The sequence below is a fragment of the Galleria mellonella genome, unplaced genomic scaffold (genome assembly GCF_026898425.1).
Source record: "Galleria mellonella isolate WM207_F2 unplaced genomic scaffold, CSIRO_AGI_GalMel_v1 utg23, whole genome shotgun sequence".
Classification (NCBI taxonomy): Eukaryota; Metazoa; Arthropoda; class Insecta; order Lepidoptera; family Pyralidae; genus Galleria; species Galleria mellonella.
The window spans coordinates 1,257,392-1,329,480 of record NW_026442045.1 but is presented as its reverse complement, the minus strand read 5'-3'; the positions used below and the strand labels follow the sequence as shown (position 1 = coordinate 1,329,480).

The window sequence follows — 72,089 nt, the reverse complement described above, 5'->3', positions numbered from 1 at the left end:
CTAAATATCTCATTCTATTAGTTAGTACAATCAAAATCTATAAAGAGGTCAACACTCCTAAATGAATTAACCATCTTAGCTAATAATGGCTAGCGTTATTTAACATAAATAATTCTATTATAATTAGCTAATAAATAATAAATAAATAATATTATTAGCTAAGTAATATATATGCAATTTATCAATTAAGGAATTCGAAAATTGTATTTCGATTTTCGAGTTATGTTTCATTGAAAAATAATGTTTATTTTTAGCAGTAAAACACTCACAAAAAGTCTTGCTCGCTAATGACTTCTTTTTCATTTTGTGCAAACAAGAGAATATATTAATCAATCTTCAATAATTTATTGTCATATTTTTAGCTGATACCGATCACGATGTCAGTGAGTGGTCAATATAGACCATTTAACCAAGGTCGTGCAGTGATGGTACCACGTGACACATTGATGGACTATTGTAGCTGCTCGAGCTTGCGCCTCCCATCCTCGCGAGATGGGGTCAATTGATGACTAATTTGTGGAGTCGACGACTGCTTGCTTATAAGTCGATGGCCTGCCTTGTGTTCCACAAGGAAAACTCTAGTTATTGATCTGTCTTATTTTGTATAAACAACTGTAACTCGTGTATAGATGAGTGAATTAAATTAAAACTATCTTGTAAGTAGAGATATTATCTACATATTTTTGATTTTAATAAACTGAACTTTTAAAGTGATTGAGTAATTAATTAATTGATGTAATCATATAACAAGGTACCTCTGGTAACGCATGAGGGGCGTCGTGGGCGTCACGGTATATTACTGTTGCCGTAAGATGGGTCGTCAGCTTATTTGCCATTACAAGTTGAATAAAAAATATTCAAATTTATATTTTCGTCGAATCTTGTTCGAAAAGTATTTTAAGGAAATATTTAATCATTCTCATCTTATGAAATATGATTTACGTACGCACTTCATTCATATTTAAAGTTTTTAACCAATTTTTGTCATTGTTATAAATAACTATTTCGTAAAGTCGTAAATTATTAGATACATATTTCTTAAGTTTCGTACATAAAAAGTATGTCACTTATCACTAACTGAACTTTATTGACCTAAATATGACATAAAAAATATGAGTAGGCGGTACGGATTCTAATTAATATAATCACTTTACATTTAATGGCTTTGTTTACTACTATCTATTGTCTGGGACTTCATTCGCTTAATAATAAATTTATAATACACGATGATGGGTCAATTTAGGAAACGAACTTTTCTAAATTGACTCGGGTCTGGGTGTACTATCTTGTATTATTGCTTAGTTTTTTATAGTATAATATATCCAAACCTGAGAACTACGTAGCTGGTGTGATTGTGTATCACCTATTATTATCCTTTAAACTATTTAATTTTTAAAATACGGTTCGATTTTACTGAGATTTATTGAAAAATGTCAATCTCACATAATCTGAAAAAATATTATTACTATGTACAATATAAATCACAGATATATTATTATTATTTCATTTCCTGTAACAATGAACTGATAACAACATACAATACATAATTTCATGTCATTCGTCCCATTTACATATTCGCGTACATTGCGCAATTCGTAGAAACGTTCCAGATTGTACGCTAGCGGTTGCCGCATGCCATGCGGAGAATAATAAAGACCCTAGCACATCAACAGTCGAGTAGTTTAAAAATATCATGACCACCAGTAAACAGTAATAAGCAAACAAAGCATTCGTTCTATGTACGGAATAGTTGCTATCGGTGTGCGTATGGGGTCACCGGTCGCTGCTGGAGCGTCGAGCGGCGATAACGCGCGATATCGGCCGGCCTCGCCTGCATTCGAATCCCACCATTCATTTCAATTACAATATTATTACACTCCTCTAGTATTATTACAGAGTTGGCCCAATTAAAATTGTTTATATTTTTTGCGCAAACGTGTAGATTAAGACTTCCGGCGTGACGTTCTAACAGGAACGCAAACATGGTTGTTTAATTAATGAAAATATGGCTGCGAATAAATTAGTAGATGAATGAGAATTTCGCTCTTGATGACTTAATGTTTGTATTTTATTTATTGAAGACTAAAAAAGTAATAGACTTTAAACAAAAATAAACAATAAAAATATCGAAGATATACGTGATGTACACATGTACGAGACACGCAATAGAATAAAAAATATTCTCCGAATTTTAAATTAAAGTTTAATATGTATAATAATTTTTACATTTTCAAGATTATTTTTATTAGAATTTAGTAGATACAAATTAACAATAATGAACTAAATGCAATTAATTTGTTGTTGTGTAAGTAAGAATAATTATTCTAAAGTAATTACTTTATAAGTCTATTACATTATAATAAAATAAATATACACCGTGAGCCGCGCGCAGTATTTGTAACGGAAATACAAATACTTTTAGTAGGTATCGCGGCTACAACCCACTTTAGATTAATGATAAGAATTATATTAATTAATAGAAGACTTATTTCGACTACGATAAAGTACTCATAAATTTAAGAGAGAGAGTTATTGTACAAAAGTCGTTTGCTTGGCCACCTCTATCCCATTCGTGTTTTTACCGTGAAGCAGTTGTGTTTACATGGCTGTGTTTCGGTTTGAAGGGTGAGATATAGCAATGAATTTACAGGGTACATAGGAATAATATCAGAGTCCTCAGGAATGGCAACGCATGGGGGTGTCATGGGCGGAAAAGTATACTCTGTTATGTCCATGGTACTGCTCATGTCTATAGGCAACGGTTACCACTTTCCATCAGGTAGGCCGTCAGTTTGTTTGCCATTCTAAATTGTATAAAAAAATGAAGAAACCAATTTTTGGATCTATGCATGGAGTATCGACATTGATTTAAAGGTCATGTCAACTATAATAATTGTCATTTTAGTTGACAATTATTTGTATAAAGTACTCGTACCTAACTTCAAAAGTGTTTCTACTTGAACTAGTAAACGATTCGAGGATCTTACAAGAATAATTTCAAGGAATGCTGTTATTGGTCGAAATATTGAAATCAATGTTCTGATATTTTTAATGATACCATATTTATAAAATGAAATAAAAGTGTTTTTGTTAAATTATATTATTATTCGAAAAACGATACACAACAAATGATAAATGAGTATACGCTCGGCGTTCCCGTTTAACGGTTGCGCACTGATTTTGGTTAATGAAATTAAGTATAAAAATGCATAAATTTGCGGACGCTGCCAATAATCTTTGCTTACTCTTACAATGTATTATGTATCTTACAATGTATTACAATTACATGTGAAATTTGAGACAGTTTGGTACAAAAAAAATCTGCGTATAGAAACAGGTTTAAAAAAATATGAGACTTTTTTTTATATATATTATAATATATGAATCTAAATGTATTTCTGTCGACATATTAATTGATGTTATCACAAACGCTAATACATAAATGTTCATCCTTAGATTGAAAACTATTCTTTTGTCAATTGTGAAGTGTGTATAAGTGATTTATTTAGTCCCAGAATAAAGTTCTATTGACGAAAGCGAAAACAATTCGTGATTAGATAAAAAAGTTTTTCAATTATTATTGCTATTAATTCCTATGTTTCATTAAATTAAACTATAGTGGATAATACTTAAAAGACATATTTATCACAAGTTCTTAAGATTAAACTAGCAAAACTATAGGATGGTACAGGCCTAAGAACAAATTTCTTATTCTTATGGTACATAGATAGATAGATGATTCATCATCATCATCATCATCATATCAGCTTTTAACTGTCCACTGCTAAACATAAACCTTTCTCTTGGGAGGTTTTAGCAGTAGTTGTAACGCTTGGCATGCGGATTGGCAACTGCAGTTAGGCTTTGGAGATGTTTTAAGAGGGATGCTGCTGACGATCTCTCGCTCTCTCTTCGCGTCGCCTCTTACGACTCCCACGGCAAAGGAAGGGGTGTCTTATTCTATGCCGGGTCCACACGAAGAATAAATATGGATAGATGATTATAATGTACTAATGAGGTAATTTGAAGTCTATACAATAACATATTTTTCGAGATAAAAATATACATAGTAAATTGTTTAATGGCATATAAATATAAATAGTTTATTAGCTTAAAGGATAAAAAAAAAACTCGCTTAACTCGTTCAATTACGAGTTATTTAATAGAGTTTTGCGCTATTAGTCACTGAATAATGATTTGTTTCCCAATTCATACATTAATACATTTGTTATTTCAACTGAGTTCAACGTCGTCTTGTATAGTGAGTTACCTTCAAGGTCATGAAAAACATTATCTCAAGCAGTAGAAGAACAAAATCGAATATTTTTCGAACAGATTTCAATTATAATTACAAATGTACTTTAACATTGGCACACTTAAATTATATTTATTTGTTTATATGCTTTTGTACATTCACTTATAGTATAGACTAACCGTTTCCCACGACGTTGCCCGCTTCTCTGAAGATTGATATAATAATAGATTGATATAATTATTTTATTTATAAACCAATTGAAATAAAACAAACACTAAATGTTAAGTGGAGCAATCCGCAATGCATTAGTGAAAACTGCATTCAAATCGGTTAAGCCATTTCCACACACACACGTACAGACAAACAGACAAAGAAACAAAAATTCTAAAAATCATTGTTTTGGGTTCTATGCCGAGACCATACCGCAAACTGTGCTAATTTCAACAAAACTTGCATACATTTTCATTAAGTTCTGTTGAAACAGATTATGCAATCAAACTTTATAACTACAATATAATATATTGTTTAGTTCGATCAGAAATAGATATCGCAAATGCACAGGCAAAATATATACTTTATGAGTTAATTGTGGGCTTTAAATTAAGCTCAATAGAACCTAATTAACTACGGTTAAATTTCGATTCAAAACGCTTATATAAAATTTCAATTGAGAAGTTTTTTTTAACGTTAACTCTCCACTCCTGGACATAAGCCTTCTCCATAATGGGAGTTTTGCTAGTAGATGCCACGCTTGGTAACCGGGTTGGCCACCGCAGTTAGACTTTTAGAAACTTTTTAAGAGGGATGCTGCTGCCCATCCCTCTACCATTAATTTCCTTTAGTCGTCTCTTACTACACCCACAGGAAAGGAAGGAGTGGCGTTTTCTATGCTGGGACATTACGGATAGTGGGGGAGGGGATTATTAGTAATTAGCGGATTATCAGTTCCACTGCTAAGAATATAATCTAATAGGTCTACCTCCTCGTGGTCCACCCTGGAAACCATCATGCTGAATTCCAAGTGTATTCATCACGATCGGCTAACTGACCTACCTTTTCATTCTCACGTATTATCCCTCACTGGTGCCCCGCCAGCGTATACCATTAGCGCAGGCGGGGTTAACATTCCATTTAAGAAATAATGAAATGTTAACCCCTTAAAAAAGCAAAAAACAACTAACAATAAATGTGTTTTACAATCACAGCGATCGTAGTTAGTGACACGTTAAGTTTTTATATTAATATTATTTTTATATAATTTATTTTTATGTAATATACTTGTGCTATCTCTTTCTATATAAAATTACTGCTTGCCTACTTAAAATGTAATTAGATGATACTGAACAGCAAACAATACGGTTTTTGGCTTATTGTCGTTGATGCTGAGACTTATGTAACTTCCCGTTAGGCGTCGACTATTCCCCGAGATAAAAAATGACATAATAACTGCCCATTCTTATTGTTTCCATTCACGGAGTCAATTTATGTGGCAGCTCAAACGACCGGCCCTACTTTTAAGAGGTCTCTGAAATAAAACTTGGCGAACTCGCTTTGTTGCGACGGCGACGAGCGCGCTAACCGCGACCCAACTCTGCGGGCTGTCGAGTTTAGTTTTTTAGATCACCTTTTGTTTTAAATTATGTAAGCGCGTATAAAAACATCAAGCCGTGATGATGAATAGATGTCTAGTTTATTTTAACGAGATTTGTTTTTTATATCGATATTCGTAATAGTTTCTTTTATCTAGTTTGTAGATATTGTTTGGATATACTAACGCAAAAACTCAGGAAGAGAGATACGAGATTCACAGCAAATTGCAAAAAGCCTTTGATTAGGTACCTACCAGGTGTTTACTTATCTGAATTAAATAAAGTAAAATTAATCATTGTTTGATGTACAATATTAATGCAGAACGTCTAATTCAATGTTAGAATAGGTATCCTAATTCAGATATTGGGGAAGTATCTTAGGAAGGAGTCAAACATTCTTGTAAACGGTATATGTGCAGGAGAATATAAGATATGAGTAAATAAGATAGATATTGTACTTTTGTAACTAAAGATAGAGGTCCGGAGGATAGACCTGTAATGAACCTAGTGTCAAATTAAGTGGATAGGTGTGAAAATGTTTTGTTATGTTGTTCCATAATACCTAATTACTCTTATTATAAACTCACTTTAAATTCTTAACTTAGAAATTTAGAGAAAAAGAAGAATTTTATAGAAAAGAGTAACACCTAGTACTTATTGATATGCAAAACTAAACATACATAATCTGTATATCCAAATAAATTTTATGCTTAAAACTGTCTCGAGTTTCAAGTAAAATTATTAATACAAATAAGTGTGAAATTTTGTTAAGTATCCTCTATTCTCAATGCTGTTTTTAGTATCTGATTACACAGGTACACACCTGTAGTTTTATATATCAATAATAGAGTTGCACAAATAAGCAGATACCAAGAATAATAGCTAGGGCATAAGAGTTTCTTCTTTATCTTATAGCTGTAAGATAAAAAAGATCCTAATAAAACCACATTATAGTGTTGGTCATCCAACGGGCGAGCAATGCAAACTTGCTGGCCGGCGCAGTCGCGTGATCAAACCGGTTTTAGAATAACATTGTTCATTATTCAAATTAGTGCGTGTTGTTATAATTCGACACTCCTTTCCATTAAGTCCTTTATGCCAGACCTCTATAGGTTCCAAGCGCGAATATAACATTTGGAGGGTACAGAATATCACTTTATTGAGCAACTCCATTATAAAAGTACGTAATAAGTAGCTTGCATATACTTGTGACGTCACACTCGCTTGTAAGTTTCCACTGTTATTATCACGAAATGTATTATGATATTTATTAACATGCAGGAAACTATAGACAGATGATATGCGCACTTGTAGCATCTGCGTTATGTCGGACAATTTTAAAATTACATACCTACAAACTCTCCGATGGATAATAATAACAATCAACAGTTGCATTTCTACAGAAACCTATTATTGTGTGTCAAAGGATTTCTTATTATTTCACTAAATAAATGACTTGATTTTATAAATGAAAGATTTAAAATATTTTTCCATTATTCATAATAAAGATTAAATTCTCATATATAACTTTGATTATATCAATAATACATTTTCCTACCCAGTATTAGGTATTTAGGTACAAGAGACAACAGTCTTTAAAGAACTAATTTATTAACTAAATAACAATTCTACATGATTAAAATACTGAATGAGATGATTTAGTCCTTAAATCAATTATAATTTTATATTACACAATCACTACTATAAGCACAAGTGTTCATTTCACAGTTCAATCAAGAAATGCTCCAAAACTCCAAAACAAAGGAGCTACTATGAGTACTAGTTTCACACGGGACATAATTAATATGAACAAACGAATGGTAATAAATACGTAGATGGAACACTACGTGTCATTGTTTCTGTAGTTTCAACATCTCACCATTATCGGAGCCCAACTTAGGGATCCAACGATAGCGTTACCATCAAGATGGGCTAACTGATCGGCTTTTTCATTCTCACCTATCATTCCTTACTGGTATTCCGCCAGCGTATTCTGTTAGCATAGGCGTGGTTACTATTTAATTTTTTTTAATGGGTGATAATGGTATGGTAACCCCACCTGCGCTATCGCTATACACTGGTAGGGCACCAGTGAGAGATGACAGATGCGGATGAAAGCAGGTCATCCTGATGAATTGAACTAGAATTAAACACGATGGTTTCCAGGGGGAAGTACGTGGAGGTCGACCTGATAGTGTATATTGCTAGTAATGGGGGCTATTTGACCCCCTTACTAACAATTCATTTCCCTCCGTTACCATTCCATTATCATCCATTAAAAAAAATAAACATTTAATTATCGTCCATTAAAAAAAATGTATCTACATGACGTTATGAAAATATCTTATTACTGCTATAAGAAGCATTTTTTGTAGTACGTAAACAATATCGGGTTTAAGCTTCGTCATTAATTTGCTAATCAGTAACACACGTGGGTAAACAATATTAGTATGTTATTCTGACTTTTCGTTATCGTTGCTGAGACGCCAATAATAGCAACAATTGTTACTTGATACATCACAGCGAAGCATAATACCACGTATACTTTGATAATACTTCCTACATGTAAACTTGTTCGTGTAAAAAGATATTATTATATATGGCGTGTGTACGGTGCGTATGGTTGGCGACACGGCCTCAGGGCGTGGAGCACTCAGCAAACCGGTCCCAGGACTTCCTTGTGAGAGATCTACGTTATTGGAACTAATAGGCGACCGCCCGGTAACGCCTTTCAATATTACTGTACAATCTGTACACATAACTGAAGTATTATTCTGCTAGATGTATCCCACGGATTTGCTCGCGTATTTTAGGTTAAAAAGGAAGTACTTTTTTGGAAATTCAGAGTTTTACTACATATGTATGTTTATACCAAATTTCATTTAAGTACGTTCAGTCGTTTTCGTGTGAATAACAAATATATTGTTTTCTTATGTTTCTATTTTATTCCATGCTTGCTAATTATGAGTATAGTACCTAAAATTACGATAAAAATCTACTAAATACATGAACCATCTATGTAAGTACTAAATTATTTCCAATCCGTTCCGCAAAAGGCAGAGCTAAGTTTTGTACCCTGATTGAGGATAGTCTTACAATATGCCCAAACCAATACAGACTTACTTGACACAAATAACATTCTCGTGTGATTTTGGCACAGAATAGGCCACCCCTACCTTTCCTGTGGGTGTCGTAAGAGGCGACTAAGAAAAAATAGTGATCTAAAGATGGGTAGCAACGTCCCTTTTAAAACATCACGAAAGCCTAACTGCGATTGCCAATAAGCCTGTCAAGCGTGGCAACTATAGGCAAACTCCCCTTTTTAGGGGAGGCTAATGTTCAGCTGCGGACGGTAGACGGTTGTTATAATGAATATAATGTCATAAGATTATAGTCCTTATTGTTATGGTATTGTGCAAGTATTGAATTCACAATCGTCGGAAGAAGAGGCAGTTCGTCAAACCGCTAACAAGGTCGTCAAGTACAGAACTAATATCTATTTGACTGAGTAATAGATTATGAAATAACACATAATTTATCAAGAAGCCAAAACAGACATAGCATAAAAATAATACTGATTAGTAGCTGACTTGTGAACAATGCGGCATGTCATCCAGTTGCCATATTACGTAATATCTATGGTAACAAATAAGCCAGTGCTATTTCTCATGTAATAGATGCCTGACTATAAGCAATATATTTAATGAGCGAATCAATTACGGTGGAAAAATCCAGTCTATTGACGTTCATACGATAAATACAGCCACATACCTATCATCTGTTGAAGTCACAGTGTGAACCAGCCTACCATCCCATTTCAGGATAGGCGCCTAGGAAACAAGATGCGCTGTCTACTAGATAAACGGTCACCTTCACTCCGCGTATGACAACCTACAAAACCTCAATATTTCAGTCTTTGACATTACTGAAGAAGAAACATTCTCGAACAGCAATCTCGTACAGACAAATGCAGTATCGGACCATTACTCACTAGATATGTATATATAGAGATATTTTATATAATGATTCCTACGGCACTGAGTTCTAGCCCTTTAAAGTATATATAGAAATATACTAGATAGACTAGACTGTTGTAAGGAGTCAATGGACATAGGTGATTCAGGGGAAAGTTTGTAGTAAAAAAGTAAGGGTCCATTTTTTTTATGGGTGAAAATGGTATGGTAACCCCGCCTGCGCTAACGAGATACGCTGGCGGAGCACCAGTGAAGGGTGATAGATGAGAATGAAAACAGGCCAGTTAGCCCATCATGATGAATTCATCAGGAATTAATCATGATAGTTTCCTAGGAGAATTGCGAGGAGGTCGACCTGGTTGGGTATATTGCTAGCAATGGAATTCTCAGTCTCCATTACTAACAATCCCTTTCCCCCCAATAAGGGTCCATTAATAAAATGTTGCTCAAAACACTTGATAATAATCTCAGATGAATTATTCTATACAACGATAATATAGTTACGTTTAGCAATTGACAATATTCACATTAATAATAATAACACATATGAGATATCACAGACCTTACAGTGTATTTTGTGATATCCATTATACTGTTCATGATATGTTTATAGGCGGCGGTTACCACTTTCCATTAGATACTCGTAGCTTGTTATTCCAAGTTGCATAAAAAAATTAACACAATCTCATACTTATTATTATTACTTCTGAAAATCAGTATTTGAGGTTACTGAAAGTTTTGAATCATTTGTTTACTGTTTAAAAAACGGTAAGGCTAATGAATAATTTTTTAAATAAACTTTTCCCCAAAACGTCGTTAGTGAGTATCCAAGTATGTCTCTTTTGTCGTTTTTCACAAAAGAACCTTAAGTCTTCACCAAATATTTACTACAACATGATAATTTATTGAACAAGACTTAATAATACAACGGGAGTTTAATCTTATGATTATACCTAAGTTCTCTGTTCTTTATTTATATCCAGTTTACCTTAATTGTACATGACGAGAACAGGTAATTGGAAAAGGTTGTATTATTGTTTTATTGGAATTCTCATTAAACTGCCAGGTGTAGTCAGTGGTCTGCTTATGCTGGCTCAATCCAGTAACTCGTCATCACCGCCTTTGTACTTGGATACAACTTTTATAATTTTATTAAATGAAACAGTTTATGCAAATGTAGATATGTAATTATAAGCTTTAGTAAATTCTTACTAATATAAACAATATTATTAATAAGTTTATTAATTACTTTTTGTCCGTAACTTTGTATGCGTGGACTTTGGAAGTAGGGAACCACTTCTTGCCGTATGGTCTCTGTATAGTATGGGTCACTTCTTTCTTTCCCGTGGGTATCGTAAAAGATGATTAAGGGAAATTAATACTCGAAAGATGGGTAGCATCGTCCCTCTTAAAACATTATTAAAGCCTAATTGTGGCTGCCAACCCACTAAATGTGGCAAATACTGCTAAAATCTCTAAAAGGGAGGCTTAGTAGAAGTTCAGCAGTGGACAGTATGGCTGATATCATCATCGTACACCAGGGGGGTTACTCTTGAAATAAATTTCAACAGTTCGATATTGGAATTGTGACGTTTGGTTTCAATTCTTAACCAATATTTGGAATTGCAACATTAGCTAATCAAGGTATCATATTGCGTTAACATTAAATGAAGTAAAACGTCATTGGATTATTATTGCAATCGATTTATTCCGTAATATTGTTGCTATTTTGACAGATGCATATAAGTGTAATTTGCCACGATCTTAATTTTAAATTAATTCGTAAATTTGATACATAGATACTATTTGAAATGGAAAAGCAAAAAGGCTATACGTTTTATTTCGGTTCATCAATGTATTGTGTATGTAGTACCTATGAGATACAATATTCTTCTAATGATACTTACTCTTCATTAGTTATTTAATTAACTATAGTGGTATATAAGTAGTTTTGTGCTTCTGCTGTAGGTAATAAGTTTTTTAGAGATATTAAGGGATTTAGATTATAGGTATTAAGATATTATTATATACATAAATATTAATTTATGAAAAAGATAACTATTACAATCCTCAGGGATATATAACCCTATTGATATGTCTATATCCGTAGGCACTGTAATACCCATTTCGTAATAAACATTTATTGGCTTTAAATCGCCAAATTCTAATTTGTTGATCGAACAAACACGCATCGGGTTAGATGCAATCTATTTATATTGCACCTAACTAGTTGCGTGTTAGTTCCGGCAAGTTTGAAACAAACATATTGATACATGAATATACCTATTACAAAATACAGTTAAGTAACACTACACGTGAGTTACTGCTTAGTGTTTAGGTAAGTGATAGGTATATGTAAACTTTTGAAGTATTTATACATACATATTTAATATACGTTTTACGATAAATTTTATACGCCTTAATTTTTGTAAGCCTGTAAAAAACACAATCACTGTAAGAATTTATTGTACATTTAATACAAAAAGTTAGATTTAAAATTCATTCATAGGATTTTATCCCTTTATAATCTTATTATTTACAGTAGTTATAGTTTTACGGATTAATCTATTACAAAATGATTTTTGTGACTTACAGACTGGTCTACCAAAAGACTATATAATATAATATAAACCTTTGAAAATATAAACATGAATTGAAATAAGAAATTTAAATTTTAGAATAATTTCATGAAGTAGGAAAAGGCATTTAATAAAAGAATATCCTAAAATTCCCATGGGAATGGGATATAACGAGTTCCGTCCTAAAGCAGACACAAAAAGAATATAATGTCTAATGTCTAACTGTCATACTCAGAGTCATTTAATATTTACTTTTTGATTTAAAATTACTTATTTCTATTATCATTAATTAATATCTCATTATGTAGTATTTTTAGGGGATGCAGGCTCAGGACTATTCTTTATGCTAGTTTATGGGGGAGACCTATGCTCTAGTAGTAATAGTGGACGGATAATGGCTGAAATGATAACGATGAACATCTCATTAGTATTAATTTAATGAACTTCTCTAAGTGTGGCAGTAAGTGATTAAATATTTATCTAGTTGCTATAATGTTTGTATGTATTTTTTTTACAACACAGGGGGCAAACGAGCATGCGGCTCACCTGATGGTAAGTGACTACCGCCGCCCATGGTCACCCACAACACCTACGGCATTGCAGGTGTGTTGCCGGCCTTTTAAAAAGGAATATGCTCTTTTCTTGAAGGTTATGTTGTCGTATCGGTTCGGAAATATTGTTGCTGGAAGTTGATTCCAAAGAGTGGTTGTGTGTGGGAGAAAGTGCCTTGAAAAACGCACGGTGGAGGACCGCCACTCGTCCAGATGGTTGGGATGAAATTTTAGTTTATGGCGGGTTGTACGATGGTGAAAATCAGCAGCAGGTATCAATCCATACAATTCTTCAGAGCACTCCCCATGATAAATTCGGTAGAAGATGCACAGAGATGCAACATCTCTACGCAGTTTCAGTGGGTCGAGCCGGACAGTAAGACGATGATCGTCAACAATTCGAGCTGCCCGACTTTGAATGCGGTTTAACGGAAGGAGTTGGTACTGTGGCGCTCCTGCCCACAGGTGAGAACAGTATTCCATGTGTGGCCTCACTTGAGCTTTATACAGTTTCAGGCGGTGTTCCGGCGTGAAATACCGTCTCACCGTATTGAGCACCCCCAACTTTTTGGAACCTATCTTAGCTTTTTCCTCCAGATGACCGCAAAACTGGACGTCGCTAAATATATCAACGCCAAGAATTCCCAGACTCGACTTATTATCGAGGGAAGCGCCCTGAAAGTGAGGATATACGACAAACGGCATCTTTTTTGCGGTGAACGCGCAGACTTGTGTCTTCTTAGGGTTGAAGTCTACTAGATTGCGTTCGCCCCATATCGAAACTTGACCGAGTGAAGTTTTGATTTCAGACACAAGTCTGTTCCGGAGCTCATCAGTATGTGCCCGCGAAATCTTCGAATGTAATTTTACGTACCAAAGTTTTTATATTTTTATAATAATATTTATTACTTTAGACATCTTTTATTTTTAATAAGGTATCCGTTTATACATAAACAGATGTTATAGATCCTGTCTATTACAAGTTGAACTATTATGTGGTAAAACTGATAATAAATAATATGCTCACGACTGATTCCAGATAAAGAAGTCACACTATCCAATGTGTAATTTAATCAGCGCAATAACTAGCTAAACTAGTTTATAGTTTTTATTATGTAAACATTTATTTGTAACATCAATAAAAGTTATACCAACATAGAATGCATTGTAGATAATTATGAACTGCAATTCTAAGTAGGTAATATTTATTTATCTAATCTATGACGAAACGATTACAATTATAGTCACATGCACGGCATTGATTGCGGCTAGACATGTAAACTTAAGTTTTTTTTTTTATTTTTGCATGACTATTTCGTGCGTGCTCGTACTACCAGCACGATTTCGTACTTGAATGTAGTACATACGTTGCGTTGAGCGTGTGGTAACTCCAATTATTACTCAATAGTAGTAACTATGTGAGTATGTTACACCTTAATTAGACAATGACACTCTATAACTGAGCAGGGCTGTCAATGAGAGTTTTTAATGGATAAAATTAGTGGTTACAAGATTTAAATGAAATTGTAACTCTGCTTGTGCTATTTTGGTTTACACTGGTGAGGTACCAGTAATTGATGATAGATGAGGATGAAAACAAGTCAGTTGACTCACTGTGATGCATTCATCAGGAATTGACCACAATAGTTCCCAGCGTTCGCTCTAGAAGTCGTCGTAGTTAATTTCTGGAGGTTAACTTAATTGGATTTATTGCTAACTTTGAATTAGTAATAATCCCTTTCCACTCCTCGTACTGTATTACATCTCAGGTAAATATTCTGTATAATTCAGTTAGTGTTATGTGAGAATATACAGGTAAGGCCATAGGAAAAAACTAGTTTGACCATAAATAAAAACTGTACAAGGTAATACAGACATCAGCTTCCTGATTCTGCCCAATTGTACTTACAGATACCTACGTGTACTACACTCGGCTTCTGATACTTTCGATGTTGTTAATCCATTCACATAGATGTTTAATGTTGCATACCACAACCCGGCAGCGATCAGAGGTCGTCGTTCGAGGTGATCGTCGTAGTGCCCTTTAGAAACTATACTTACACCATAAAGGGAAGGCAATAAAGGTAATATATGCTGAGATTGCAATAAGAATTTTAATAGTTAATTTTATATGTTATTTTTGTTTGCTTGAAACCTTTTACTACACATCGTCATAACAACAACAGAGAAAAGGATTGTTAGTAATGGGTTCTCACAGTCCTATTGCTAGCAATACACTATCAGGTCGACTTCCACGCGGTTACCTTTGGAAACCATCGTGGTAAATTCTTGTTGCGTCCTTCACGATGGGCCAAGTGACCTGCTATCATATATACCTATCATCTATCATTGGTACCTCACCAACGTATACCGAAAAGCAGAGTTACCATTCCATTTTCACCCTGAAAAAAAAAACAGTCTAGTAATGTTTTTGATTACTACATAAAAAATTAATAATAATAGCGAGCATATTTATTATTATTATTTTTGTTATAGAAATAACTTAAAAAGAAACATTTTATTAAAAAAAAAAAACAGATACACTAACTCCAAATAAAGATGTTTATTGTGACAAAATCAACTTCAATATGTTGTTTTACATAAATATGGGTAGGTACCTAATAGGTTACAGGCTAGATAAGGTTAGTATGAAATCAATGAATTCAATTAATAATAATTGAAGATTATGTTTCAGACAAAAAAAACAGTATTGATAAATTAGTATATAACTAACTCCACAGTAAACCCTATTGATTGCATATACGTAAGATCAATAGCAAAGATGCGTAGCGTAACATAAATAAAAATATTAACATAACAAATTCCGTCGAATTCAGAAAAGTATTCTAAAATAATTTAAAACATTTACATGGTCGAATACATGTGCGTCCTCTGTTCTATAACTACCTTAAAAACAATGAACTAAATAAAAAAAAATCTGCATCGTGCCGGCCTAAATCGTGATTAACTTATGTGTGAAATATGTAACATATATATCTGGATTGACATTTGAATAATATAATGCTAATCAATTATTACAGGAAGTGTTTACAAACTGAAATGAAGCCATGAACTATGTTAATATAATTGTATGTAGCATGTACGTACCTACCTACACTTAATATTGCGACTGAATTAAGTAGTTACCGAAGAATAATGCTTACTAATATTATAAAAGTAAAATTGAGCTTGTTTGTTATCCTTTGGCACTATAATGACTCAATCAGTACTTATAAAGTTGAGCATACCTACATGTAACTTACTTTTTTATCCCGTTTGTTAATAAAAATAGAGAAATCAATTTAAATAAAATTATAAGAGATGTGAAAGTACCTAAATCATTGTAATTAAAAATAATCATTGCAGCATACATGCGTCTAGATATAACCATCACGCCTGTCTCACGATTAAAACATACCTTTTTCTCTTCCTCTACATTCATCAATCTATTCATACTTTACGATAGTTTTAATTTGGCTTTTTCTTAGCATGTCGCTTATTTGATTAAAATACGTTCGTCTAGGACGGCCCTTACCGACATCTCCATATATTTGTGCTCGATAAATTTCTTTCGTAATTCTTCTTTCATTCATCTTATCCAATATAGGAATTAATAACACAAAAAGCAGCGACTGCTATCGTGATAAAATTAATATGTAACTAATGTAGACGATAAATTCTGAAAAAAAAAATATCGAAATCGGTTCAGAAATAACGAAAATATTGCGTAACGTACACAAAAATACCTATAGCCAAATTATCAACAAAGTCAAATGTATTATGTAGGTATATTTTAAAAACACGTGTAAACATTGTTTATTATTTCACGTGTACTTTTTAAATATAGATAAGATAAATTATGTTTTAATAATTTAAACGAACATAAAGAAAAATACAAAAAATTTAAGTATAACAATCACTGTTTTAAACAACTGTTTCTGTTATGAGCAAAACATTTTAGCTATAAACGAGGTAATGAAACAATTCTGAGCGTAAAGAAATCATTTACTCTAGATATATTTACTAACTTACATTATTTACATGATATTAGGAACGCTTTTGGTTTTAAATCGTAAAATATATCGTTTTAGACTATTATTATAAGTCTAGTTGACCCGTCAAACGTTGTTCTGCCATATAAATATTTTTTTCTCGATAAGGAAACCCTAATCAGCTAGTGGTATGAAATATACTTTACGACCTATTCTCGCACCTACCAAATATAAATAAATAAATCATAAAAATCGATCGAGCCGTTTTGCAGGAGTTCGACCACAGACACCGTGACACGAGATTTTTATATATAAGATTACGTAAACTACAATGACATTGGCATTTTTCGTCTGTTCCTTAGATATCTTAAATTCAGTTTTTTTAAGTGTTTCGTTTCCAGAAACATATTTTTACTAGTTTTATTTTTATTTATTATTATTATTATTTTACGCCGAATGGCAAACGGCAAATAAATCTTTCATTTCTGTTACCTATATACAAGACATGGACTTCACAGTATATACTGTGTATCACTTACAGAACACTATTATTATATTAATATAAGAACTGCGAAATTACTATTATTATATTTTGTTACGCAACATTTGTTTTTTGTTTATATATAATAAATATAAGTAAAAGAACAAAAAATATTTATATTTAGTTACATATTTGTCTGCTGACTTTATGTGAAGATTGAAATAAATATTAGCCTGATATTAAAAAAATACATACACAATATTATATATTTCTTTTAAATGAAAACGAATCAGTTCGTTAATGGCCATAATCGTAAATTTAAGCTAATCTATCCGGTTATCCGGTAATAGCTATTAACCTAACACCTCACAAAAAAATTACATTTACGGTTTCCAGACGAATATAAACGTATTTTGATTACCTTATTATATAATAGTCACTATGTTCATATGAGTAGTGTAAGTAACATACATACTTTATATAATGTATATATAAAAATAAACCAAAAATGACTGCAATAAAACGTCATAAACATATTTTCGAACTACGAAACCTCCATTTATATTCGTCGAAAAAAGTATTTGAAATTCTTTTGTTAGTTATGCCAGTTATGCCATAAATAGTGTAGTTGCCTATTGTTTGTTGTTTCCATGAAATTACGTTACAAAAAATACCATAATGGTAAAGTTTTTTTTTTTTTGTTTTGATCATATTTAGTTTGTACTGTCGTTTTATAATTTTATTGGATACTATTTTCTTCATGGCTAAAGATTCAACCTGAGTCATATTATTATACCTCACCCGCTGTTAATTGTCCATTGCTGAATATACTCGCCAATTGTTAGCTTGGTAGGCAGGTTTGCAACCCCAGTTAGGTCTTGGAGATGTTTTAAGAGGGACGCTGTTGCCCATTTCTCGACCATTAAGACCCCTTTGTGATTTCTTACGACACCTACGGAAAAAGGAAAGGGTAGCCTATTCTATTCCGGGATCACACAGCAACAACTTGAGTCATCCAATAATTATTATATATACAACAAAACAAAAACTACCCAATCGACTTTAATAATTCTTTCACCTATAGGAAGCTAAATTATCAGAAAGGGAGGAGAAGGGATTGTTAGTAATGGGAATTAGCAGCTCCGTTACTAGTAATAAACTCTATCAAGTCGACCTCCTCATGGTTCCCCCTGGAAACTATCGTGATTGATTTGTTCTTGAAATCGTCACGATTGGCTAACTGACCTGCTTCATCCTCATTTATCATCCCCCACTGGTACCCCACCAGTGTATACCAATAGCGCAGGCGGGGTTACCATTCTATTATCATTTATTAAGAGACATTATTAGAGAATAACATCCTTAATAACATTATAAATGTGAAAGTGAGTTTGTTTGCTTATAGTAATTTGAAATTTGACATACAGTGTATACCAATATGTAATATACACTTATTATATGAGATAGAGAAGGATATAGGTTACTTTTTATCTCGGTTAGTAATAGCGAGATAAAAAGCCCGAGCGAGTGTAGTCGCAAGTAAAACAAGTAACCTATATATAATTTAAAATAAATTAGAAATCCCAATAAAAATTACAATAATGTAAGCCAAATTATCAATATATAATATTCCTAAAATACTAATTTATGTTTATTTCAATGCAAAACCGGAACAAATCGCTAATACCTAATAAAGACAGACTCTAAAAGTAACATAACACTCGACGTAATATGTTCCATGCCCCACATTTCGCGCGAGCATATTAGAAAAAAAAAATACATAAACAATTACCATACAAAGTAACGAATGCTGAGTTAGTGTAACATTTACTAGGTATTATGTATAGCTTCACATTATACTCACCGTTGTTTGCACACAATGTATTGTATTTCCAAGCCATAACTTTTGGAGTAAGCACTACGTGACCGTCACTTGACACTGACCCATTGTAATCATGGGTTACGTTATGAATATCATTAATTAATATACGGTTCTGTATATTAATACACTATTAGAAATATATCTGTTTTCGTAAGGTAGTTAAATGAATTAAGGTAAGTATGTGAATAAATTACCATCAGCACATGTATTAAGCCAGCGTTTACGTTACGTGCTTTTAAAACAGCGGGAAGAATTTGACGAAATCTCATAGAACTTTATTTACAGGGACAATGAAAATCTCGAGTGTTTTTTATGCTTTTCTAATTTTAGTGATATAAGCAAATAGTGTAAAAATAGTTACAAATAGAAAGTAAAAAGTAATGGAAAGGGAATTTTATAACATCTTGCTAAATTTAAAAAAAAATAAGAAGAGGGTGTCTAATTGTTTTAACAAAATTCCTTTGCCTTTCCCCCCAATGTAAGGGACATTGAGAAAGGCATTGTTAGTAATGGAGACTTAGAATCCCATTGCTAGCAATATATCCAACTAGGTCAACCTCCTCGCGGTTCCCCCTGGAAACTATCATGGTTAATTCCTGATGAATTCATCATGGTGGGCTAACTGGTCTGTTTTCATTCTCATCTATCATCCTTCACTAGTGCTCTGCCAGCGTATCTTGTTAGCATTACCATTCCATTTTCACCCATCAAAAAAATACCTTACAAAATTAGGTAATACACGCCCAATGAGTACAAGTGCTACTAAAAGATATTAATTGACGTATGGAGACAGGAAAGTAATGTTTTGTGAAAGTACATATATTTGAATCTTTATGGCAACGTCGGACCTAAACAGTTTGATAGATATTAATAAATGGAGTATTGTTACATTAATTTTGTTTATGGGAGTGCTATAGGCTAAATGACGACAAAATAAATAAAAAAAAATAGTGGACATATACGCAATGTTGAAAACAAATTTTTTGTGACATTATTTGTGACTTCTAATGAAAACATACTAGTGGACCTGCTAAGTCACAAAAAATTCAATTGTAAAAACTTTTAGACAGTTCCGTTCAGTACGGTTAAAAATACTTAATAATAAATAATACTTGCAAAAAGCAAATTAGTTTAGTACGATTTATAAATGACGGAGTTCTGAGGTATCAAACATAGAAAAAATTACAATACAATACAAACAGACAAAATAGTTTAAAAATACTCCTTTTTTGAAGTCGGTAAAAAAGCAATTCAATCGTAAATACCTACTCATCGACAAACACCCATATGTTCCAATTTCGTAAATACATTAAATTTTAAATATTTGAATTTAGAACTCATAGTCGTGTTTTTACGAGTAGTGTCGCAACAAGCAGTAAGAAAAATGGGACCACAAAATAATGTGCGGCGAATATGGGAGCAAATGTTATCGACTGGAAAAACAATTGTATAAATCTATTCATTGTTAAAATTAAATGTGTTATTTACATTAAAATATAAATTTATTCAGACAATAACATCATAATAATAGACATAGTATGGACTCAAAATATTCAGACGAATTGAGAACCTCTTCCTTTAGAAGTCCCTTATAATATGTTATCCTAACAAAAATGGTGTGAAAAATATGTTTTTGTATGATCAACAAGAAAATAAAAGAGAAATATATATCATATATAACGGAACCCTAAACGTCTCTTTTCCTCTGAAAGTTTTATATTTCTACTCATTTTACTAAAAAATTCCCATGAGAATAGAGAGATTGATTACGTTGGATTAATTAAAAAAAAAAAGACTTATTATAACATATTTCTTTTATTTATTTATTATCATATAGGTACATAATTTTAATGACGAATTCGTATCAAACTGCAGTAATAATAGTTATAATGAACATACATAATTAAAAGCAGGAAGCTAAGATCACAGAGGTCACAAAATTTTACAGGATATGTTTAATGACAAACTGTTTCGCTATTGATTGTGTTACTTGCATGTATTTAGTTATTAATATTTATACCTATATAGATAAAAATGAATTCACTACAAATTAACCAAGAGATAGTAGATAATAATTATTTACTCAGCTCTGCGCTGTGACTTTAAATAATGAGCATTCTATTCCAATTTCAAATATTAAAAAATATAGAATGACGTCATTATCTACTACGAGACAGGATGACGTGTTGTGTTACTTACAAGTCAGTAGTATTTTTTTTAAATTGATCTATATTAAAAGTACCCTTGATTTAAATAATTAACACCTTAGACACAATTAAAATCAGTCAAAACTGTTGCGATTGGCTTAATTGTGTAGCTATCTTCAGGTTTCTAGCGATACAGGGATAGATTTCATTAATTCAAACAGTAAACCAATTTTATAAGTCAATAAATTTTCAAATTAATAGGTATTTATGGGGGGAAAATAAAACACCATTCTCTTCTATCATTTTCCACTAATTCAAAGTATACCAATATTAAAGGCAAGCAAAGTGGTCCATTATGCCCAATTCATTAGACTACGATGATTTCTAGGGAGGACCACGAGGAGGTTAACTTTATAGGGCATATTGTTAGTAGTGGGGACACTATTCCCTTTTATTAAGACTCCGTTCCCCCAGTAGCTATGACAGACACGCTTTAATGGTTATAGGTACAAAGGACTGTAGTAAACAGTTTCATTTCCAGGGAACATTCACGTAATGGTGATGGGTTCTCTCAGTAAAGACTTATTCCGATTCCCGCAAGCTTGTGTGTGCAACATAGCGCATAACACTAAAATCGTCAAACGGGTTTGCAACGAACGAATGCCATAATAAAAAGTTGTTCGAGGGACGGGCCGAGGGTCCGGGTGCGGTCGTAGACATAAGCGGAGCGGGGCCCGTAATTTTTTTTATTATTTTTTATTGCTTTCAACCAAGAAGCGTGTAAACAATACGTAACGTAAAGCTTGAGCTAAATATATTCCTTAATAATTACATATTTATACTAATTTATAATATAAGCTATAGGATAGCTATAAGATAGATCCTATAGCTGTAAACTATAGGATATAACACATAATTAAATTAAACATTTATCTAATAAAGAGCGATGAATATTGTTGTCTATTAGTCATCTTGAGTGAGACTAACAAAAACGCATGATTTAGATGAGATGTAGTAAATTTAGTTATTATTATACATAGATAAGTATTATTATAATTTTATTCGTTAATACTAAAAGTATTTCAGTTGTATTACTTTGACTTCCACGAAACAGGCTTTGCCTAGTGTGGGGTCATAGTTATATTGTACAACAGGCTAATTTTGTTTAAGAAAATAAAGTTATTATTATTATTAACGGCAACTCACGTGAAATATATATAAAATTTCTGGATTTTTAAACAAAACAACAAGGATATTATCGACTATGGTACATTTAAATGTAGAACATTATTTGTAATATTACTTCTTAATAGAATACCAAATATTACAAAGATTACTACTTATTTGCAATAATACGGCTCAAAATCAAAGTAGAAGATCAATCAAGAGAATCAAAAACTAGGATACAAATGCTAATTCGCTCTCTTGGTATACTCTGGTGTCAGCCAAGTAGCAAGCTCTGACCACGGACATCTCGATCGTTCGAACTGGCTCTAAAATTGCAACTTTTTGTTCAACGCTCTGGCCATATTATATTTTTTTATTTTACTCTTTCACCAAAATCTATATACCTACTTATACTCCAAGATTACGTTAAAATTAGAAAGGTAAATTTGTTTAGTAATAAAGAGTTATATTTATATTTAAATTTTTAAAATTACCTGGAATATTTGTATTATACTTAGATAACGAGTAGGTAAATTCTTAATCCAGGATATTTGGTCATTACTTGATTGACAGGAAATTCTTAGTCTACTCGTTTAATTTATTCGATGTCTCGTTTGTATACTGGTCTGAGGATTCGAGGTATTAAACCGGTACATAAACCATTATACTTGATGTCCTGGGTTCAGCTCCTGAGTCGAGAAAAACTAAGTAACGGAGATAAACCTATATTGAATAAATATGGGAATAACTGGATTTTACTAATTGACACTCAAATCTAGAGTAGTAACATCTGTAAATCTTTATGTGACCGTGGCTAAGGGTTCGTAATTATATGGCAACGCTAAGATTTGATATCTTGTTTGTATAATATAAGCACGTATCAATAAACTAAAAATATTTAATCGATTTTAAAAATTCTTCCACAAAGAACTAAGCTACATTATAAGCGAGTAACAAGCACAGTGTTTTTTTTAAACTTGCTAGTTGAATAATAATAATAATATATTCATTTATAATATGAATATGTAATTATAAGATGAACTTAAATCGTTAAATAACTATCGATAAAGTACAACAATGGTAATTTGATTTTATAAAATATCTATAGACTATACATTTTCGATTTGTCATAGTATGTTATTATTTTATTCGGTACATTAATTCTTCTTATTTTTATGGTACTATCACAAATAATACGAGGTTTGTCCGGAAAGTACGTATAAAAGTTTTTTAAAAATTTTATTTTACAATTATTCAGGTAAATCAATTTTATCCCCTTCAAAGTACTCCCCCTGTGACATAATGCACTTGTGCCAACGCCGTTTCCACTGTGAGAAGGCTCCTTGAAAGTCCTCTGGTTGTAGGTTTCTCAGCTGCCCCGTCGTAGCTTTTTTTATCTCATTTATGTCCCCCAAATGCCGCCCCCGAAGTACCAATTTGGTTTTTGGGAACAAGAAGAAGTCACACGGGGCCAAATCCGGCGAATAGGGGGGTGTTCGGTCACCGTAATGGAATTTTTACTCAAAAACTCACGGACAACAAGAGAGGTGTGGGCAGGGGCATTGTCGTGGTGAAGAATCCAACGCCCCTCTCGCGCCAATTCTGGACGAACTCGTGCCACACGAGCTTTGAGGCGTCTGAGCACATCGACGTAGAATTTTCCATCAACTGTCTGGCCTGGAGGGACGAATTCTTGATGGACAATCCCCCGAACATCGAAAAAAACAATCAACATTGTCTCGGCCCTCTCTGAATCTTTTTAGCCACTTGTGGACGGTTGGTTCCTTCACAGCATCATCCCCATAAACTGTTCTGAGATCGGCAAAAATTTCACGGCCATTCTTGCCGAGTTTCGAGAGAAACTTGATTACGACGCGCTGCTCTTCAACGGAAGCGGGCTCCATGCCGACGGGGTTTCGTTAAGAGGTAACTTCACAGATGGCGTGACAAGCCAGTTCGCACCGCACGGCGGTCAGACCAGAACTGAAGCATTGTTAGGGACATAAGGAAGGGGTCCTGCGCTTACCTGGCCTCCCCACTCCTCTTTCTCGCATTCCAGAACACTTTTATACGAACTTTCCGGACAGACCTCGTATAATGTTTAATTAATTATTATTTATGTATAACTTCTTTAACAAAAGTATATTATTTTGATTTATGTCGTGGGGTTCAGCCAGCGTTTGCAATGTAAGCGCAAAAAAATGTGTTTATTTACAACATCACATTAGAAACCTCTAAATTTATCAGTGTTCCTCTACAATATTATGCATGTATTATATATATAAACGTTCCTCTTAAGTCACTCTATCTATTAAAAAAACCGCTTCAAAATCCGTTGCGTAGTTTTAAAGATTTAAGCATACATAGGGACGGACAGACAGCGACAGCGACTTTGTTTTATACTATGTAGTGATAAATTACACACTCATGTAACTTGCTGATAAAGTAGCATTCTAGATAAAGAACTTTTCAGAAAATCAGTTATTTTTTAATTTATCATTACAAACAAAAAAAATCAAATCTATCGTTTTTATAAGTTTGTATAGATACTTATATAAAATTTTGAAAGTAGAGTTTAATTTGCAAAAGATTTTTTCAATGCTAGGTTAAATGTTTATTTTTTAAAATACATTTTAACAGTGATAGAATGTAAAATGTAGTTCCATTAAAATATTTAAAGGTAACCTACTTACTAGACTAGACATAACCGTATTTAAGTAGTACTTGATACCTTATGTTATGTTCTAAAAAAGAAACTGAATAACGGGATAATTAATAAGTATTCGGGTTAACACTTAACCCAAAATACCGAAATTGAAGCCTTTTCGGAACTCTTCTAATTTGCCTCTTCCGAGAATTGAACCTGAAAGACAGATAATATATTCTTGGAAACCCATTTGCGAAAGGAACTTAAATTAATAGGTGTCTCTTTCGGCTTATCTAGTCCAAAAATAACTATTATAAAAATATTATTTACTTTTGTTTGTTTAGTTAAATTAATTTTTATCAAAAATAAACCATGATTAAACATAATTATATAATTTCATACATTTGTTTAATTTTGTTGTTATTATGGCACCACACGAATTAGCAAAATATAAAGTCGAATAAAACCGAGGTTTGCCGGGCGCATCCGAATGGAAAACGAATCTCGCTCCAAAACATGAACGTGCTGTTTGATTTGAAAACAAAATCCACCCGCCCGCTGCCGCCGGTTCACGAATCGCCGGCGATCGCAAACTAGATGTATTCAAGTACTCAGTGCGCGAGCAAGCGTGATACGGAATGAACGTGTGGTGCGTCTTGCGCGGACGTTGACTCTGCGATTTATTTTTTTATCTTGCGATTTATACGGCCAGAATTATTAAAACGTTTTGGAGTATACAGTCGAGAAAAAAAGTATTTATTGACAAAGTTGACGTTTATACTATTCGCGAAGAATTTTGACTAACATTGTGAATTTCCGTATAGACGCGAAAATAAGTGAAGACATTTCGAAAACAAAGGACTGTTTTGTACATTTTCGCGACAACTGCGAAATTGTGTTCAAAAATTACTGATCTGGCATTATTGTGGGGGGCACAAAAAAAATCGCAGCCCTCGACCAACTAGTTCGGGCACAATCTGTGGTCGTCAAACGATAAAACAATATCGCAACGAATTTCCTATAATATCACGATTCGTAATTTAGACATTTTTGTAAAATTCTCGTCAACATTTTGGACTTGAAAAAAAATTGCAGTGAGTTTGTCGACCTGTCACAACGTGCTGCAGTGAATCTGTTTGCGAATAACACGAGGAACAAACATCAAAATACCCTGGATTAAGTGTCGAATTAGTTTTACATGATGTCTACTGCCATAATGCATCAGTCTGCGCTGTACGGTTTTGATGATCTGTACTTGAAGGTATGTTTACTTTATTTATTTTTAAATCACCACCAGTAATACAACGTTTTATGCCAAATTGTTCAAATTACTTATAGGTTAAGAAAACAAAACTATCACAAGTAACATTTCGAGTACCTACTCGTAGATAGGCAAATATATAATTCATGCCTTGGTGTACCGTGTGGAGAGAGATTGTTATTAATGGGGACATTAATCCCCATTGCTAGCAATATATGGTATATTGCTAGCAGTGGGGTCAGATCGACTATTGTGATTAATTCTTGTTAATTCCGTCATAATGGGCTAATTGATCTGGTTTCATTCTCACCTATCATCACTCATTGGTGTCCCTCCAGTCGTATCGATGATAGCACAGGCGGGGTTGCTATTCCATTATTCTCTATTAAGAATCTTGCTGTAGGAAATTATCTGTCTAATCACTGTAAAACAAATAAATTTTAGCCGTTGAAATTTTAAATGTTTACCTAAGGGTAGGTTTTTGTTTCATATTAAACATTAAAAGATAGGTTGGTAAGTATATGTATCGGCTATTAAATACCTAGTAGGTATAATGTGGCACCAAAACAATATTATGTCATAATAATATACCTACTATGTTACAGTCATACAGCTATCTAATCACAGTACATATATTTATATACGTACTTACTACCTACTTCGCTGCAGGTAAACATTAGTTTCGTGTCAATAAAAATAATTTATTAATACTGTTATTTCCTTCTTTATCTAGTAATATCTTTGGGTAAAAAAAATATATTTGAATTTAATTTTTACTTATCTGTCGATTTAGAAATAACTGGACACGAATTTAAAAAAAAGATACCAAAAAAATTTTTAAAGTTAATTTTTATTTTAACTGTGATTATAACTAATTTTTAAAAAGATATATTGGCATTGGTAGCTATCGCTTTATTAATTTATCTACCTATCTAATACCTACCGTATCTAATAAAATGAATCGTTAAATGTGTTGCTAAGCGCAAAACTCGAGAACTGCTGGTCTAATTCGGCATTTTTTTTTAAATATTAGTTGTACTTTAGCTAGATTTTTATCATGCGAGAAATTGAAGAAAATTCGATGAAATCTGTAGAAAATCTATTTTTCTTTTTTCCATGCATATTGTTCCTAAGGGCTTTTGATAGAAAAAAATGTGTCGGGTCAGTTAGTTCTATTATTATTGTATTAATTATAACGATTAATTAATATTGTGCTAATTATTACAGTTAAAAATTAATTATATACTATTAATATAATAAGTGCTTGAACGAATAAAAGTATGTTTGTTTGTTAATCTTTCACGCTAAAAATATTTAACAAAATTGAATAAAATTTATTAGACCGTTAGATTATACCTATCCAAACTTTGGCACATAGATATTATAGTACTTTATGTATTGATTCACGGGACGAAGCTGCGGGATACAGCTGGTTTAAAATAAACAAAAACGTTATAGGTATATAGGTAATATGTCACACTGACCTATGATCAATTTACATCTGTAAAATCTTTTTATTTTAGCTGTTTATTAATTTAATAGACTTCTATAGTGCACAAAATTATGTAATGTAATGGGCTACTAATCATTGAACACAAACATTTTTACGTGACAATATATTTTGTTACCAGTTGTACTTTGCCTACGTGAATAGTATTGTATGAAAGCATCCCATCTGAGTGTTAATTTAGGATATGGTCAAATTGTGTACAAAATTTTATTCAAATTGTTACAGCCGTCAAAATAAATTTATTCTATTATTCTAAACATCTTTTAAATTTTTAACATTATCCTTATCCATCGCTGGAACCCTATTATTTTTACTTATTAAAAAATACAAATTGTCACAAAATCAATACAGCTATTTTAGGTAGGAGGTATATCTCTCATTTGTTACATTAACACACTAAGGAAAGGGGAAAATAATATGTAATCTGTCATTCATATAGATATAAGTACTCGTTTACTTATCATCGCTAAATATTGGATTAACGATACCATGGCTATGGGTCTTGGTACAGGGCTTTATTTCGAGTTTTCTCTTTCTTGCGTCTTGAATATTGTGCTCTTAGTCGTCTGCGACATTCTGATGATAAAAAGGAGTAGTACCATATTGTATTCTTATACCACTGTCATCACACGGACAATGCCCTCTGCCCATGGCTTTCTGCCCAAGTTATGTATAAATACAAATCCATCTATACACTATACATCATGACAACTGATTACGCAGGCATTTGTAGGTGGGGGCAACAATTTTTTAACTCCATTGAAGTAAAATCTAATGCTCCGAAATGTTAAGCAATTGTTGAATGTTAATATTAGTACCTAACTAATGTTTAGAAAGCAATTCCAAAATACCTAGATACGATACCTTCGTAGATATGTACGACGTGATCAGTGAAATATCATTAGTCAATTGCCAATTATTTTTTACTTGTACGTGTCTTCGATTGTGTTCAAGATTTGTTTTACTCGGTATTTCGAAGGACAATGGAAAATTTTAATATGCCTTATAAAAATAGTAATAATTGAAATCTATCATTTTCCATTTATTTCAAAAAAGATACTCTTGGAGTTTGTCTGAGGTATTGATTCCAAAATTAATATAAAAAATGAATTTTGGAAAGACAAACTGCCTTAGAACTCTAAGCTGCTGTAGAACTGATAAACGTGTTCTAGAGAGGAGGCCATGAATTAGCATATGTAGTAGGAGGATCTGCAGCTGGATGAATGACTACGTATAGGCTGCAAATAATGAGAGCCGAAGATAGCGCTCAGTGGTATGTTTTAAGAAAGCCATATATCTAGGAGTGGACGGCAATTGGTTCATTATAATGATGATAATGAGTTTCCATTTGAGGTTAACGTGATTAGGTTCTTATACGAATAACGAAATGTTATTAACAGATTGTTATATATTAATTCATCGTCGTAATATTAGTCATACTATCTCAGGCTACGAATCTCGTGTCTCATTTCGACATTATAATAGTATCTTGTTTCAAATCGTGTATGTTTTAATTAGAATATTGTTTCTAATTGGCTGCGTTGTTTATTATTATAATTTTATGTAGCTGCGCCGTTGATTTCGCTCGTATGGTAATCTAAATGAATTCAACATGATTATTTGGTACTGACATCATCTAGGTGATTTTTCCGTAAATATGATTATCTAAATTAACAATGACCTTAACGTTGTACACAATTTTATGTGATGGAGGGGTCAAATCGTATCGCATACTAATTTGACTGATTCTAATAAAATGTACACAGTTTAAATGCGTCTTCAAATAAACTACGCCACTACGAACTACGAACAATGTGTACTACACCAATCCTAATTTTGATAACTCTTTTTTAAATCGACAGAATTTACTCCTATACTGTTAAAATAAAATACGTGTTCAGGGCTTTTTTTATGGAGCTTCAATTAAATTTCTTTAGTATTATCTATTATAGGTTATCTGATATGTAATTCAATAAGTAAAGAAAGAAATTCCAACTTGTCTGTAGTGAAGTCATTCAAATTCTATTGAGCTTGCTTGCTATTCTGATCCTTTTTACGTTCACGGAATAAAATATTACATACGTAGTAGGTGCTTATAAACACAATGGAAAAGTATAAACTGTATATTTATTATAATACATATGAACATGTACTTTGTTCGTATCTGAAGTAATGTCTAGAATATTAATATTTTGGGTTAACCTATGACTCGTATATACTCGTCAATACTTATTTCTCAGTTACTAACTTCTAACGTGATTTTTGTCCAATTTGCCAAAACTAATTTGTGAAAATTAATCGTCATTGCTAGCAACTTATTGGGTCGACCTCCACGCAGTTCTCCTTGGAAACCATCATCCGTAAATTACTAGTGATTTTGCCATGGTGTATCATCACTCAATAATAATGGTAATGGAATAGTATTCCATTTTCACTCTTCTAAAGAAAAAATGTTTTGAATGTCTAAAGAGGTACACGCCCAAATTAGTATCATAAATACCTGATTTACATTTGTATTAATCGGTGATTAAATGCATTTTTGATTGTGTATCTATTTTGATTTTTAACGATTTTAGGAAAGATCTTCGATTCGATAGTATATTTTTTCCTGTTTGTGTACGCTATTTAAAAAAAAGTGAATCTATTTAAATTATTTCTATTTTACTATACCACCATCGTTTTTTATTATTAGACATGTACTATAGCAATAATAATTACATAATTTAGAAAAAGTTTGTTGTCGCTATACTGTAAAAACCATGTATCTGGGAAACTACGGAACGAGTCGTCAGTAATAGTATAGATAGTTATGACACGGGAAATAAGCAAAACCAGTTGCAGTTGCGTGTACTGCCTGCAGGCAAACTAAGTATTCCAGTGCAGGAGCAAATTCTCGTGTCTAAGTATTACTTAGCGCAAACTGGTAAATAACTAACTTACCTACTGTTTACATAATTTACCAGCCGTTCCCAAGGAAATAGGAAGGAGTTAGATAGAATTAGTATATTTGTATAGTCTTTACATGTTATTTATCCAAAGAGTACCTACATCAGGACTCTAATTCGTAACTTTAGACTTATGACATTTACTAAAAAGTTAACTAAGACCACAAATAACCGTTCTTGTACTATGGAAATTATAATTACGACTTTGTCATATGATGTTTGATAATATCGTCGATAGCTTATTCCATAATATATACCAGGTATAGAATTAATTTGTTTAATTTATTTTAGACACTTTTGCTTTGAAAAAAGGATAAGAAGGTGTACATTAAAGTCTAGGAATGTTGCTAAGGATTCATTTAAAGTAACTTGGTATAAGTTGCGCATAAATCTACCCTACAAATTTTGCTGATAAAACAAATACTTACGTCTTAGTTTTGCTATTATTAATTATTAATATTTTGCTTGTCAATTTAATTTAGAATAGCTGAATATTATTAGTTTGAAAATTGATAGATGCATGAATAGATAAAGCGAATGTTTCGAAAATTTTAACTTTGCTATGATGCCCGTGAATGTGAGATTTAGAATTATTCATTATTATTTAATATTTGAGGTGAATAGTCGTAAACAATCGATCAATAACAATAGGTATATATAAATATGTTCATAGATAACAAATTAATTGGATACAAACAAAGGATGTCGATATTACATACCCCAAAGGCAATGATGGATGTAGTTTTTACATTTTTTATTGTCTCGTAAATCTTTTATATATTTTTTTCTAATATATTAAATTTCTTTTTAATGTTTTTTTTTTCAACATTGTAGGTTTATAATGTAAACATATTTCAGTGTTTAACCTCTGGACGTAATCTTAATACACAAGCAAAAAACATGCTAATATTGTGGGTATAATAATACAAATAAATATTACCAATAATAAGTACCCAGGTTATGTATACGTTTCATAAATATGTATTTATAATATGTGTTTACTTATATTTAGTACCTGCTTGGAAATATCCGTAAGAACATTTTACGACTCAGAGGATACATAAAATGCTACAGACAACGCTACATGAATCTTAAGAACAACAAAATTATTGTAATGAATTAGTTACATCATAGCATTATGTATTGATACAATTAATATACATATATACATACATATATATAGGATTATTTTTACTTAAGTAATTTTTAAACAAATATCTAATAATAACTGGTTTTGAATACTCAAACTCACGATGCGTTTTTGTTATGATCCTTTTCAAATCTCAGCAGGGGTGCAGTGTAGACAGACGAGTCATGAATAAATGGCGTACCTCACGGTACCACGTGTTCCTTGAAACGCATCTGTGGCTATCATAATAAAGATCGTAGTCGTTTACCAAGCCGGTTTGGGAGGTTTTATATGATATTGCGATGTAAAACCGGTTCTATTAGCTAAATCACATAGTTATAAATGGTTCGCCCCTCTCGTACACTACCTGCTGCGTTTTTGTGGTCGTTTCTTTTGCGTAAAAGACACTTGTTGCTTGGGGTCGCTGTGTTTTGTATTCGAGTATATATATCGATAAGGAAATTGTTTATATAAGGGGCACAATTTTGAGCTCTTGATATGATACGAGACACGAGAAAAAAAATCATAATAGAAAATAATGTAAATTACCATTATTTTCTACTAATCTAAAAAAACTAAATTACAATAATTAAATTACTACAAAATTTGATTCTCTAACTATATTGACGCTAAAGAATTTTTATGCAAATTAGAATGGCCTTACAAGCTGACGATACACCTGATGGAAAGTGGTAACCGTAGCCTATAAACATGAATAGCACAAAGGACACTGAGTATACTGGGTCGTCCATGGTAGACTTCATGCATTGCCATTCCTGGTGACTAAGGTGTGCTTTTGTACCCTGTAATTTCATTGCCATATTCCACCCTTCAAACCGAAACACAACTATGAAAACAACTGCTTTACGGCAGAAATAAGAATGAGACAAAGGTATCCAAGACTATTTTTGTACAAAGTCTCCGTCTGATCATTAAGTGATTGAAAGGATCTAAGTTAATTAGAGTTTATTTATCTAGACTCGTGGTTGCTTACAGTATTAATAAATTAATAGCAATATGAAAATAAATATTTTTAATTGCCTTAAAACATAAACTTATCACCATCATAAGCTATTTTTCAATGATTACATGTTTACTGCCTAGAAGATCTAGAAATTTACTGTTAGTGAACGCAATATTCAGTATGACTAAATAATAATACGGTTTCTATTTAACAACTTTATGATAATACCGTTCAAGTTATAATATGTACTTTGCCATGCAATTAAACCATAACGTATATAGTTATATTATGGTACGCTACGTATTATTTGCCAGTGGGAATTTTGAAAGGTGCGTACCGTATTTTCTTTTCAGTGTTCGCTATAGTAAAAGGTTCACAAAAAAATCTCATATAAAACCGTTGAACTTGTGAATACACCTACAACGTTCTACCTGCCACTTGCCTATTTACAAATACAACCGCTCGCCATTATTTTCAATACTTTTTGTGCCGCTCTCGTCCTGAGATAAAAGCTCTTTGTTCCGTTTCTTCTCCTTGTGCTGAATCTTATGGTGTCTTGTATTATGGGACTTTTTCCTAGTGGATGTAGAATTATAGACGATTTATTATATTCTAAGGAACATCTATAGGTATAACTACTGGCAAAACCCCCCACGGAGGAGGTTTATGTTCAGTATTAGATGGTTAAGGGCTGATATAATGATGATGATCTATAGGTAATGTTTCCAGAAATACCTATTCTCATTTTCTTTTAAATTAATCGACTTTCAAAAGGAGCACTCTCTCAATTCGTCTGGTTTTTTTGTCTGATTGCTTTTGTGGTTATGTTATTTGATTTCATCGTCAATTTTGATCCGATTTTGATAATTATTTTTACAACAGAAAATGTTAACGTTAACGTCACTATAGTTTGTGATAATTGCGGCGACCATTTTTCCTTGCAGAGTAAAAAACTGTTACTAAACAAAATCTATTTGTAGACACACGATACTACGTTCTAAATTTTAATATTTTTAATGTAATGTATCTACAAAGTATTTTATCGTTCATCGATACGATTCGTCTTTTTTAAAATAAGAATTGTATCGGTTTTTTTTGTGAAGCAAATTGTACTTGTTAAGATTCACATATCACGTAACATAACAAACGGGATACATTGTGACATCTACTAACCATTTCCAAATTCGCGATTGCAATTGGCAGTTAGCAGTTTTTGGCTGTTGTGATTGCCATTTGTTACCTATTTCGCTGGTTGTTAGTTGGTCAGTAAGGCGTGTAATCACGTGGGGCGGCGGAGCGTGCAATCTCGCCATGCTCGACGCTCGCATGCAACTCGAAGTATCGTTCAACTAACATTATTGTATTAGGTACCTATTTTAGTTTTGCATACTAGTGTTTTAGAAAATGAAATGTTAACTTAGTCTGCACTATCGGTATACGTTATCGAGGTACTAGTAATGTCATGTCAGTTGGTCCATCGTGATGATTTTATTCCCTATTTACCGCCCAGTATTAGTAGGGGATTAAGTACAATACACCAACATAAAGGTAGAACAATTTGAAATAAAATCTATAAGTATAGAGATGACTTCAACATAATAGTAAATAGTAGGGTCATATAATATTGTCCCTTTATGGAGAAGGAACCTTACTTCTTATTTGGTGCTTTTTCAGTATAAGAATATTGTTTGTACCTTTGAAGTTTGAGCGTCTACAAAAGTAGTAATCGTTCGTAATATGAAGTTTATTGTTAATAATTATACAATCATCTGATTATACTTGTAAAACACGCCAACTGTAGGAGTTGATTAATGTAGACATAGCCACGTGACGAGATTAACTTTTCACGTGTGCCGATAAAAGCATTGTGTTTTTACCTCAAGAGCCAAAATGTTGTCACAATGCAGTGTAAACTTCCGCAGAATTAGTTTGCTATAACTTTCTTGATAGTTTTAGTCTTTATATTTAATTACACCTTATTTTCACTAAAACTTTATTATAATAATTAAGCTGAGAGGTTTTATTTATTCTAATATTTTTTTTGGAATCTATAAATAATAATGTATATAATATTGTACTATAAATAGTTACGGAGCATTATAATTGAAATTAAACAAAAATAGACAGTTGTCGGTTGACAATTCTGCATAATTGTATGCGAGTAAATACAAACTTTCCACACTTTTCGCAATCTAAACTCGAAAGGTTTCTCAAACAGCCGGTTTTAGCCTCAAAGTCGACACCTCCGTCGTTTCTCAACACCTAGACATTGCAGAAACCTTCGAGTGCAACGCAAACAATTGCCGATCGTGGGAGTAAGGTAGTGCGAGCGCAGCGTTTGTTGTACACAATAAGTAATTTTAAAATATTTCCTCTCATGCTCCATTGGCGAAATGTGATGCTGCGTGGGACTTGTAGCGCCGTTTCTGTTAATCGCTTTGCAAGTACCTACTGTAATATGATCTTACTATACTTATTGGTTGGTGGTCTTCTAAGACCAAGTCTACTTGGTTGTTTATATTAGATCGATTTCTTAAAACTATTTTCCTGCATTGGCGTGCTAAATGTCCAGCATTGCACTGCCTTATGTAACGAAATCAAAGGTACCTACATGTGGAAAATACTGATTTATAACCGGTCGACGTGAGTTGATTACCGTTTTAGTGGATCACGGAGCTTATTTGATGCTTTTATTGATCTGATAAATGTCTCTTCGTGTATATGATTATATCTCTCGTTTACTCTGGGTTCCGGAAAATCTTATATTAGTCGGCTCGGTTTTATAGCCTCTTAATGTCACGTTGAGATGATTGAGCCGTTTGCGTCATACAGGCCAAGAGGGCAAGAAGAAGTTGTTGCGTAGGCCAGGTCCAATGGCCGCACTCGTAACTGCCACTGTACTATTTTTAGCATCGTTCCTTTCTCCGTCGCTGGCCGGGGTCCGGACATGAGTCAACCCTTTGTTCCCTTGAAGTTTCATATCGACCTCGTGGAGAGAGACTCGATCTTGTTAAACTCGAGCAGTCCACTCGATGTGTGATCAAATGTCGTCAAGGTATTAAGCTTTCCAAACACGCGTAATATTGTTTAGTTTTTTAATATGTGGCTCACCTTGAACGCTTAGTTGCTCAATTTAAAGATGCCATTATGAGTCGAGGCTCGAACAAATACATAGTAGTCATATTTAACACTAAGATGGAGGTTCTTACTTGACGACCCTGTAGCAGTCGTAAGTAAGTGCGACAGCCAAGTGCTAGTTATGTTGAATATCCATCATCAGTGTATGTGTTACACCCAAAAACCTTAACACGTTATCTTATTATAGACATCTTTGAAATCAAAACAAATTCGACATTCATTTGCGACATAATATTAGAATGGCTTAGATCCGTGAAGTGTAAAATTGATTTTAACCTTCATTTGCATATAGGTAGCTATAATAATGAAAATTTTACCTTTGTATGAATTAGTATTTAAATAAACAAGTAAATACTTATATTTAATTGTTTATTCATGCGACAGATGATCTTCATCCTTAACAACTATTATGAAAGTGTCACTGTAACTGATTGTTTATATACGGAAAAGTGAAGTGCCATCATTTTACGTCAAACCTCGACATAAAATAATAGCCATTACTATAACTAAACTGTCATTTTCATGCTATAACCAATGTATCGCTTGTAAACAAAATATAATGTTTGTTTGCAACAGTAACGTTTTCAAATAATACTTAGTTCTTACCAAGCTTGTTTGATAAATGCTATCTCTGTTACAATTAAAGTAAATACGTTAATGATGTTACTGTTTACGACTGAGAAGAGTATTATTTTAGTCAACAGCCAGTTTCTAGAATAGATAGGAATTTTTATATACTGTTACTTCAGCGATATGCGAAATATGATGCTACGACCTTAAAATTGTCCAGGTCACGTCACATTATCTTTGTTAGTTCATGTCATAATTATTTTTGTAATATTTCATCGTGATATTGTTACGTTAATTTTATTCGTTTTTAATATTTGTAATCTGTTCGCCGGTGGTTAAAATTTGTTTGGATCGTTTAGGAATAACTATTATTGTATTGCGTTTGCTTTGAAGCAACTACGCTTCTATTGCTTTAATCTGAAGGGTTAGCTAATGTTTGCTGACACAAGAGACAAAAGAAGTTAGTTCTTAGAAATAGCAACGAGGGATGGGTTCTATGGCCCATAATGTCATTTATGTCTCGACAACGGTTGATGGTTGCTACTTTTATTCACGTGGGCCGTTGGCTTGTCTCCCATTCCCAATAGTGCAAAAATGCTATCGAAACACATTTTGATCGTTTTAACGGTGTTTTAACTTGCCTTTCAAACTACTACTTTTATTCCGGCGTGTTTTACATTAGTATCTATTATCTCCTGCATATGATTTTATTGCTGTTAGAACTTATGTAGGTATGTAAATATATTATATTTGCAATATAGATAAGATAATTACATAGTAAACGTTTTATTTTTTTCCGTTTAGAGTAGCAATATCAAACACATGCTAGCAATATAAAAACAGCGATCAATAACGTGTTTGGGTTTATCCAATATCACTGTACAAGCACAATTTCTTGCATAGTCTTAGTACTTATGTGGGAAAAAGTAAGACTTTATATTTTATAATTTATCGTACATAATTAGTAAAAATTAAGGATACTTATATAAAATTAGAAATAAGGCTTTGTTTCTATTTCATTTATTAGCATAATTCATTTTTCCGTCGCCATATACGTAGATGGCAGCTCAGTAAATAGTTTGGTTAGATTTGCGTCGCGTCGCTAATTGTTTCGGCAGAGCAAATGCGAGGGTTCATTGCCGGCCATACGGAATTGTGACGATTGTCACCGCCCACGGCCGCGGGCATGGTTGGTTTCCAATCTTGTCTTTGTTCTCTAATATCAGCTAATATCTTGCCTATCAACCAAAGTATATTATTATTATTATAACTATATTATTATTTTTATACTATAATTTATGATAATTGTGATTTATTGCTTTATTAATATTACACTATACTATCAATAGTAACTTAATAATAATTAAAATAATACATTTATTTTAATTATTATTAAGTTACTATTAATACACAATCAAAATAATACAGCGATACAGTAACGTCAGTATTCTACGACTATGACGATATATGTACTAATGAATTAATGAAATAAATTTTTAAAAAATTAATAATTTATATTTAACTAGTTTTTACTCACAACTTCGTCAGCATGGCCAATATAAAATAGCCTATGTCCTTCTCTTTCCCAAATAATATGCTTATGCCATATGATCATTAAGGTTGGATGGATCATTAAAGTGCCGAGAGGTACCCACTTTTACTATTATAAATTAGTAAGGATTAGGAGTTTTGATAAGATTTAACTAAATGACAAACAGTCGTCACAATTGTAGGAATTCCATTTTTGCAATTTGTATAAGGAACCATAAAGATGTAAAGTACTTGTTACAATCTCAAGTAATTTATTATAATAAGTATAGAGGTTATACTATATACTATCATAATATACATGATCATATCTATATTAGTCGTAGTCAGTAACTACTTACTTACCTAACTTATATAATATGTTGTGAAATGTTTAACTGATAACGAAAGTACGTCATTAATATGACAATAACTTGATAGTTTTTCAACTTAGGACCTCTAGAAGATTCGCTTTTAGTTTTGTAGGAGATCGCAATTATTCTAATACTATAAATGAGAATGTTTGTAAAAATATTTGTTACTCAAAGACACTTAAACAGCTAAACGGTTTTTATTGAAACCTTGCTACACGGGTAAACTATATGCTTACTTTACCACATAGTCAGTGGCAATACCACGTGATAAAATTACTATTTAGTGAACTACATGGTGGTTGAGAACAGATAATCTATTAACACCCGAAACATATTGCATACAAACAAAAAATAAACAATGCAATAAACTGATTTGTCTCCATTTGGTAGTAGGGCACATAAAAAGAAAAAGTTGTTACTTCTTTTATGTATTTTGCTTTTTTATATGTATTCTTTTATCTCTTTTTATTGTCTATGTCTGTTTTTATTTGTGTGCTGTAAGTAATGCAAATAAATTATATATCTATCTATCAATACAATAATACAGTAACATCCCCCCTCCCCCCCATAGAGTAAAGGACAAGTAAATAGTCTCACCATGCATTTCTATACAGACAAAGAACAGACACATCGTGTGAGTAAGCAAATAGGACTTACCGTATTTATGTAGATAATGCATTATCTGAGGTCTTATGTAGGAGTGCAGCGCATAAACAAAGGGGTACTGTACTCTATCTTATCTGGGCGGCAGATAACGGCTGGAAACATTATTAGTGTTGATTGTAAATGACTAGTTGCATATATGATTATTTAACATTTTCTTTCTCAGTATAACGATACCTACTATGTATTAGTAATGCATACGTGTTAGCTATTCTACCAAAAAAAAACACAGATAAAGCAGTATATGTCCACACAAGTATTTATTTATTTACTTTTTAACTTTAAAAAATGTTGCATAAGAAGTTTTGCAGGACAAAAGAAAATGACGTACTATTTATTTTACTGATAGAAAGTGATAAACGCTCTATTGAACATCAGAATCCAATGTGGCAAACTAGAACTATATATACACACATACACATATTGTGTATGGTACAAACATACATCTCATAATAAGAATAAAATAAACATGTTCTAATTTCAGTTGTTCAAATGAGAGTTTAGATAAATTCTGACCGTCATAGCTCTAGTCATAGTGACTAACCATTCGACTTGCTCAATTTTGTCGAATTTACCGCAATCTTAGAACTGTGTTCCTTAGTTGCGTTTACCATCACCAGAAACTTAGTTCATTTGATATGCAAATTTACATCACGGCGCTCTTCAAGGTGTCTGAAGTAAAGTTGAAATGTTTATACTAATTAGTGAAGGTTGTTTACTTACAACATCTTCCAGCAGTTTCATAACAACAATCAGACATAAAGTGAAAAAGTATTTATTATATAAATAGAAAAAAAAAATGCCGAACTTATATATCAGTGTTCTTATGATTTCGCTATCTAATTTGTAAATCGATTTTGATGTGACTCCAATTTTATTTAAAAAAAAAAAAAAGTGTATTATCCAAGATTGATATAGTTTCATATAAATTTTGGTCAATTTTTGATTTTTTTTTCTTTTTCTTGAAAAATCTTATTATCTATTCTCGTGAGATTAATTTCGCCATCTATATTGAAGGCTCGACTGCACTTTTGGCATACATTCGCTGGGGCGTTGCGTCACAGCGCGCGTTGAAATGAGCGCACCGCGTAACACTTTTACCATTACCGCGGTACTCGTACTCGGCGGTGTATCTACCATACTTCTTGTCTACCCACTTGCGATTGCTCCGATCCACTGCTTTACATAATTGCTCATAAAGAACGCACGTACTTATGCAATAAATAGCAAAACGTTTTAATATTCTGATCGAGTTTAAAAAGAGGGTCACCGTCTCATCTACTGGACTCAATTAATATAATTTTATTTTAAAACAGAGACTACAGTACAGTATATGCATAAGTTTTAATTTACGTATATACTCATATATAATATAATCATATTATGAGGGATAAATTTTAATAAATAATTGAATAAAAACAAAATTCGAGCGATTGATAATAAACGTTTTAATGAGATTATTAAAAAAGTAATAAGAGGTATTGAATCTAATATTTAATTAGAACGTGTGGTCTAAAAAAACTATAAATGTACACGTTACGGTTTATTACTGGAAAAAAAACGTTGAAGAAAAAGCAACAATAAGAACCTATCTCTATGCAAATTTGTTTTTGAATACATATATATTTAATATAATATAGAGTTTGCTACGTAAATAAAATTCCTTCTATAGTTGAATTTTTTCTATTATAAGCGTAGGCTTGGAAATAATTCTACAGCTTATCAAGCTTTAGATTCATAAATCTTGCCGTTAACATACTTACGAGATATTGTTCATATATGAAATGAAAAACAGGAGCCGTGTGTGCATAACTATTAAGTAATCTGTGCCAACACTCTGTAAACAAACAAAAGTGCAAGTTGGCGTGCAAAGCTGCGGTTACGTCACAAGTGGAGCGGTCAGTAGTGCGGGGATTTAGTGCACAGTAATAAATGCAGGGCGAGTTGAGCGACATTCTCTCAAGCAAAAAACTCTTTAACTTTCCTTTCTTGTTTCGTAATGATACGGCCGAACGGAGAAGAGCTGTCGCGGTGTGGCGCACGGCGCCGACCTGACAGCACGGTCGTCGTTTCACAATGCTACCACCACCCATTTATCGAAACTTTAATAACCATAAGCTGTACATCCACTAGAACACTAGGTGTTCTTATTGCGCAACCTGAAAGTATATTGTGCAATGTCCAGGAAAGGCTCGGGACAGTCATTTTAGTTCAAATTTTCGTTCCGATGATCATAGCTCACTTCCTAGTGTTGCAGCGTACTATTATGCAACTATGCCCGATAGGGACTTGTATTATAATAAAATTATTGTTTAGAGCAAATATCATCGTGATTTGACTTGACTAATGAACCTCAATCCAGGGAAGATGTTATGATAATTATATACCTATATGCACCATACACATACACTGTGTATGTGCACTTGTAAAGTTATTAATAATAAAGAATCTTAGTAACATTTTCTTAGAATATTTTGCAATTGTTACCTCAATAGTCAAGCAAGCTAATATTCATTCTTCCTCGAGTCCTTCATTTTTGGTTTGTTTTAAACTTTGTAAAAGATGCTTAAAAGCATGCTTTGGTTGCTTAACTACATTTATGATTGTTTTTATACATTGTTTATGCTTTATTATTGTAACTATACCTATTTGGTTATACGTTCTAGTTCTTCCTCTGTTATTATGCCCCTTTGTTCTTTTAGTCTATATCCACCTTTATATTACACGGGCCGCAAATGATAATGGCATCGTCACACGTTGCGCATGATTCGCACGATTGCAGTTTGCATAAGCGTGTTGCACAAACGCGGAGTTAGGTATTATGGCGCGATTATAATCCGCGCGTGCCGCGATATCTTATGCACTCGCGATGCAGGAAGCGAACTTTCGAACTCTTTCACTTTTTATGGCACCCTCCATGTTCACTGCTCTTCACTCTTTACGCTTACTTGCCTATGTATATTACTTTATTGTTTACACAGTGCATATATAACAATAAGTATAAAACATTGGTAATTATTTATGATTGCTGATTTTTATACTAAAATCCTTGCTTTAGTGTTAGTACGGCAAATAGGACGGGTATTATTCATATACTTTCATACTTTTTTGAAAATTTCTAACAGGTTTCTTCGTCTATTTATTACTTTTTTACGCGGCGCCTTTTTGTTTAAAAACTGTTAAAATTATTAACTGCAAGAAAACTATGATTTTGATGTAGGTATTAAATAACTTTAAACTATTTACTGTCGTTTCTACCATTAATATTACGTTTTAACACGATTTCAATTGTTCAATGCGTACATACCTTAAACAATTGGAATTATGTATATGGATAATTAGGTCGATTGGTTTGTTTCTCAGTAGGTCCCTGTCGATTAACAAGGACGACGGAATTACTGATTTAAATTTGAAAGTAATATATACAACGACCTCGCGAGCGTTTGGTTTGGATGTGTCATCCGATATATTGTATTGTAACTAGGTAGGTTAAATCATGAAACTTTTCTAACTACTTTGTACGTAAATTAAGCGTATTTCATGATCTTTACTTTATTATTTGTTTAGTCATTGTAATTACCACGTTAAAGTGTTTTAATTTTATAGTTTAAATTTAGTAAGACATGATCCTAGTTTATATTATCTTACTTTGCTATTTTGGTTTCGAAAAATGTTTGCGCAATTTACTGTAAGAACACTCCACAACATTTAGTTATCATTAAAAAAAAAAACAGTATCTATTCCTATTAAAAAACAAGATGTGTGGTCGGGTCCAATGGCGTCAATATCCCAGGTGTGGTTACCTATCCACAGTGCAAAAGACCATGAAATAGCGAATTGTATATGTGTATAGTTTGGAAAGAGTTTTCCTTTCTTTATACCAGATATGTTAAAAACCCATCTACAGTAAGTACTTATTTCGAGCATTCGTTATTTCGGTTTCTTACAGGATATTATATAATTAAAGATTTTGCAAAAAGAATAGGAGACATCGCGTAACATACAAAAAATACAGAGTATCGAGAACTTCCTCTTTTTACTACGTGTTTAAATCGATTGTTTTATAAAAACAATATTGAAAATCATCCAAAATTTGTATTAAAACTATCAGGTTGATCTTAATCTTTGAATATTAAAATTAGGTAATTATATCATGTTGTTGTTACATATACCCAATATATATTAGCCATCGATCAGCAATCACGCAACGTCACGTAGCAAAGCTTAGCGATAGTGTTGTCCGTTTATAGTGTGTCAATAATGAAAGGAAAGTGGCGCGGTGACCAGCCGACGGTAGGTCAGTGTCGTTATGCTGTTTACATAATCCGTGTCATACTGAACATCCATCGTGCTCATTTCGGACACGTCGCGTAATCGAGAACGGACAATGATTTTTTTTGCGAACGTGCAGCTCTTTTTGAAAGGTTAAGTTAGATAACCTAGTGCGGCGCTTTTGCAATGCCTAAGTTGTAGTTTGTCTAAATGCTATTTATTCGCTTGCCGTGTTATTTACAAAGATATAATATCTCCAAAAATAATTGAGTGTTTCGTAATTGTCTTTATAATGAAGATTTAAATTCTAGAAGACAAAAGTGCTAAATCGAGTAGTTTCCAGCTTTTTGCAGCGGCTTTGCCCACACTTATTCTATTAACATTTATTTTTGTAGAATTTCCAAAGGTTTTCTAGTATTAAATAAAGTTTACATCAAAAAGTGTAAGTTCATCTAACAGCAGCTGTAAGTCAAATAGTTTTGTTAATAATCAGTCGGTGAACAGTATTTCGCTCTCTACGTATAATCTCTTTTATGACGCTTAGGATGGTATACAAGCTGACGGCTCACCTGATGGAAAGTGGTAACCGTCACCTATAAACATACCACATCATCATTAAATTCTTTCCATAGTATTTTTAGTGAATATTTAATATAACCAAACTTAATGCGGGGTTAATAGTTTGATTCATACATTTTTTGTACTTTCAATGCTCCAGAGCACATGTTGTTTCAAGGTAAAAGGTCACTTTTCTCATCAAGGCGGAAGCGTTAAAACGTGGTGGTGGTTGGCGAACGATGCGCGTGGGCTTTTCGTTGTCATCGCCAATGGCGTTGAACTTGGCAAGGTCTCACGGCACTTCCTGCTCCGCGCACGAACCGAGACATCGCCTCCCTAAGCTGAAGGCACACGCACCATAAATTATAATTAACAAAGATATAAACAAAATTACTCTTTTTTACGTCTCCTTACAGGACTATTTCAACGAAGCGCGTCAGAGAATGTATTTGGTCCATTTTAATTTTGATAAATGTAGGTCATTAATAATGTATATTATCAGATATTTAGACGTTAATAACACAATGAAACTAGTCGAGACAGTTTAATAATTATCTTCATTACTCTATTATCATATCAGGTATTATTAAACGCTTATCTATACACATTAAAGAAAACTAGTCGTAACAGACTGACAGAGATTATGTCCTATTATTAGATAAGACAAATCTACTAAATCCAAAATTTAAAATTTCGTATTTCTAGTATTGTGGTTTCTCAACCACGAGGACGGAAGATAATGAATTCCTCTCTCCTATTCGTATTTCTACAGTGAAGCAGTTGTGTTTGTATGACTGTGTTTCAGTTTGAAGGTTGGGATATGACGATGAATTTACAGGGTACAGAGGCATAAGACCTTAGTTCTTAGGAATATCCTGTCCGGGAATCCTCTGTTATGTCCATTATACTGTTCATGTCTAAAGGCGATGGTTACCACTTTCCATTTGGACCGTCAGCTTGTTTGCTATTCTAAGTTGCATAAAAAAAAGAATTTTGGGCAGGTAAAACCGCAGTGATAATCAGATAGTCATCCATAAAGTAAGTAATAAATACATAAGTAAATGTTTCCAAATTAATATAATTAATTATGTTGACGTCATTAGCCGTGCGTATGCACACAGCTTAACGACTTAAACTTACGAGTTCAATACGCATGACTTAATCACGGCTTGTTCAGTCAGTCGGTTAGTATAAAAAGTGGTCAAAACCTGGCTACGTAATGTTGTTGCTAGCCATCTATGCATATGTTATACAAATAAGTACTTATATTGAATATTAAGAGATTACACACATACACACACACACACACATATATATTATATTATCACATCATCACACTTTATTAAACAGTAGTGCCTACATACTTATATATTTTCGTCTTAACTTAGTATTATTTCTTTATGTATCAAATAAATATCATGTGTGTTATGTGACGATTTTGAGTAACATTAAAAAAAATACTATCGAATTGCATATCTCCTTCTTTTTGAAGTAGTTTGAAATTTCATTCATTCCAAATAAAACTGTTGTACGCTACTTTTTACCAGCCTTTTTTAGACATCAGCAGTGCTTAAAATTTTAAATTATTAAAATTCCCAGGGCATTTAAACAGGTTGTGGACAAGTGCATGCCATCCGAAATGCATTCTGTGCAACAATACCGTATATTTTAAATCGGTGCTGCATCAATGTTCACAAGCGGAACGTACCAGCGTGTTCAAGGGTCCGTGAAATGCATCAACCACGTAAAATATTACTGTGGTCATCGCAATAAAAACACGATAAACTTCTTTTCGTCATAACGGATTTTCTAATTAAAAGTTTAATAAATTTGTAATTTTACTTTTGATAAAAAATCGAATGTTTTTATTTATGTAGAGTAGATCTATTATCATATAGATTCATAAGAAATGTATTCAATGGTAGGCCTGTTGTCCGCTTGCTTATTTTTTTTTTGTCAGAACAAAAAGTAATCTAAGTACAGTCACGTTAAGATTTAACTTTTTCATGCTATATGGTATGCCTAAGATTTGAGTCCTCGGAACATCGGCGTGCGTGTGACAAACAGTGAAAGTGAATAGAACAAGGGTGCAAGTATAGAAGGCGTTGACATTTGGTTCCATGTAATTATATATTAAATTGTTAAAATATTACATATACCTATAAAATTTATGGCATATTAAATAGCATCATCATAACCCCTGTCCAACCAACCTGACCAACAGTCCTTTTACAAGCCTTCGCTTAATTTAATAAATACTTTTTCTAAGACCACTATAAGTTTAATAACGGCACGTTTAGTTAACATATAGATTGAGGTACATGCGTCGTCTATCTCTATGTTGGTGTGTTGAATGTTTCGTAATTCATTATGTACTTGCACCGCACTGGCGGCGACCCTCGTCAAGTAGATGGGCGAGGAGCCATTACCGTGACAAGTGGGGTGGTCTATGGCATAACGTGGAAAGCTATGCTTCAATGCCCGACACCCGATGTCCGTGGAAAAACGGTTGCGAAGAATACACGACTAGTTTCACTATATTACTAGTTTCCATAACTGCCTACATACTTGTACATTCACGTGTAATGACTTGGAAAAGTTTTAGTACTTTGCCACAGTAACATTTTGTATAAAAATACGGCTACTGAAAATCATAACGGAGCGACGTCGGCGGGCCGAATAATAACTAATTGAAATTAACGCGATTATTTTGCGATTGTGTATTTACAAATTTTCAAAAATAATTATATTATGTAGACTAATTGCTTCCTAATTGCTAGTTGAGTTAGGTATACTTTCTCTTGACAAACAACAACAAGCGATCAAATTGCAATAAAACATAATAAACTGCACTTTTCACTTCCTAAAACTGCCTCTGCAAAGAGAGAGCAGCACCAACGATCGTTTATTAATCTGATCGTTTACTAATAGCGTTTACATACCACAAAACATGCCAAAAAATAAAATAGTATAATAATTAGTTTGTGATTACTAAATTTTACAAATTTGGTTCGTAAACTAATTCAATGTCACAAGAGTCAAGATTTTGTGATTTCTTTCACATTTATTGTCATTTTAGCTTAATCTTTCTAGGTTATATAGTTAGTTAACAGTGTCCTTTAAGCGATTGGAAATCACTAATACGTGACCGTTACATTTAGTGATATATTGACAATTTGTGATAGCCATATTTACTTTGACGTCATGTATTACACTACAATTATAATGAACTTAATAATTTATTAAAATCCATTTAAGTGGCTTATAACGCCAAGGATCCGGATATACCTATATTAACAAAGTACACATAATACACGTTTTCATAAATTTACTCTAGAATTACACCCTTATTTCTTCGAAGGGTTAAGCGAGTAAAGTTTATTGTTGTTTTTCGAGTTGCGATTCTTATCAAGGAGTACCTCTTTACCTGTTAAACTAATGAATTGTTATATCAACAAAGCAGAGGTTGTTGATTTACCTTGTACTTAGACAAAAGAATATTTCTATTTAAATAATATTTATTTATATCACACTGGCATCTTAAAAAAACATTCTATGACGCAAGTTGATAAGTTATCCGAAACGAACTAGCCCAGCTAGTTCAAAGTGTTATCATAGTTGACCCGTCGGCTGATAGTCTCGTCAGCTCAGTTTGTTCAACTTGTGTTACGTTTCGTCATTATGTTTTATTTACAATATCTTCGCGACTAACGACTAAAAATAATCTCCAACTGCCACATCCGTCTTAAAGCGAGTCTTTCTCTGAATTGCTTTAATGAGAAGTGCTGTGTGTTATAAATTCACACGGTTATGTTCCAACTACGTTTTTTATCTTATTTCCTAATTAACAAGTAGTTCGAATGACTATAAAATATGACAATGTTTATTGTAGCAACTTTTGTAGCGCAATGGTAGATACATTCTACTCGTATTGCGTAACGTGAATTCGAGTAAATCAATCACTTAATTCAGGAAATGGACTTTTTATTGTGCTTTAATCTGGGTGGTCTGTATATAGCCCACAGATGTCTATTTTACATTTCGTTCAATAGATATGCAATTTGTTGTTATTATGTGCTCTTTTTTTATTTACAACTTTTATCCCGAAGCTTTCTCCGTATAAATTAGAATAAAAACTTTAAATCTAAATATTATACATTATAATATTATGTGCAGTTATATGGCAGCCTAAAAATCGAAGTCAAATTAGGTTCTAAAAAGCCAAAACGGCAAATCAGTACATCACTTCTATACATCTCTTTACACTATAAAATAGCGTAATATCTTTCGTATAAAATCCACACATATTTTCATTTGTACTCCTCTCCTTTTAAATTTGATTTACATTAGTTAAATCTTTAAAACATGCTTGCAATATCATAAATATACTACACTCATTCGTAATAGTTGCAGTAATGAGTACGCAACTGCAGCTCGAGACTGAAGCGCGGCGTGGCAGCGCATCGATGCACCATGTTGGTTGACCCGCATGCGCCTCCAACGAAAGTGAAACTGGCCGTAATCGCTTGTTCTCTATTTTTGTAATACTCGCTTTAACCTGCTTGCTACTAGCCAACATATCGCACCATCTACACGCAATAGACTGGACATACCTTGGACCTTTTTTCTCTTTTTTTGCTCCCCCACATAGCCAATTTATTTAAAATAACATCTCTTTACAATTTATAAACAATATACAGACTTTCATGACGAATTTATTTTAAAGAGATTTATATTTATATTTGTGTTTAGAATAATACAAGTTAATGTTTCGGAGAAGATGTCATAAATATTGAGATATAATATACTTGGTATCGTGTACTATGATTTAACACCTACGATTCTCGATGATAAATGCATATTTCAATATTGTAGGTGTATTTATTCGAAGCGAATGTCGGAATTGAAAATGGCAACAAAATAGAAGTTGACAAGTCTTGAAAAAGTCGTTCTTGAGCGGATGTTGCACATCTGGTGTGCCGGAGACATAATAATAAGTAATTAGCCAAGACTCGGTCCGGCGGGGGTGTTGTGCTGGCGGGTCAGAGATATTCGCACAATGTGTCCCGCACGTTGGGCCGCTTCCGTCGTCTCGTACATCGATATAACTGGGCTTGTGTGTGTGTCTGTCTGCATTATATGTACTGGTCTTACATCGTAATATCTTTATTATGATATAAGCCTAGAATAGAATCGTTATTGAACTCAATTATAATTATGCGTCAAACCAAATTGAACAATAATATCATAAGGAAACTTTCCACTCATCATAAAATGTATGTAACAGATTACAGTAATTAGAACTAACAAGGAAATTGTATGATGACTTATTCTTTAAATATATTATTAAATGTGTTGTGTGCTCCATTATATAAGTATTTTAAGCAATTTATAAAAGCAGAATGATTTTGGGGATATTTCCTTGTTTTATTTATTTTTTTATGTTATACGATGTCTTTGCGATTTGTAGAGCAATTTGTTTTTTTTTTTTGCAAACGATAGGATTTACCCTCCTGTTAGTCCCATATTAATTGTTTCATGATTGAAGCCTTTGATTTTTGCAGAGCAAAATTACTTGAATACAATTTTGTAATATAAATTTTAATATGCTAATTATAAATGATACATAATTGACAATGAGTTTAATCTAGAATATTAAGGTTATATTTAATTTTCCACTACAAAAATGGGATTTTAATTAAAGATGTTTATGAATAAATGGTCATTGATGAGTCCATTCGCTTGCTGACTGTTTCTACGAAGGTCAACCGCTCGCTCTCAGCCCACTAACTAAATGGTCCTCTGTTGTATTATACCTATCAACATAACACTCAGTGCTTTGATGTATTGAATTATAAGATTCATGCTTTTTTTCTCATTAACAACTTTTATCCAACTTTATTTTTTAGACCTTAATGTTAGATATATTAAAGGACGTAATATATATATATATATATATATATGTATAAGTTATCCTATTTACTATTAAATTCTTATCATTTTATTAATGTAAACAGCGACGGAATAAGGAATCAATAATTTGGTTTTGTTTCATTTTATTTATTAATATTTATTATCAATGTTTAGTCTCATATTATATCTATGTGATAAGTTTAGTATTAAATATTTAAACCCACCGGAAAAAATGACTGAATTGAGATACAGTATATAGGTATTTTATAGTTTTTAGTCTGTTAATTAAATATTTTTTCCTTCGCTTTATCATACTTAAACATAATAAATAGATAATACAGAAATAGTGAGTGAAGAAAAATCACTTCAGTTTTTTTTTATTCTAAATATGATAACATACATTTAATTATATATAAATCTATTTAAGTATTATGTTTAGGCTCTTTTATTATCGTTAACAATTGACAATTAATTAGCACTCGGTTTATACTACCTTTTGCGCATTATCTTCTCTTTCGTCGCAGCATTTCCTCATTATACAACTTAAATAAATATGTTGTTACATCCTGGTGCTTATTACAGTACTGACAGTTTTATTAATGTGTCTCCTCCGTTTGTTGCAGGTAAGATTTACGCCACTTTCATGCTCCGTGCGATAAGTATAAACTTTTACTTTTATTAAGGGTCAAGTGTCGTGATCAGTAGCTGAAAACTTATATTTACGACCACTTAAATTACCGATCTAAGTATTATTATTAAACTGAACGTTCTTTATTTCGAAAAGGTCTTATCGACCATACCGAATGACGTCGTTATGCCAATAATCTACGGAGTAGGCGTATCGGCTGCGTAGCCAATGCGGCTAATCCACAATTTCAGCAAGTTGGTAAACGTTGCACAATATCGAGGCGGTTAACGCTGAGGCACGTATCTACCACACTTGCTGAAATCTCGCTTGCACCACCATTGCAATGCTAGATAACCTTCGATTTCCCCCTATTATAACAAATTTAACGTTTGTCCGTCAAATCCGATTTCTGTGCCTGCCTTAAATAAATATTTGCGTAAATCAACTTGTCAACACCGTCTGTCTTTGTAAAAGACTGAAGCATATTTTTATTGTTTAAATTGATGTGTTGACCAATGTCAAATTAGTAATTAATTATTCGAATCAAAATTATAATCCACAGTTGTAAATCAAAATATAATCACATCTGCTGTGGCATTGTCAGATATTGTTCCAGAATCAGAACATATTGTAAATTTGTCGTATTTATCAAATGCGTGTATATAGTACATTACCTATAATCATTTATAACTACATAAATGAGGTCAGTTGAACAATTTATTGATAAGAATTGAAAGAAGTGTCGGATCAAGGAATAAGATTATTAAAACATTGTATTGCTTCCGTAATGTTCTGTGTATGAATGTTTCTTTCTTTTTTTTTTTATTTAAACGGGCGTCCTAAATATCTGTGTATCTGTGTGTTTATTTACGTAAACCATATTAATGTTACGAAACTTAGTGGGTCATAATAACTATGGAAAGAGAATGTTCCGTGGTCACAGTCCGAGACCAAGGCTTTGTTTGTTATTAACAATGCCACTCGAAGACGCGGCTATGTAATCTAAATTGTCCTCGGCAGACCCGTGCATGGAAATTCAGTAATTTTCGATGATTATGTCAGCTGTTCCATAGCATGCGTCGGTGTAACCGAGCTTGTAGAACATAGCATTGTTTCGCGGTAACGCAACGCACGTGGGCTCATCGTTGCACCAGAGAAAGTAGCGCAGCCGGCGGCAAGGCCGTCTTGTAACTATACGACCTTCGCCAATGCTTCCGGGTACTAAAATATACTTATATGTGATTCCAAAGTTACTATTGGTAATATAGTGTTGTCAGTTACTACTTGTTTATGATATATCGAATGGAAAGTTGAAGGAAATTTGAAGGCTGTTGATCGGCAAGCCCTTATCCGTCTATTCGCGTTGCGTAAACGGCACCATTTCACAAGTGTGTAATTATACTAAAACGAATGGTGAGAAGTTATTAGTTTAGTTGTAATTCGTGTGGTTATGTTTGTAATTAACTTTCAACAGCTATAGAATATTTATTTCTGTAATGTCAATAAATTTATAGTTAAAATAATGGTCGGAATTGGAATCGTACCTTGCAACATAACACGTTAGCATTTAACATAATGAGTGTTTGTATAACAGTAATATATTATGGTTACTGGTGTATACCTTATATTAACTGTAATTTTTTATATTCTTGAGCATTTGTAGCAGTACAATTTATTTTTACATAGGTTCCAGAATATACATTTACTAGTTACCTAATAAAAATATTAAATAAAAAAAGTTTAAGATGAATCTAATCAATGTAATTTACAAGTGCAATACAAAATATATAATAATAATATAATAATGAATTGTGATGGTGTAACTAAAAAAGACGTAACTTTTGGATTACATTAGTGTTTATTTATTATCCTAAAACATTGATCTATTTAAATGTATCATAATTCTGGGAGGTAAGAAAACAAATGTTCAATAATAAAATACCAAAAGTATAGTCCACTTTATGTTAATTTAAAATATAATATTCCAAGAATTTGGAAAACTACTTGTCTTGGAATGTTGAGATAAGTATAATAAGATACGTATATATTATTTATTGTGTATATACATTATTAAGTGTAAATTTCTTTACCTATCCTAGTGAAGTATCGCTTTTGTGATTCACTGTTCAACCCAAGATTGACTGGTAGAGATTCCTACCAGCATTTTATTTTGATCAATACAATTATTTAAAAAAAAAAAAAACAAATATTAGTTCATATCAACCCGTTGCCTTTAATTCTACAAAGTACACACTGTATTGATCTCTGATATATTAAAATGGCTACCTCCTTCATCTCTAGGCTACGGCACGTTCTTACCAGCTTTTTCCATTTGAGTGCATCTCACGTAAAACATCTAGAAATTGTCGGCGACCCAACTGTATCTAATCTGTTGTACGTACTCTTTGTTTATGCGTAAAAACATTGCTTTTCTTTGTGTACTCTAAGGGCTTTATCGCAAGAAGTTCTACAAGATGGTGGGCATGTTGCTATTTACAAATAAGGGTTTCGGTTTCGATTCTTGGTCTGGTCAATTTAAGAAACCAACTTTTTTAAATTGATTCTGCTCTGAATTATTTGGGTGGAATCTCCTGATATTCGTTGACTAGTTGGACACTTATAATACTTATCTATCAGCTCACAACCACCAACTGTTGGGCATAAGCCCACCTTTGTTACGTCCTTTTTAACTAATGTATCTAAACAAGCTAAATTAAATCAGAAGAGCTGTTTTGTAAACACTACCACGCAAAAATATTTTTGACACTTCTCGGTATAAGATTAAAAGGCCACCTGTCGATGACATCCATGGCGACGTAATTTCTAAATATTCTTTTAGTTTGTTTTGCTTTTAATGCGATTTTTTTTTAATAATGGGTGCATGATGCAAGATTTATAGTCGTTGTTTTTAACGGAGTAAAAATTATTTATTGGCTTAATTGTAAATTTAGATTTTGTGCCATAAAAAACACACTTCAATCGTAGTAACACAATTTGTTTTAAAAACAAGATACTGAACTGATTATGATAAAATTTCTATCGGACAAATTTGAAAGTATATCCTAAAAATGAATGTTCTATATCGGTTTTATAAATGATGAAGTTATGAGCTAACAAACATAAAAAGAATACAACCGAATTGAGAACCTGCATCTTTTTTGAAGTCGGTTGAAACTAATATTACGTATACTGGTCTATGCAAGATACATTATATTAAAAAATAAACAGAGAACGGCTGAAATAACGAGATGATTATATCGGAATTATTCTGAAGGAAAATTTATATACAGTTGTAGATGACACTATTAGGAGTGTGGTAAAACATAACGTGTCAATTAGTATAATAGTGATCGCTGTATTTGCGTGCATCACGCCGTACTAAACGTACCGTATCTCCGCGGAATATGTCCCCAACTTGTATTAAACTAATTGCATATTTACGGTCAAAGATTGCGTGCAATTTGTTCGTTACCAATAAAAACATTAGATTCTAAGATCCGACTTAATTTTGGTAACCTCTAATATTTGACGTTGACGTTGTTTGGATTATAACCAATTTGGATTTTTTTTTTATTTTACCACTTTTTCTGTGTTGATGATGATAATATAAATAAGCATATATGTAGATAAACATAGATAAATTTTGTCTATTGATAGGATTGCCATGTGACGCCAGAACAACTTACAATATCCTGACACAGTATTCTGTAGTGTGGAGAATTAACACGCAAGCTCAAACTCACCAAACGAGTTATAAGTAATTAATTAAGATTCGGTTGCCCGGTAAACTCTTAAAACTAAAGCCAAGGTTATTGCAGACGTTTTTCTATTTTTAAAATTAATCTAAATGTGAAATATATTTAGACATTTGTAACATTCCCGGGAGTTATTTGAAGAACTAGTTGTAAATAATTTAATTGCACAGAAAGGCAGATAAAGTGTTATTTTCATGAGTTGTTTATAAATATTTATTGTAAAATGAGCTCTATAATATATAATAATAGAAGTGGAGTGTTTCATGTTTCAAATGTTTCCAATTATTACGACTAACAATAAGTGACTGTACAATAATATTCTCAATTCAAAATATTACAAAGATCTGTTTATTATTAAGGATATAGTTATATTACAAAATTATACTCTATTAGATTATATATTACTAATAAATATGCAATTATGCAAAAATAGGTAACATTATCAAAGCAATCGATCGCCTCAAGGTAATCCTGTCAACTGACAATAAGGCAACAAATTAAATGTTAAAGGCAGTTTTTTGTTATTAAAATTATTTCTAATTTAACGATCAGCTAAGTATAAAAGCAAGAGAATTATAAAGTGATAAAGGTTGTTGTGTACCTATATGTGAGTGTCTTGTAAAGATATAGACAGATAAATATAGAAACGAACACGAAAAGAAAAGAACATAAAACCTAGATCCATTTTATCAATGTTTAAACTCTTTTACAAAGTGTATACATGGTAAACAATGCTTCAAAACGAGGAAAAGTCGAAGATATTATTAATGATGCGTCACTCATTAAGTGTTTCAGCGACGCTACGAAACAGTTGAAAGGATGATGGAGTTGATGGAGTAAAATGATCGTCAAACAAGTATTTGGAGAGAACAAGATTACTGTATGTTCAATTTACAATGTCATTTCTATTACCGGTCTTAGATTTAATTCTCTTATATCAAATACAATATAGTCCCAATTTATATTCTATGGTTTCAATAGGTATATGAGCAGTAAACGTGTTATGTAAAATCAATACAATATAGTCTTTTTTTATTACTATGACCTTGTTTTTTTTGAGTTGGGCTTCGAGTTCATTGGCTTTATTCATATTCATGACTTCATCTCTAAAAAAAAATAACAAACAAACCATATAATTTCACTAAGTATTATTTTTTTTAATACTGACAAGTACATCATTAGTAAGTGCCCTGTTTATTTCATTAGTTATTTTCCATGTACATAGTTAAACTGCTTTTATTTGGTATCAATGTAAACAGTGAGGCTGAATTAATGTCCCCAATTCAATTGAAGTGTTTCATTAGCACAAGTGGCCGCGATTGCTTCGTTGATCGAGCCCATTCGTCGCAAAACCAAGGCGCCGTACGCCGTAGTCTGCGCTATAGATGATACATATATATATGTTGAATTCATACAAGTTGAAACAAATAGGAACCATTAAAAGCTTATAAAATAATTAGGAAATAGAAATTAAAGTTTATATGACAACTAACTACTTGTTATACATTAACTTGTATGTATGATAATCGGGTCTATTTTAAACTATATACTACATTGACTATTGTCAGACACTTATTTCACAAGGTTAAAGCGGAATTCGCGGTAAAAGTCATTGTTGTCTTGATAAATTATGTATCATTTTATTATTTTCTTTTTACACAACATATTGTCACAGAATCTATAATGATGTCGAAATTGTGTGTAGTGCATAATTATGAAGTCGCTACTACGAGTTCATATGACGACAATTTTATTTCAAAGGTTTGTTTGGAATAATCGTCAATCGAATTGTTTGTCCTTATATATCTAATCAAGTAGTTGGAAGATATAACTCTAATAATAGAGCAAGAATATAGTGGATTACAAGATTATTATTTTATAACTTTCAATTTGGGTTTTTATTTTATAATAGAATTGACATTTATCCGCTTTTGGGCTTTTTGCAACTGACTCTTACTTATTTGTTATTATAATACATCTCTTAATTATTTGTTAATAATTAACAGATGTATTGAATATAATATGATTGATCCAATTCGTCTATAATTATTTTACGAACATTATTCTCTTAACGCCTAAATAGCTAAAATGACCTTATTTGTAATATTTGTCCTTTCCTGGAATACATTGAAAATCACAGTATATGCAGCAGCAACAACATGATTTGGTTATAATTTTGTTAAATTTCACCAGTTACAGCAGTTACAAGTAAATACATGGCATTCTAATTAATAAAATGGTAATTAATATTCTAGTTTTTCAACATAATCGCTAGCATTCCGTGAAAGGTGTTTTTATACAAATCAAGCGAATTGTCGTTCTTCTAATCTCCCATTTTTTTTTCAATTTTTTTCAAACGTGTTCTGTGTTAATTAAAATCATTTCAAAATAGCTTTCTTTATTTACACAACTGCATTTTCAAACTATAGCGTACGTTGGTTCTTGTGTTATTTTAATCTAAACCTATCTAATTCCATGTTCAAGCTCTCGAGCTGACTTCATTGCTTTTTTTTTTGGTCTAAATCTACCTTTAGAAGCGTATCTATTTTGGTCGATAATATTCTGTTGTTAAAGTTCGTGATCCGCACAAGACCTTCGCGCGCTGCCGGGTTCAATTAGAGATCACCCGGTTGCGTTAGAAACACTTCTCCCATTATGAACACGGGTCGTGACACCGCACGTTTAAACACGGTGGCGTAATATCGTATTGTTGTCAGTAATTTCCACGTGCAACTAACGATGTAGTTAATTGTGTACAAAATGAACGTAGAGTCAGTAACTAGGTAACGAGAAGCGGAAAATGTGGGTATTATCGCTTTATATCTCTGCTGGTGAAGGACGCCCGCAAATATTGGGTACGGTCAGCGACATGACAATCTGCTTCGCTCGCAATCTGCGTAATTATAATAGATAAATTTTAAACAGACTTTTTTAGTAGTTTATTATCTATTACCAGTGGTAAGTACTCAGCTATGACGATGTATGTGCTTTAATTTTAACGATACAACTGATACCATCTCTTATACAACTTAGTGTAACTGAAAACTAACATCGTGTCCACAAAGGACGAGAGACTGAGTACGGCGTAGAGCATGAGTGGTTTATTATTTTAGTACTTTATTTTTTATGGTAATTCGTTCCTAACGTCGTTTTTATTTTTTAATTATAATCATTATCAGTACAAAATGACAAATGTCTAGTACATTTGTATTTTCACATTTTTGACAGTTCTCTCGCTGCTGTACCAAGCAGCATGTTTGCATACTGTGTTCCAATTTGTAGGTTTATTTATTTCTTTCTTTACCCACTGCTATGACTGAACTGGCTGCATTCTGTATCTAAAGAAGTTTGTGACTCTTCAAGTTGCAAGGGAGGAAACACGCGAAGTAGTGATTTTGATAAAAGCGGCGAAACTGTAGAACAATGCAAAAGCAAATCTTGTCACTTTGAAGGTTATTTTCTCCTACGTATACTAATCACATTTTGTAGATTCAGCGGACGGCATAATCGATTTCAAAACTATTATTTATTTATCATTCTAAATTGGCATTACAATTTATATGTATAAAATTGTGTACCCATTACATACAATATCTATTTATTCTTGCTATATTTTTTGGTGTTTACAATTTAAATAATCTTTCTTTTACATTATTGATTTTATCTATCCTATAAAACCAAACTACTCAATTTGACTATACATTGGCGATCCTTGTCTGTAATATCAAATCATAATAAAGCTGCTAAATAATCGTCTTCAATCGTGTAATTACTTGCAATAAAGACTAATTGGTTCTGGAATTGGTGTACTAAGTAAGCGTCGGCCAGTTCAGTAACATCTGTTCTGCGTAGTTTTCCGGACGGCTAGCGGAGTACGGTTTTACTTTCTTGTAGGAAGCGTTATCGCTTTCAACGGGGACCGGTCGTGAGTACCTCACGGAGCGTAGCTATGGGCACCGACCACAGATTGAGAGTGGAATAGATGTCGCAACTAATACATACATACATACAGGTATACATCTTTATATGTTAGCATCAAGTGCCAACAATCTCCAGCATGAATAGTAAATGTAGGTACTGTACATGTCAATGTTTTACCAGAAATATCTAAAAAAGCTTAGGTATCAAAGCGGTTCGATTCTCATTTATGCCGTTGAAGAATATCGTTTCCTCATTTTTGAATTCTGTCGATTTTAAAATCGTTTAATCGCAGTGTTATCGAATCGTTTTCATCTTCATTATGCATTTTATATCGGTACATATAATAGTTAATATTGTTAAATATATTTGTAATACATATATACTAAATAAGATTTGATATAGAACATATATAACACCACAGTAAGTAAAAAAAGTATATCAGTAATGGAACATACAGTTTTGTGTTAGATCGAAATGTTTGCGCTGTCTATCTCCAACTGTATCTAGGCACGGACAGTTACGAGCAAACGGGCGCTTGGATAATAATTCCTATTTTGTAATATAACGCTAACGCTACTTACGTAATAGTTTATAGGGACCTGTTTATAATGATTGTCACGTATAGTATTATATTCTTTTATGGAATATATGTGTATAATAAGTATATATATATAACAATAAGTATAGATATTCGTAGCTCTTGTATAATAATTATTTTTTTCTTTTTTGCAGTTGACACCTGAATACGATGGTGGAATAACGGCCTCCGTAAGTTGCTTTATATCTGTTTATGCTTTTATATTGTATAGTTAATTAGATTTAAGGACAAATTAACTGACTGACTGATAAACGCACAGTCAATACTGCTGGGTCTACATAACAATTGCTACAAAAATTTAGCTAGTCACTCAAAAAACATATCTTCAGCATGCCAGTCAGTCATAATACATTCTAAATATATGATATAAAGAGATGTGAACATAATAGCCGTTAGATAGGGCTTGAAATTTGAGATAATAGATGATAAATAGATAACCTATTAGTCTTTAATCTTTTCTGGAATTCCTTAACGTTAGGAAGGTCACATACATATACATCCTTTTTTAAAACCTCTTAGATAGATAACGAATCGAGCTATATACAGAGACCCTTAAAACAGTTTTAATACCAGAGGGCTCATGACACTTACTCTATTCGTTAGGGCAACTTCAGTTTTTGTTAAAGTTAAATAACATTTGAACAGCTAATGCTATCACTAATATACGCAACGACCGCCAGATTAAATCAGATATTAGAGAATGATTATGCCCTTCGAATTCAGTTTGACTGATTGAAAAGAACAAAGAAATATATGCAGAGATACTTATGAAGACTAAACAGGGCACTACTACTTATAATTACTATTAATCATTAAAATAAGAAAAAGTCTTTTTAATCAACAATGAATCTATAATAACTATGTAATAGATATCAAATGAAACAAACGTAAATGAGAGCTCGACACTGACCTCGAAGCAAATACAGTGTCTACCGTCTGTAATGTAGACAGCCCGGTCTCTATGTTATCAAGACAGACAAAGAAGTTAATGTTCCAAATAACTACTGAGTATGCTACTAATGGTACCATGTCATTAGTTAAGTATTCACTGTACAGAACTGTCTTCTACTTAACGATAATGTTTAAATTGTTTTACAAAACCAATACCGATCCAGTTTATTTGTCAATGTCTCAATGATACCTTTCTATTAATGCACATAATGAATAAGTATCTGACAAAATAAAACAATGGATCTAAAGCAGCTATTAGTCATAGAAAACGTTTTTCCACTTTATCATCATTGTGTGACTCATCATAATTTGTGGGGAAAGTATAACGCGGTAGTGAGTGTGACGCAACAATAAAATTGCACGGACAAAGGAACTGTTGCGCCCGGCGTACACGACGATTGACGTAAAGGGCACAAGTTTGAGCAACGCATCATCACAAACTACCAGACTTGCACACTGATGATCTCTGGTCTTGTCACGACATCCATAACACGTTTATGATTTTAAATGCAACCAGACGTCATAAAAAAGACATAATTTCAGTCCTATACATTCAAGTCAAACACATTACACCTACTTTAATGTACGTTACGTTAAAGTATGTATTAATGTATTTAACTAGTAGGTACCAGAAATATTAAATACAAACAATGGCAACGAAGTGTCGTCGTCCTTGCTGTTGACTACCACCACCGTGAGCAACATTGTTTACCTTTTCTGTTCTGCAAATCGACCTCGGGGCAGCGTTCTGTTGTTGCATCTATAAATAAGGAGGTGCTAAAAGCGGCCCGACCGGGGGACGTGCTTCCTCCGCTTTGAGCGGCTGAGGGGTAAACACGCTCGAATTGAACGAAGCCCTTTGTTGACACTCGCTTTACGACCGCTCCACCTCGTCACCGTCGCGTCGCCTTGTATGCGTACGCAATAAACCTGACTGGACTGGTACCGTGGTTGTTGCAGTGTGCGCCTGCTTCACTTTATATTTCTGACATAACATAATGGAGTCAAAAAGCCAAAAAGTAATTAAAAAATTGCTAGTTTTATATTCTTAAAATCCAATATTTTTTAATTTTATGTATTTCCCTAAAAATTTAACTCTTAAGGGTTATGAGAGTATGTATGTAAATTTAAAATAAATTAAATATTAAATTGCGGAAAACTTGTAGCCTTATAGTTTAGTAACGCAAAATCTCAATCGTTACCGAGATAAAATAATTTAAGAGTGTTTTAACCAAAAAATAAACAGCTTATTTTATGACTAAACCAATTATTTTGATTTAATAAACAATTTTGATAAGTACATATAAAACAATTACAATAATTGCCAAAATGCTCTTGACTACCCAGATTTTTTACTACAGACATGAATCTATTACCTATTTATATTTATTTATTTAGATGTAAATGATGGAGAGAGTGTTCTTATGTTAACTGTCATGCTAGATTAATAATACCAATCTATTGAATTTATTGCGTACGTGCCTATCTATTTTTCCTTAAATAATAATAGCTTCATCTTATTTAAATTCCAAATAATGATTCAGTTAATATGTGACGGTATTTATACCATAGAAACGCAGTTCTCGCATTGCGAACACGCTGTATATGCCCATCTACATGCGAACCGTATACCGCGCGTCCGGTCTTACTCATCCAACAGTTGCTAACTGTGTGAACATTTGCCATACACTCATATGCCCACTTCAAGGTGGTAACTAGAGAAATATACAATTATTATCATATTATGTCGAGGTTTGTTTGAATCGAAGCATTTGGCGTTCCATTGTTTCTGCCTACCCTAAGGGGAGACAGGCATGACAGATACGTATGTGTATATATGTATTTCGTGTTAATGATATAGACATTGGTGTAAATGTTAAAGAACGTACTAGTTATAGGGTTCATAGGGTTCTGTGACTCCTATGTAGTTTGACTATTGAGAAGTAGATGACTAATCATTAATCGTGATCATTACTGTTTTTGTACTAATTGTTTTTGGTTAATATTTTATTCATCTCATATAAAAACCCTCTTTGACTTTAGTGTTTTGTTAAAAGAAACCAGTTATGAAAATTGGAAACTAAAAGACGGTCCTTTGGTTGACGGACATCCTAAATCATAAAAACAAAAATAATAATAATACTTCTATATTTAAAATGTGCGTTTCTTAAGTAATAGTAATTAATTTGGGCTTAGTTTATTACTCCCATGCTATTTAATTACTATCAAATGACATTTGTGTTGTACACATGTGTTACTACCCGTATTTGTAACATCGCCACACTCAGCGGGAGAGTATTGCGCTATAATTATGTAATTTCGTTATTCCAAATTGATAGTGAAGATTCATTTATATTAGGTACTATTTAAATGTATTTACTATTTTATAAATGGTGCAACAAAGTGTAAATAAATAAATACTGTTTTTATCTATTATTAGTGTTGCTCCATAAGGAGAGATAATTAGTCTTGAATCTTCATGCGAATTAAAAAGGAAGAGAAATTATCTCTGGATACACATACGAATTAAAGAGAAGAAAAAATATCCTTAAATCCACCAATTAAATAGGATACTAGTACTCGTAAACAAGGAGCGTTTACTTATTGCGTAGAATTCTAGTAAATGCGTATATCGTCATAATAATAAATGTGCAACATAGGTGGTCGACAGCTGTCAACTTATGAATCATATATGTAGTTTGGTTTTATATTTTATATATAGACAGAATATGGTTTCGTCTATAAAGAATTGTAGCAAAGTATAATATTTAAAGTTCCTTTTTGGCTTGCTTTAATAGCATTTCAGTTATTTTAAACTAAAAAATACAATTAAAATCACACATTATTATATTAAACATTTTGAACAATCGTAATTCGCCAACACTAATAATTGACAATTCCTCCGACTATCCCTTAAGGCATTGTAATCGTGGGCATATCTTTTTAGATATTTGAAAAACTAAACATTTCTAAACTAAGTGTTAACATTGTACGGCTCATTGAATTGGGACAAGAATCAACAAATTTTGCGGTTTTCAAATTTATGTAAAATTTTTCAAAATAATTGTAACCAATGTTGTAAATACGGTTAATATAGATGAATCAAGGAACGTTTGGAAATTTGTCATACTAGGAAATACCGCGGAGTATTTTTTTTTTTTTTTGTTAAATAAATGCCATTGAAATCAATCTATTGAGTTATATAACAATCAAAACTGCAAACGGACTAACTTTCGCGTTTATTAGTAAAATTTATATAAGTAACATCCAAAATAAATTGCAGTCCAACACTATATACAGAATAAAAATAAACGTTATTCATAAGACAATGTGGAGATGACGCGAAACACTAAAAGGTTAATAACTATATTGCTATCATTGGTGAGACCATAAAAGGGGGACCACTCGGCACCATCTTGGAGTTGGTTATTTTCGCGCAATCATTCAATAAACGTGATGGTAACAATCGACAGGACCCTCGGCAGACTCCTCAGAGAAATGGGAGTAATTTCTTCACATTAAGTCGTAATACAAGATACAATTTTGGACCTCATTTTCCATACCCTAACCATGTAACCAATGAATAAATATCTACAAATAACATCATTAATTCGCAACAATATATATTATTGTTTAAATAAATATAATACTCAAGTACAATAGTATAGGCGGTTGAATCATTGGTAACCTTGAAGACAAAACATATATTTACATGACATTTAGATTATATTAATGGTTTTAACACTAATTTTCCATAGTTACGTACTCGTCGTAGGTACGTTATTACAGGTATTATAATTCATGGTTACATATATAAAATATATTTTATATTTAAATTACTTACAAATATATAAAGTACCACTCAACTGAAAAACATTAAACCTGAAATTAAATTAATGTATTTTTCTTGTTTTAATTTAACCAATAAATATAAAATCAATTGCATAAATATACACTTGCAGCTTGGTAAAATAAATATAAAAAAGTTTAATACTTTGCTAATTTGCTATATTATTAAAAACAAACTGAACGATGGGAAAAAGCAAAAGTCATTTTAAATCGTTAAAAGTTCATTTAAATATAGAACGCATTTGATTAGAACCAATTAACGGTCAATTAAGCAGTTCTCTTGTTTGAATTACGAGTACGTCGCAGCATCAATTGTTGCGAGGCAGTCTTTATGATTCGAATACTCGTACATGCTAGCTTTGTTATCTTGTATGCCACCAACTATAAAAATATAGCTAAAATAAATTACACTAAAAGAATTTGTTTACATCATTACCATTTTTACGCTCAAATTCTTTAAAGATAAATGTGTAGGTAATAATATTCTTTTTATTTTCAACATTTAACAAACAATAAACTTGTGTTTATTATAAAAGTTTGTTAATTTAATTCACTTTTATGATTTAACTATTCCAAAACCTTTTTGCTAAATTCGTAGATTAATCTATCACTTGTCCTGAATAAATATGCAAGCCACAAGACAAAAATATTACTGCGGAATTCTTTTAAATTGTAAAATTCCAAATGTTTGTTGGTCGAAACATACTGAAAATTCATAACCCAAATCGGCGTTCTTTGTTAAGTACGATGCCGTTGGCCTCGGAGGTTATCTGAAAAAAGTATATTTTTAGCAGGTCTTCGAGCTCTGACACCAACGAGCCAACAACGTTTTAACGTGTAAATTTTCCCTAATTGCGAATGTAAATACAACTATGTTTTCAGAAAGGTCAATAATCTTTCATATATTTAACGTTCTAGCACTAGCACACTTGTATTACGCTGCTGTTACCCCGTCTCATTATATTAACGACAGCACTTCACATTCGTATTCTGCGCCACCAACCACGTTTCAGCGCATGTTACAAAGGTAACATTTGTTTTCATTAGCAGGCAAGTCGTTGCCCTCTATTTGTTCATATAAACCTTCGAATGGTTTCACTAATGTTTACTCTTAGATTAGATTACTTAGATATGATTTAAGAAATTTTTGTCACTATTTAAGCATTTTATTGCTGCAAAATTTGTAATAAAATATGTCGACAATTAACATAAAACAAAAAAAAAATATTTCAAGGATTCACTAAGACAATGATTGAAGTTATATTGACAATTTTAGCTGTTTTAGTTGCTGAAGTGCCTTTAATACATTTTATTTTGGAAACTATCAGATAACCGAATATTATTAATTTACCATAAAAAAATGATGAATTATTTGCAATTCTACGTTCTAGTACTTACTGCAATATTATATGACAGTGTAGTTAACAGGTGTTAGTAAATGTATCGTATGTTTTTTGGTTTATTGAAGTGACTAGCCATGGCCGTGGATTCAACGTCTCCGCTGTTACTGCGCTCATATAATAGAAAACACAAACATATTGGCTCGTGGAGCGTGGAGCGTGTTTGTCGCATTGACAGCATAACCCGCTAACCACAAAGTATACAGTGACACACGAGGTGTGACTTGTGCCTATCTCTTTGGAAATGTTACTTGCACCAGCTCAAAGTTTACTCAAATTTGTATTTAGTAAACACACCGCCGTTGCCGCGGTACCGATTAGTTTGTTGCCCTGTAAAGTACGAGCTGTTGATGTCGATGCTACAGTTAAACATACGTTATTATAACAAACAGTCTGGATCGTGTTTTGCGAGGTGTGTTGCGCACAAATACAGTGGCGCTGCGTGCGATTGGATTCAGTTTCGAATGCAACTACCGCGGCCATTTGAAATCGACAGTGATTACAATTTTCCCTGGAGCTCGATTGCGCAGGCGCAACGTCCGATGGAAAGCAGCGTTTAACCAATGTTCTGCTCTGATAACTCTCTAATTACGAGTCGGCCGTTTTCCTTCGACACTTGGCGACCACCACGTTAACCCCTGGCTTTTCACTTCAACATTTCACCCGACATTGCACCGCCACGCTCATTTGTTTGCTACACTTTCGCTTTTAATATTGTACCATCAACATATTGTTTTACTAAACATAAAGTATAATTAACTAATTATAATAGAACACTTTATGGTTGTGCGTCTCGTCTTTATAAAGAACCTTATTCCAATTAGAGTAGCGGTTGGTAACATGATCGTAACACTGTAGATAACACGACCAAGTTAACAATATACATAATGGTGATTTTCTTTACACATTTGACCATCTCATTAACTAGTCTATGACGTTCAATTAGTCAAATAGTCAAGGTTGATCTTGAAATATTTTAATGTTTCTGGGGTCCACATGAAAATCAAACCAAAAAAAATACGGTTTTCATTCCTTAAGTTACCAATACACGATTCGGTAAAGATGTCCTTACTATATGGATGTAATGTAATTATTGGACATAGATACAAAGGTTTTGTAAGATCTGCTCATTCACGATGTTTTTCTGTTTGTTTGTTCGTTTATTCGAGCGCAGAACAATATCTGTTGAAGGACGTCTCGGAGAAACCTCTACCTTCTTCAGCTGTTATACACAAAACGAAAACAATAGCTACTTAAGTCATCGCTAAAGGCGATAGTGTGTATTTACCTGTTATTTACTATTAACTATACATAAATCTATATACATTGAATAATTAAATAACACACTTTCAACTGATAATAATTTGTTATTGAATAACGAACGTACTACAAAGCAGCTACTATATGTATATGCTGTTTTAATGGACAGACGGTAGATAGCATATATATGACAAATTTTAATAATATTGCTGTTTAAAAAGTCGAGCATGATGAGCTCAACAAATAAAATAATTTGTCCGTTGTATTCAAAAACACAAGTGTTTGCGTATTTACGATCTCCGGACGAGGCAGAGGCGAATAGAATATACAATGACGTGTCATTCACATCGATTGAGGCCGCATACAAGATGTGGCGTATCATACATTATGTATAAAGTCTGTGTTCCGTCTATATAGCATTCATCTGTGATCCGACCTTCGTGATGTTCTCATCCCAACCGCCAATCTGTTAAAATATTGTAATATTATAAAATTTCACAATTAACTTTGGAATGTCAAACACTGTCTATACAAAACTACGAAATCGTTGTTACTTATTAACAAAGAAAATATAGATTTATTGATTGAGGAAATCATTCTGGAGCAGACATCTAAACTCTCATAACTAAGTAGTGACAAATGAGAACGTAGCTTACATGACAAAGACATACAGATGCTCAAACTGCTAACTAATAGACTATGAATAGATCACTATGGTAGTACTGTTACCTAACACGACAAGCGGCGACCGTTGCCCCTAACATAAGGCACGAACGACGACTAGGTAATGCCGTCGAATGGCCCAACGACAATAATTCCACATGCGGCGACGCGACAGGCGACATCTGAACAATAGTGCACAATCACCGCGATTGTGGCCGCGACACGCGCTCGTGTCAAATGCCTCCGCGTGAACGCCAGCATTGTTATGGTGATGCCTTGTAGCGTCAGGTTTGTGAGGTTCGACGCTCCATAAAAACAAAAGGCAGTTCAAACATTTGCATCTCAATTCACAATGAGACACTAGAACGGGGAATGTGATCTAGCACATAATATTGATGAGCATACTGGGGTTTTTACCGAAATCAATTCATAATAGAATTCCAAAGAAATGAGGTTGTTATAAATCTAAGATAACTATTAAAATTCAAGTCACTTCGGGATTTAAAAATGGCTATTTTAATGTTCATTTAATTTTGGATTATTAGAGTGTTTAACGTAAAATAGAAACCATTCGTGAAAACGAGATGAACACGAGCAGGTAGACGCCGAAGCGAACCTTTCTGGGACCCTTTTTTGTTAACATTGTGCAGGTATCTGGACCCGTCGGGCCAATTGTATACTCATACAGTTTTTATATAGAACATTCAGGATTGTTGTGAAATGCAGATGCAAAACATAAATTTTCTGTTATGAAATTCGTAATTCGTTATTTGACATAAATCTTGAAAATTTTAAAATTTATTGGAATTTAATTATTTAACAATTATTTTTTCATAACGTAAGTGACAAGAATTCAATCAAGTACAGACCTATGAATATAACTAGTCTTGATCGTAGTTAACTTCTATCTACCCTATTTAAGAGCTGCGCTCTTGTCAGTAGAGCTCTTGCCACTCACGATTTTCTGCGAGTCTCTTTACTTCTTGATACGACACAACACCGTAGTTTACTTAGTGTTCGTAAAATAATAGATTACTAATATAATAAAATAAAGTATTTTTAGGGTTCCATACCTCCACATACCTCCATAGGAAAAACGGAACCCTTAAATTTATAGTTATTTCACAAAAAAATTAAAGTTGATTTTGTACGGAATCCTCCTTGCGTGTGTCCGACTCACACTTGACTGGCTTTTTAATGTATAAAATAATAACTGTAACATAATAAAAATAAAACAAATAAATGTTCCTAATTATATGTTATTTATCTATTTCAGAACCAAACTCGACCAGTGCAGACGATGAATGGTACTGTCGGTCCTATAAATGCTGGAGCAGTACCCAATGGCGTGAATTGGGAACACCCCGCTCTTACCCGCGCTGCTTCCGTTCCTGCGCACCGTGCTCTCGCTGGGCTGATAGACCGCTTGGTGCACCACCGACGACTCGAACGTACTACCAGCGAACCTGCACCGCCACCGACCGCCACCAGCCGTTACAAAACTGAGCTTTGTCGACCATTCGAGGAGGCCGGAGTATGCAAATATGGAGACAAGTGCCAGTTCGCACATGGAATGCGTGAATTACGAAACCTTCAACGTCACCCTAAATATAAGACTGAACTATGCCGCACCTTCCACTCTGTCGGTTTCTGTCCCTATGGCCCGCGATGCCACTTTGTACACAACGCGGAAGAAGCGCGACGCCGTGAACCACCTTCCCCAGGTGGCTCTGTCGCATCGCTATCGTCCGGAGGATCGCTCGCGTCCTACATGAGTGATGGATCTCGATCCCCACGCTCACCGCATTCTCCTCATTCACCACAGTCTCCACTCGCACCCCAATCACCGCTGGCCCCTCATTCTCCGCCGGCACTTTCTCCACCTGCGCACACTCCAGCGTTTGCCTTCCTTCGTACTCATTCACCTGACCCGGAAGATGAGCGACTGCCAGTGTTCAATCGGCTTTCCTCGGCATTCGGTGACCTCGTTATTGCCTAGGGTCTTGTGGTTAGACTAGTCTTAAGTTAACTTATACCATCCTAGCATAAGAATCGTCTGTCACCATAGTGCCTATTCAACGTCTTCCAAATCGTGCCCGTGGGCCGTCCCGGTTGCCGCGCTTCGTGCCTCGCTCATCAGCCGCACCAACACACCTGCTCAACGAATGATCTCCAGTTTGTCGATGCCCCTTAACTACTTCGCCCTGTAATTTATAAAGTTAAAGAAGTATTTACTGGCGTCTCGAAAGTCTGCGGTGTGATTATAGTGTTTACATGTACATCTTTAGTTATTGGCACGCACTTGTAATTAATGGGATCTTGTGTTATTAGATATTTATTGCATAGCTCGCGGAAGTCTTCCCGAAGCGATCCTCCGCCGAGCGGTGGTCTCTGTAAAGTTAGCTTATAGAACATTTATTTATTTCTACTGCCTTTCCGCGCTCGGTATTGTACCGCGAGAAGGCGCTCGTGATCTATTTTTAAGGATTTAAGATAATAATTTATTATTTATTTCGAGTCTCTTTAACTGTAATAATTATTTTGTAGCTAGCAGTTGCGATGCCGCACCGCATTCGGACGGGGCCCGCGTCGACGGGACGTGGCTCGTTTTGAAGAGTTTTAAAAATGGCTCAACTGATATTGCTCAGATAAAATGAAATTAGTTTTCTACCTTTAGTTCTATCGGGCTGAATCAGTTGAGAACTACTTCGGGAGTTCGGCAAGCTATGATACATTCATATTAATTAAATTTAACGTTTTCTGTCATGCGTCTGAATTTTCCATTACCCAAAAGTTGCCATTTGCGTCACGGCGTGTATAATACGTTAATCGCAACCTCACTAGCACAAGCGGTTGCAATCATCTGTGGCCTATTTGAAAACCACCGACGCGTTGCTTTTAGTAGCGGCTCGTCTGCGAACGGTTTTTTCGTTTTGCGTTAATCGAAGAGGGCTGGCAGCGAGCTAAACCTGTTTGAGGTTTTATGGTGATTGTTTTTTTCGTACCCGTGCCGCACTCTTAGGGTCTTCTCGCTTTGGCACTCAACGAACGTCGAATACGTGCAAAAAATGACAGAAATTCGAATATTCGTTTGCCAAACTGCCGTAGTATCATACGTTGATAACATGTATAAATAAAGACATAAGTTGGATATGCTAATATAAAACGTGTTTATACAATTGCCGTGTGGAACGGTCGCCGGTGGGGCGTAATGCAGCGCGGTCCTCCCCCTCGCGCTTCCACGCCGCTGCTTGCGCCTGCGCCCCCCATACGAACAGTGCCTTTTACTTCATAACAAAAGAAATTGATTATTATATTTAATTTTTAGTTGATCGAGATAGATTAATTGTTTATTTATTGTCTCCTTTTTAATAGTATATTCAAATGGGCACATTTATATTGTACTTTGACAGAGCTAAGTGACCCGCTTAGTTTCTATGTAGTACCTATACATATAGATTTTGAATTTAAAGTGTGATATTTTATAATATTTATAATATAACAAAGTTTAAATTTTAAGTAAGGGACCAATGTAAGGACTATGACAAATTCATAAACGGTCAAACACTGTATTGTTTTCGCACCGTTTAAATATATTTTGTTATACCTTGTAACAGATCTACGATTTTATAATATAATATTAAATAAATAAAACGTTTGACCATTATTGGTTTGTGTTTAATTGACATGTCCATATAGCCGAGACGGTGTATTTTGTTTTTGTTTTTATAATTTAGTTTCAGTTTTTTTTTTTTTTTTTATTTCTTAGTCGTTGCATGATGGATGACCATGAAACTAATAATTTTGTACCTAATTTTAAGGAGCTAGTTAGTATTAAGTGTTTTCATAAAACATACGAAAATTATTTATTATCAGTTCATTACATAATGTAAACCATTTAAGCCAATTTATTTAATTTCTTTTATATTTAAAACAACATTTACGAAGTATAATTTGTCTTAATGTTAGTAATATATCATGTCAGTCATATAATAATACAAACATTAGGTTAAAACTTAAGTACCTATGTACGACGTTACAATTAAGTATTTAATTTTTTAATTTAATTCCAATTATAAGTAGTTTTTCAAAAAAAAAATGACTATTACTTACGTATTCTTTTGTGGACAAAATATTAAGCAGAAGCTTGTTTTTGACATTTTTCTTGTAAGTTTTCTTTATTTTCTCGCATCATTCTTATTGAATTATAGTCAAAATATGTTTAATTTTGCTTTTTATTTTTTTTACCTATTACAACCCAACCGAAAATAGGCGCACTAGCGAATATCCTGCTTCATCATTATCATCATATCAGCCCTTAACGGTCCACTGCTAAACATAAGCCTCCCCCTTGGCCGTTTATGCTAATAATTACCACGTTTGGCAAGCGGATAGGCAACCGCAGTTAGGTTTGAGAGATGTTTCAAATGCGACGATGCAGTCCATTCCTTGCCCTCCCTTAGTCTGCTTAGTCTTACGACACTCACGGAAAAGGAAGGGGTGGCCTATTCTATACCGGGACCACACGGCCAATAATCTGTTTGTTTCTCTAAAATTGGATAATTGGTTTTCTATGAAATATTAACTCGAATTTTTCTTGTAGAAAAAAAAAGTTGTTAACTAATTAAAGTTAGTTTTTGATTTTAAAAAGAAAATAAAGTGGTGTTTGACTATAACAAAATTCCAATTACGTTGTTAAATATGTATAAAATGAATATTTTAATTAAAATAATTTAAGTAGGTATTTTTTTTGACTAAATATCGTAATAATTTCAATTCTTATTTACATTATAATAATTTTTTTTTACCTTTTTTTGTAAACCTTAATAAAATTTCTGGCAAAATGTTTACATAGCAATTATAAGGCAATACAAGTATGACCACAGTGATAATGACTATGGAATATGTATATTATATTAAAATGAAATTAAATGTATACTTATAAAATCGGTTTAAGAAAACCAGTTATCTAATGT

General features: G+C 33.0%; 1 protein-coding gene and 1 long non-coding RNA gene across 2 annotated transcripts; one reads left to right on the top strand and one right to left on the bottom strand.

The window, feature by feature from the left end:
- The first annotated feature begins 25,818 nt into the window (after window positions 1-25,818).
- LOC113512963 (protein TIS11) lies at window positions 25,819-71,339 on the top strand. The gene is made up of 3 exons (XM_026896936.3): window positions 25,819-26,525; window positions 59,125-59,160; window positions 68,390-71,339. Exons 1-3 carry the CDS (start codon window positions 26,463-26,465, stop codon window positions 69,110-69,112), a joined length of 822 nt encoding a protein of 273 aa, XP_026752737.1. The 5' UTR covers window positions 25,819-26,462; the 3' UTR covers window positions 69,113-71,339.
- Window positions 37,786-40,207, bottom strand: LOC128200646 (uncharacterized). Its single transcript, XR_008252831.1, has 2 exons — window positions 39,340-40,207; window positions 37,786-38,019 (listed from the first exon to the last, which is right to left on the bottom strand). It is a non-coding gene; the product is annotated as an uncharacterized LOC128200646 (long non-coding RNA).
- Window positions 71,340-72,089: the final 750 nt, after the last annotated feature.

Bases quoted from the DNA above. Each gene is read 5' to 3' on its own strand.
- LOC113512963 (XM_026896936.3), top strand. From the start codon at position 26,463: ATGATGTCTACTGCCATAATGCATCAGTCTGCGCTGTACGGTTTTGAT. The intron at 26,526-59,124 runs GTATGTTTACTT...TCTTTTTTGCAG, and splicing joins TTGATGATCTGTACTTGAAG to TTGACACCTGAATACGATGG. The intron at 59,161-68,389 runs GTAAGTTGCTTT...TATCTATTTCAG, and splicing joins ATGGTGGAATAACGGCCTCC to AACCAAACTCGACCAGTGCA.